The sequence below is a fragment of the Gobius niger genome (assembly GCF_951799975.1).
Source record: "Gobius niger genome assembly, chromosome: 5".
Classification (NCBI taxonomy): domain Eukaryota; kingdom Metazoa; phylum Chordata; class Actinopteri; order Gobiiformes; family Gobiidae; genus Gobius; species Gobius niger.
Window position 1 is genome coordinate 1593424 of NC_136856.1, and position 72089 is coordinate 1665512.

The 72089-nt window shown below is 45.7% G+C and overlaps 2 protein-coding genes across 2 annotated transcripts; one reads left to right on the forward strand and one right to left on the reverse strand.

Moving 5' to 3' along the window:
- Window positions 1–1900: 1900 nt before the first annotated feature.
- LOC306963518 (polyunsaturated fatty acid lipoxygenase ALOX15B-like) lies at window positions 1901–54300 on the reverse strand (the record flags this gene model as incomplete). The annotated part of the gene is made up of 13 exons (XM_079557091.1): window positions 1901–2086; window positions 2411–2581; window positions 2654–2754; window positions 2911–3032; window positions 3104–3273; window positions 3340–3426; window positions 3496–3699; window positions 4587–4730; window positions 5571–5737; window positions 52873–52982; window positions 53048–53170; window positions 53419–53503; window positions 54108–54300. Coding segments are annotated over 13 exons (1863 nt in total), but the record flags the coding sequence as incomplete, so codon positions are not given.
- LOC306963447 (cyclic nucleotide-gated cation channel-like) lies at window positions 10665–34185 on the forward strand (the record flags this gene model as incomplete). Its single annotated transcript, XM_079557014.1, has 13 exons — window positions 10665–10741; window positions 12429–12536; window positions 13823–14011; window positions 15797–15907; window positions 17273–17379; window positions 17461–17611; window positions 17684–18020; window positions 19271–19549; window positions 23563–23665; window positions 25792–26165; window positions 28976–29115; window positions 29180–30303; window positions 34124–34185. The coding sequence occupies 13 exons, from the start codon at window positions 10665–10667 to the stop codon at window positions 34183–34185; spliced, it is 3162 nt and encodes a 1053-aa protein (XP_079413140.1).
- Window positions 54301–72089: the final 17789 nt, after the last annotated feature.

A 72089-nucleotide genomic window follows, 5' to 3' on the forward strand; every position in this document is an offset into this window, starting at 1 on the left:
TATCATCAAATCGTGACCAAAACGAATAAATCAGGATCAAAATGTGGCTAAACTGAACCTTTCTGGATACATCTTCCATTTAAAATTGTGTTTTTTTTATGATGAGCCTTTTATTCACGTAGAACTTAACTTTTTGTGCCCGTGGGTCTGAGCTTGAATTGGCTGTAATTCCCTCTGTGTCCAGCAGGTGTCTCTGATGCTGCAGCAGAGCACAGGTGGTTCCATGGTGTAATGGTCAGCACTCTGGACTCTGAATCCAGCGATCCGAGTTCAAATCTCGGTGGGACCTTCATTTAACTTCAGCAGAACTTTGTGAAGTCAAAGAAAAATCAATTCCGTTCAAGTTCTTCACTTCATTATTTAACTAAAAGTACAAATAATCTCAGAGCGTTGTGAGTCTAAAGTAAAAGATCAGAGTAAATCTCTCCCAGTCAGAGCCGTGAGTCCATGAGTTCATGGTGTGTTTCATCAAATGACAAGAAACTGCAAAATAAAACATTTCTGATAAACACAAACACCCGCATTTGTACAAAACCGTAATAAAGTCACATATGATTCAACAAAACACACGTACACTGGTTCAGTTGCTCAGTTACAATTGGCAAAATTACTGACAAATGTGTTTTCTTTCTTCAGCCTTGCTCCCAGATGCTGACTAAGGATGGGCGGATCGATACCACAGTATCGATATATATTGATACCAAACGGCTACTTTTTAAGATCAATATTGGGCAAAAAGCATAGATACTAATTTGCATATGTAAAATGAAGGCGTGGCAGTAATTTTAAACATAAAAGGATGATTTACATCTTTGTTCTGAGCCAAAACAGTCACAGCAGCAGAGGATTGAACTGAGCCAAGCTGATCATTCTGGTTTAGATTCTGTTTGTCATTAAAGTATTAATTTTAAACTTTGTTTATGTTTTTCATTTCACATTAACATTGTGTAATTAACCAGTTAAAGTAATATAACTTTAATTTACTATTAATTATATAAAAAAACAAAACAGTTTTAGACCAGTTTGAAATACATTCACCCATATAAAATCACCAGTATCGGTATCGGTATCAAGAAAAAAGACCCCAAAAGTATCGTATCGATTCCATAAAATGTGGTATCGCCCATCCCTAAGGCTGACTGTGTCTAAAACACCTGTTGCTGACATGACCTTTTGTCCGTGACCGTCAACTGTGTTTTCTAGTTTTCCTTTTCATTTAGTTAAAAATACCCTTTGTAGCTCTGACCCACAAAATGCAAAGACCAATAATATAATGTTATTATACCTTTCAGGGAGGGGAGGAGGCCACACTGACTTCTTAGAAATGCAGAAATGTTTAATATGCACGAGGTACCCCGAAAAAATCAAAAGCAAACATGAAATCAAACGCAGAGTAGCAGAGTACAGCAAATAACATCAAACACTGAGATATTGGTATGTGAAATATCAAAACACTGGCAGATAAAACTGGATATATATCACATGTAAAAGAGTGAATAGAAATATGAAAAATACTGAATAAACTGAAAAGTGTACCAAATGCATTTGCAAATGTAAAGGTTAAAGCAGCACTGAGTAACTTGTTTACCTTAATAAATCCTCTCTGTAGTCCCTCTGTTAAAGGGATGATGGGGGGTCTTTCAGCGCCCCCTGGTGTCTCTGGCCAGAAAACCACAATAACAACTTTCCCCAATACACTCTAATGGAATCAGGAAGAAGAAGCTAACAGGCTAACTGTGGGCTAGCGCGACTTAAACAGTATTTACAGCCAAGTTTGAGTGAAATAAAATGATCTCCATAATTGGATGAACAATATCCCTCTGTCCCTTTGTCTTTTCTGTCAGTGCAGGATTTACTCTCACGGACGATTAAAGAGTAAAAAACACAACATGTACGACACCTAAATTGACACACTATTCTCCAAAAGTGTCGGCTTCAAATATATGTACGGCGGCAGTGGGAGGGTGTTTTGGTTTCTCTTGTCGATTTCTTTGTCGAGTTTATCCAGATCAGCACGAAACTCTCTCATCAGGCGGCATGGAAGTTCCTCTGTGAAATGCTCATGTGGGAACTGGCCAAGAGCAACCTGAGGAGACAGAGTCAGACAGGTTTAGACGACACTGTGTTTATGCAACACTTTTTCTCTTTTTTCTCTTGTTTTTCATGGGGTGAACTCAAGGACATCAAACCTGAGCACCTCTTCTTTGTCAGAGAACCTTCCAGTCATTGAAGAAGAGTGGACCAGCTTTCCACAGGCCACAATCAATCACCTGATCAGCTCTGAAGGAGATGTGATGATGATGTCACACCGGACACTAAGACACACCACTGAGGAGACCTGTCTTTGAGTTCCCCCATGAAACATGAGAGCAAACACAAACGTGCTGTGTTTAAACTGTTGTTGACTCACAAAGTCCGAGGACTGTGAGCTGAGAAGCTTCAGGACCGTCACCGCGCACTGGGTCGTGTTGCGATCAGGAAGTGTCTGCAGCACCGTTTCTAAAGTGGCGGTGCCTTTCTCAGTGGGGGGAAGTCTCTGTAAAGAGGTGGGAGTGTTGGGCATCCAGCTGCCATAGTCAGCCTGACCAACGATAGAGACATAAAGATTAAAGACAAATGTGATCAGGGATGATGATCAGTGTCAGAAACACACCTGCCCGTTGTTGACCGCTGCATGTTGGGCTGAGCAGGTGAAAATGACCATCGTAGCAAACTTTACCAACTCATCCACGGTCTTGAACTCTTGAGGAATCCCTGAGGGATGAAACAACAGAATGAACTGTGTTGTTTAACACGACTACTACAATTACTAATGATCATAATCATAGGAGCAGATTCTGTGGCTGCAGATTTCCACTTCCCACTCGTCTCACGTTACAACATTGTTAACGCTGAATGATCTGAGCTCACCTGATGTTTCTCTGGAACCAAAGCCATACTCAGATATGTCCTGGATATAATCCTGCAGCTCAGTGTCTTGTTCAATCTCTTGGTCTTCCTTGTAGTAGTGTTTTAGAACTCCTTTCACAAACCTTTAAAGATTTGAAATATATCATGAATCAAATCAGTGACAAACTGAACAAAACCAGTGTGAGTCCAGTACTTCTCGATGACGTCCCAGAGCTTGACTCCATCGTCTCTGTAGTAGAAGTTTGGCACTGACTCCAGTCCTCTCTCTTTAATGTCATCTCTGATACAGAGCGACTTGTACGTCACAGCTGACCGAGACCGTCGCATGAGTTCGGTCATACCCTTCACATTCGCAGCTGAAACCTTTAAAGACATGGAAATATATCAGTTGTACGGTGTGTCATAGTGCATTTGAAATCTCTTAATTACCAATGCAAAAACCCCGTCTTCAGAAATAAGTCTCTGTTTCGCTAACAAGTTGATGTGTAGAGTGAAGCGAGTGTGAGGAATGAGAAGCTGAAGAAGAAGAAGTCTTCATTAGTCACACACATTACAGTCAAAGGTGTGGTCCTGTCCCTGTGGTACCTTGTAGAGAGGATGCACCTTGGGCAGGTTCCTCAGTAAAGCCACAGTGAAGACTTCAGCCAGCAGGTGAGTGCGCAGCAGGTGAGCGTGGAGCTGGTGTTCGTTAAAATCTGCACTTCTCACAAAGATCTTGGCCAATAACCAGTCGTACTCGGAGTCAGAGGGGAGAAAGATGGGGTTGTCCTCAGCTGGAGTCTGCTTGAGCTGAACACACACAAAAACAACCTTTATGAGCTTTATTTAGAAAGTAAACATGCTACCGTAAAATATGTTAAATAAACGACAAACATGAAAGATGTCGACCTACAAGGTGACAGAATCGGTACATGTTGGGGACTGTGTGTCATTTGATTCTGCTTCATCTGGGGTCGTGGAGGCAGCAGTCTGAACCGAGATGCTCAGACTTACTCACCTCAGTCTCTCCACCTCTCAGGGAGATCCTGAGGTGTTCCTAGTCCCTTCAGCGTGTCCTTTTACTTGGGACTTCCTCCCAATGCAACGTTCTCAGAACAACTCCCCAGGAAGGCGACCAGGAGGCATCAGGAGCAGATGACATCAGGGCAGCCCTGGTGCAGGCCCACAGGCTCTGGGAACCGAACTGACTTACTGATCAAGCTCCTGCTGCAGTCATACAGGAAACAGCCCTTAGCAGAGGGAGCCCGGAGCACCCCCTACAGGACACCATGAGTAACAGTCTCTGAGTAAGCCCACACCAGCCTCTCCCCACGGGCAACAGAAAGGTGGAGCGTGGACCTGTGTCCAAGAGCTGGATTCCAGAGCCCAGAGTGTGGAGGTGAGTGTTTCAGTAAACACTGATGTTTTAAACAGACGGAAGAGCAGACGGACACAGTATCAGTCACCGCGCCGCAGCTTTAAAGGAACAGGCCACCGGTTTTGTAAACTTCCACGTCTGTGTGGAAAAGCTCCTTAGACGTTATGGACCTGCCCAGACGGTTCTTCTGAACAGAAAGAAGGAGTGTCTCCTCGGATCATTCAGGCACTTGAACTGCTCCACCTTCACAGGTCATTCATCCACTAAAGTAAAGACACACTTCACAGCAGCAGGTGTGAGGACGAGGTGAGCTTCTCACCTGAATGGCAACAGGCTTCAGTTCATCAGCAGGAGTTTTGTGGAAGAGAACAAGAGGAGCCGCCAGATACTGCTCTTTATGGTTGATCTGATCGGTCTCCACTCCATCCACAGACTTGTAGTCACACAAGAAGATGTTTCCACTCTGGAAATGAACAGAGCATTAAATGTTATGTTTTCCACAACACGCACCAGCTGTGCCCATTACATCAAAGCCACATGGACGTTCTTCAGTCAGTGCTGTAGAACTATTTCTTCAAGTTTTCTTTAAAACAGCACAGACTCTTGATCTCTCAGCAGAAGGAGATAATAACGTTATCTACTGTGAAAGAACTCAGTGTTTCCCTTCATTAGACTTTCAGAACACCTTGTTCTGGCCACACCCGCCTTTAGGCTCAACTATCATAACATCAGCAAAGAGACGTGCTCCACCCAGAGGGGGTAGTACTCAGCTACATTTACTCAAGTACCTGCACTTTTGCAAGTAGTTTTTTCAAAAAGTACTTTTTACTTGTACTTCAGTAATATTAAATTGAAGTATCTGTACTTTTACTTGAGTAAAACAAAGTAAGTCTTGACAAATGTCCATTTTGACGTGTAAATGTATTTTGTGAGCATGATGTCTGACCCCGTGGGCAGTGGTCTGTCCTGTATCAGGAGTGTGATGGTTCTGCAGGTTCCATCTCATGTTGGTTTGTTTGGAAATGAAACCGCAGCAAACTGGGCTTTAAAGAGAGAAACTGAGGTCAGGGTGTTTCCCAGTGTGCTTGAACACATGTGCAACAGGTGAATCCTCCAGCCAGGGGAGTCTGACCATCAGTGGACACGGCTCCTGACGGGACGTCCCAGCGGCAGCGAAGGACGGGTCAGATACAGAGGACTAACTCATAACTTTACTCTGACCTGAGTGAGTGATGTGTCTGCTCTGTCACCTCACGTGTAGGATCCAAACCCATGTAAGAGGATCATTTAAGTGAGTAAATACCTCCATCTCCTCTGATAACTTCCTGTTTCCCTCCAGTCTGACCAGATCATCAGAGACCGGGAGGTTTTCGGGCAGAGAGACGCAGCGTCGGATCATCATGGGGTTGACGCCGTTCAGACACTGGTAACCAAAGAAAGCGTCTTCTCTCCAGTGCTGTTTCACATACTCTGAAACACAGGCAGTCAGAACACATGCTATACTCCTCATTATCATTATTTAATAACACAACAACACATTCTATACTCCTCATTATCATTATTTAATAACACAACAACACATTCTATACTCCTCATTATCATTATTTAATAACACAGCAGTTTCTGGACAGAACCTGACACAGGAGACGTGATGCTGTCGCTCAACACTCGTTCAATGGCATCAAAGCTCTTCCAAGAGTCTTTTCCCCAAAACCAGTTATACAGAAGCTTGGACCTCCTCTCCATCTTCCTAAACATGTGACTGTGTCAGTAAGTATCAGTGATAATGAACAGACTCTTCATTACAATGCTCCATTTACGCGAGTAATGCTGAAAACACAAAGTCTTTGTTCTTTGTGGAAGAGAACTGGACCTCAGAAGGCAGAGCACTGACTTCATCTGCATCCACACACTCAGGCAAACCGTCCTGGAAGCCTCTCCATCTGAGGAGACACACATGTGACTCCACTGGTGACAGGCGTGTTATAGTTGTGTAGTATTTATATTCAAATGGAGTAATACTGTTGTGTACTCACCGGTACTTCCCCTTCCGTCTGTCCACCTCCTTCTTCCGTGTGTACTTGATAAAAGGATGTTGTTCCCAGAGTCTCAGAGCTGCAGCGAGACAGAACATGTTTAGATGCTTCACATTTTTAACTCAGAAAAGTGAATGTTTCAACACATTTGACAAATGTGTCAGTGCTTTGTTCACACAGAACAGTTTGTTTCATTGAAATAAGGACAAAAGCAGTGATTGATCTGCGTGGACAGAGGTTTAAAGCTGTACTGACATGGAGACCGTGAGGAAGAGCAGGAAGCCTGAGGGGTGAAGGGTCAATGCAGTGAGTGAGTGGGAGGAGGTGGGATGGACCGATGACACGGACCTCGCTTACGTCAGTCTGCCTCTGGGCAGCTGTGGCTACAGCAGTAGCACTAAGTATGAGGTGAATGAATACTGACAGTGCAGCGCTTTGAGAAACTTGGCAACACAGGCTTGTAAAGCGCAACACAAGTGTAGCCGTTATTATTTATGTGATTTATTTCACAACAACATTGGACAAACCAGAGACGTGTTTTTAGTGAGAAAAACTGTTCATTTACAAAACTTGTCCAGGAGGTTTAGACACATTTAACAAACACATGTGCGAGAGTTAGAAGATAAACAACACATTTAACAAACAAACAAACAAACAAACAAACAAACAAACAAACAAACAAACAAACAAACAAACACATGAACGAGAGTTAGAAGATAAACAACAAACATCAGTGTTACATATTATAGAAGATGGAGAATGAGAGGAGCTCCTCTACATGCACACACGTGCACATGCACGTACACTCACATGCACACTCACATGCACACTCACATGTACACTCACACGTACACTCACATGCACACTCACATGCACACTCACATGTACACTCACATGTACACTCACATGCCCGCTCGTGCACAGACTGTTATCTGCGTGGCCCGGGGCTGTGAGGATGTAACTTTAGAAACACATTGGATTTTGATGGACATGGTTTAAAATAAAATCACTCATTTGAAAAAAAATCATCCAAAAAAACATCTGTGGCTTAAGTCAAGGTCAGCTTCATTTCTACAACACATTTACAACAACCTGAGCTGCTCAAAGTGCTTCACATGAAATGATCAAATATCTTATTGATACTGCACTTTATATTTCCATGAAGTCTCCCACTGTGTGAGCCGCACCATTAAAGGAAAGCAGGGACATGAGACGTCCAGTCATTATTCCTGTGTTGATATTTGAGAACGACAGAGGTAATAACTGACCTCCTGACCCTCATGTGATCACAGTGTGAACATCTCTCACCTTTGCCCTCACAGAAGCTGTACACCTTGGTCCTCTTCATCCAGTGGTAGACGGGAAACTTAAAGACTTTCTCCTCTGAAGTCACTTCCACCTTTTCCACAAAGCTCTGCCTCTGAAGGGGCCACGGACGCCACTGCTTCTGCAGATCCACTGACACCAGATCCCCCAGGGCTTTGTCACAGGTCAAAGTCGACTCCTGGACAAATGAAACGTTCACTGATTCATTCTGTGGTTGAATAGTAAATGTGAAAGACTTACCCCCCCCCTGAGAGCACTGAACCAGGTCCAGTCACTTTCACCGTCTGTGCCCACCAGCCTCACGTAGATGATGTCCAGGATGTTTAACAGGCTGTGCCCTGTGAACACCTTCACTGAGTAAGTCGGCATTGTCACTTCAGTAAAAAAACAAGGATTCTAAAGTAAAGCAGCCCCCCCACAGTGAGTCTGAGCTGAGACCCGCTCCACCTGCAGACCCGCTGTGCTCTGACGCTCCACCTGCAGACCCGCTGTGCTCTGACGCTCCACCTGCAGACCCGCTGTGCTCGGATGCTTTACCTGCAGGAACCTGTGCTGATGTGGGATGTGCAAACTTGTCTGATGCTCCTGCCCACCCTGCCCTCAGGGGGTGGACGTCTCCACTGTCAGATCAATACATCTCTGATCTTCAACTGCTGCCAATGTAGTGCAATTACAGTCAGATCATCCACAAATGTTCAGATATTGACACACATTTCAAAATAAAGGTCCAGATCTTAAAAGTAAAGGTAGTAAGTTTCTAGTATAATAATTGGTAACTGGTGTAAATTTAGTGTCACTACATTGAAAACTGTAGAAGATTAAATTGTTTTATTTTGTATGGATTTCAAAATAAAAGCTCAGACATGACAAATGAAGGTTGTAGTGAGCTGCTGGTGTAATAATATAAGTGTATTACAGGGTCCTTCCCCGTACAGCGGGTGAAGCCGTGTTGCTGCTCCTGTATTCGCAGTAATGGCTGATGTTTAATGCATGAGTCTCTCTCTCAGTAATCAGAGTCTAAAACCGGCCCATTGTCCCGCGGCCTCTTCACGCCGACCCTCGGATCCACAGACCGAAAACACGTTTGTGATTTAAACGCTCAGCACCGCCCACGGGGACTCACTGCGTCAGAGACAGATCAGAGTCTGAGGTTCAGAGTCTGGGGTTCAGAGTCTGAGGTTCAGAGTCTGGGGTTCAGACCGAGGAGCAGCTCGACAGGAACAGACGCTGGAGCAACAGCCTCGCTTTACAGTAGGTCTGATTTAACCTCTGACCCCCCACCTTAACCCCAGTCTGATTTAACCTCTGACCCCCCACCTTAACCTCAGTCTGATTTAACCTCTGACCCCCCACCTTAACCCCAGTCTGATTTAACCTCTGACCCCCCACCTTAACCCCAGTCTGATTTAACCTCTGACCCCCCACCTTAACCCCAGTCTGATTTAACCTCTGACCCCCCACCTTAACCCCAGTCTGATTTAATCTCTAACCCCCCACCTTAACCCCAGTCTGATTTAACCTCTGACCCCCCACCTTAACCCCAGTCTGATTTAACCTCTGACCCCCCACCTTAACCCCAGTCTGATTTAATCTCTAACCCCCCACCTTAACCCCAGTCTGATTTAATCTCTAACCCCCCACCTTAACCCCAGTCTGATTTAATCTCTAACCCCCCACCTTAACCCCAGTCTGATTTAACCTCTGACCCCCCACCTTAACCCCAGTCTGATTTAACCTCTGACCCCCCACCTTAACCCCAGTCTGATTTAACCTCTGACCCCCCACCTTAACCCCAGTCTGATTTAACCTCTGACCCCCCACCTTAACCCCAGTCTGATTTAACCTCTCACCCCCCACTTTAACCTCAGTCTGATTTAACCTCTCACCCCCCACCTTAACCCCAGTCTGATTTAACCTCTCACCCCCCACCTTAACCCCAGTCTGATTTAACCTCTCACCCCCCACTTTAACCTCAGTCTGATTTAACCTCTCACCCCCCACTTTAACCTCAGTCTGATTTAACCTCTGACCCCCCACCTTAACCCCACACAACTGAGCTGATCTTCCAGCGCCTTTTCATCTGTTTTGACATTTTTCTCAGGAAGCTTTTAGATTTGGGCAAAGCCAAACTGGAGACGATGTGCTCAGTTCAGGTGGGATTTAAGGGGTTAATAAAACAGAGGCTGAAAGATGTTTATGTTTCATTACAGTCATTGGTTGTTGTTTATTTTTTTTATTTTTTTTTCATGCTATGGGTCATTTTGAGTTGTGGCTCCTTTAACCTCTTGACCAACTGTTTTTCTCTTGTTCAGCTTTACCCAAATCTAAAAGCTTAGCCTCATTTGAAAGCTAAGACCTACAAAACTGATCTAAACTGATCTTTTCTGTTGCATTTTTTTATTTTTTTGTCATTTTTTTTTTTTTTGCTATTTTGACAAATGTTGCAGAAAATGTGCTCGGTTCAGGTGGAGGTCACGAGGTTAGAAATGACCTGGGATCTTCAGTCCACGGTGCCTCCGCAGCAGAGCCATGGAAGCCTGACCTGGGATCAGTATTATCTTCAGTAACGATGAACACCTGAACGATAATGATCATCTCACTCGCCGCCATCATCATCCAAACCCACAGAGCCTCGGTCGCCGTGGGCTAATTTCCCTCCATTGTTTCCATCCACACTCACAAACACAAGCTCATTCATCCCGGCCTATTGTGCATGTTTTAGTGTTATGTTTTCTCTCCCTCTCTCTCTCTCTCTCTCTCTCCCCCCTCTCTCCCCCTCTCTCTCTCATCCTTTCATCCAGTCTCTGTGTTCTGATCTGCTTTTATCTGCTCCTGCCTTCAAAGTGGGAGCACGTGTTTCTTTTTGCTTCACCACCTGTGGATCCCCTGTTGTTCCTGCACTTGTGAAGCATCAGCACAGTTCAGATTTTAAACCCCTGTGCACGGCAGGATTTATCACTAATGTAAATGTAAAGTAAATCCTCCGCCTCTGCTTTACCTCAGATTATTTATGATGTAGATTCTTGTGTTGCAGGATGAACGGATCCCAGAGACTGTCAGTGAAAACATGGACGGAGGAGGAGAGCGACCGCGCAGAAAGCACTCTGAGCAGGTAACAGCGGACCACAGGGACCACAGGGACCACAGAGGACAGAGACCACAGAGGACAGGGACCACAGAGGACAGGGACCACAGAGGACAGAGACCACAGGCAGGAAACACCAGGACACACAGGCTTTTCACAGCTCTGCTTCAGTTCAAAACGACACAAACTGCACTTTTCTGGACCGAGATGTCTGATGTATTTCCTGGGATCTGCTGGAGCCACTCCTCCAGTTTGGGGGTCACTGCCCCGAGTGCCCCAACGACCACGGGCACCACTGATGCCTTCACCCTCCAGGTTTTCTCCAGCTCTTCTCTGAGCCCCTGGTATTTCTCTAGTTTCTGATGTTGAAGTCTTGGTATTGCTATGTCGACCACAGCGGCTCCTCTGTTCTTTGTCCACCACCACAATGTCCGGTTGGTTCATTACCATCTGTCCGTCTGTATCTGGAAGTCCCACAGGATCTTGGCTCGGTCATTCTCCACCACCTTTGGAGGTGTTTCCCACTTTGACCTTGGGGTTTCCAGCCCAGACTCTGCACAGATGTTCCTGTACACGATACCAGCCACTTGGTTATGGCTCCATGTAAGCTTTCCCTGCAGCATCTTACACCTGCAGTTATGTTCTTACACCTGCAGTTATGTTCTTACACCTGCAGTTATGTTCTTACACCTGCAGTTATGTTCTTACACCTGCAGTTATGTTCTTACACCTGCAGTTATGTTCTTACACCTGCAGTTATGTTCTTACACCTGCAGTTATGTTCTTACACCTGCAGTTATGTTCTTACACCTGGGCTCTTGTCTGGTGTGGTAGATCTGGGCCTCTATTGCTCTGGTGCTCAAGGCTCCTGTGCAGCCATGATGAGCCTCTGTGCTGTCCTTTAGTCCTGCTCTGTCTAGCCATTGGTAGGATTTCTGAATATCCGCCACTTCAGTTATGTTTGGGTGGTACCTGCCGTGTAGGGGCCACTTCAGTTATGTTTCGGTAGTACCTGCCGTGTAGGGGCTTGTCCTCCCATGACGGGACCTCCAGCACCTCATCTTCTGTTCCCCATTGTCTGAGACATTCACTGAGCGTCATCTGTCGGAGCCTTGTCCTTGATGTACTTATGGATCTTGGATGTTTCATCCTGGATAGTGGCTCTCACACTCACTAGTCCTCGGCCTCCTTCCTTACGGCGAGCGTACAGTCTCAGGGTGCTGGATTTGGGGTGAACCCTCCGTGCATGGTTAGGAGCTTTCGCGTCTTAACATCTGTGGTCTGTATCTCATCCTTTGGCCAGCTTATTATTCCTGCAGGGTATCTGATTACTGGTAGGGCGTAGCTGTTTATTGCCCGGGACTTGTTCTTGCCATTGAGCTGCTTCTTAGGACCTGCCTTACTCGTTGGAGGTATTTGGCCGTAGCCGCTTTCCTTGTCACCTCTTCGAGGTTGCCATTTGCTTGTGGGATTCTGAGGTACTTGTAGCTGTCCTCAATGTCTGCTATTGTTCCTTCTGGGAGTGAGACCTTCTGTGTGGACGACCTTCCCTCTCTGAGTCACCATCCGACCACACTTCTCTAGTCCCAATGACATCCCAATGTCTGCACTGTATATCCGGGTGGTCTCTGTGGTCTCTATAATATATGTATATGTGTATATAATATATACACACATATATATAACACAGTGTTATTAATGTGTGAACTTCCAGGGGTCAGTCCGTTTGTGACGACACTTCCTCGGAGCTGCAGAGAATGGCCGCCATCGACAGGAGAGACAATTCCCCAAATTCCTTCGGAGGACGAGGCGCCTTGTCCAGGTGGGATTTCATCAAATCATCAAATCATCAAATCATCAAATCATCAAATCATCACAAACAGTTTTACAGCAGCAAGTCCAGAACGAGACATAGTTCAAACCACAGGCATGTTGGACCTGCTGAGTCCACAAAGATAGACTGAGAATTGGACCTAAGACCTTGTTGGTGCTTTATCAAACCAGACTGAGTCACTTTTCCATTGTTCTAAAATGACTTGGCCCGAACGAAACACAGGGATTGTAACACAAGACAAGATTAACAAATGACTAAGGGTGGAAGGTTTTCATCGTCATCGTCATCGTCATCGTCATCGTCATCGTCATTGTCATTGATGACAGGTTCTTGCTCTGCAGAAACACAAACACAGCATGAACATCAACACTGGACACAAAAACATACAGACACAGAAGGAGGAACACACTGAGGCTTTAACGTCCGTCACTGGAGGTCACAACGATCGCCGTCGGCCAGATGTTTCACCACGGTCTTCTTAAAGCAGTACTAAGTAACTTATTTACCTTAATAAATCCTTCCCGTAGTCCCTGTGGGGGTAATACAAGTGTTTATGGGATGATTGGAGGGTCTTTCTTCTCCCCCTGGAGTCTCTGGCCAGAAAACCATGTTTGCAACTTGACTGGCCCCGGTGCGGAGAAAGCAATACACACTAATGTAATCACGAAGAAGAAGCTAACATGCAAACGGGCAAAGCTAACTGCGGCTAACGTCACTTTAAACAGTATTTACAGCCAAGTTTGAGTGAAAAAAAATATTTCCGTTGTATAATTGGATGCACAGTTACCCTCTGTCCCTTCACCTTTCCTGTCAGCCTCGTATTTACTCTCCAAGACAATTAATACATTAAAAAATCGTAACTTGCTACTACACCTGCAGTTGCTCTTATGGCCTCTAGGGGGAAGAGTTACTTAGTACTGCTTTAAAAAGTCCAGGTGACTGTGGTTCTTATGGTGAGGGGGATCCTGTTCCAGATGTTCCTGTAGTGAGGTCTGGGTAAGGTTTGGTTTTGGTGGACCTGGTCTTACGCTCGGATGGGGAGCTGGGTCTTTGGGACCAGAGCAGACAGTGAGTCCCAGGCTCAGGGCAAAGTTCTGGAAGGTCAAAGCCCCAGACTGTGATAGAGCAGTGCATTCTGGGTCCAACCAGGAGCCTGTGGTGGATCTTAAAGCTCTGCTGTGCAGCATTACATCAGAAGTATCGGTGGTTTTGTTCAAATGAATGATACTGAACGCTCTGTGTGAGAAGTGCTTGGTTTTATTCCGCGGCTGCAGAATCGTGGGAATGGTGATGACGCTGAGAGACTGGGCCCATAAGAGTCTCCACGAGGAACACGAGCGCCCGGACTCCTTCCTGGAACGCTTCAGAGGCCCCGCCCACTCCGAGGCGCAGCAGGCCCCGCCCAGTCGCGTCAGCTGCAGCCGAGCGGGGTCGGACACCGGGGAGAGCAGGCCGAGGCGCAAGTATTTTCACTTCATTCTTCAATTTTGAGAAATTAATTTTTAATCAATTATCTGATTATTTGTCTAACTACAATCTCTTATCTCGTTTTCAATCGGGATTTAGACCATTTTTTCAACAACCTCTGCTCTACTTAAGTTCACCAATGATATTTTCACTGGCTTTGAAAACAATTTGCTCACTGGTGCACTATTTATTGACCTCTCCAAGGCATTTGATATGGTTGATCACTATCTTTTGTGAGACAAAAGGCAATTATTCTGATTTTCAAATTATAGATCGAGGTGTGCCTCAAGGTTCATCACTTGGTCCTCTTTTATTCTCAATTTTCATCAATGATCTCCCCCTCACCTGCACAGACTGCAATATTCAACTTTATGCCGACGATACTATTATTTACTGTTCGAAACCCAATATTATTGATATTCAGCACTCTCTTCAACATGACTTTGATACAGTACAACTTTGGTTTCAAGCTAACAAGTTACTAAATCCAAATCACACTCAATGGTATTCCAGGACAAAACTAAACATATAAAAGCTGGTGCACTTGATCTTGTTTTTCTGGACACAGCGCCAATCACACCAGTTGAGACGTATAAATATCTGGGTTTATGGCTTGACTCAAACCTTTCTTTTAACTCTCATACATTCTGTTGTTAATAAAATTGCATATCGTTTGAAAGTCCTTTACCAGTCAATTAATTGCTTTAGTTTCTCAGTGAGAAAAAGGATAGTCACTCAATTGCTGCTCCCTATTCTCGATTACTGCGATGTAGTCTATCAAAATACCACTGGCAATAATCTTCAGCCACTTAATATAATCTATAATAGTCTGTGCAGGTTCATTCTCCGTTGTCCCTTCAGAACTCATCATTGTTTGTTGTTTAAGCAACTCTCTTGGCTCACTCCATCCTTCAGACGCCAGTTTCATTGGTTATTATTTATATTCAAATGCATTAATCTGAGTTATCCTGATTATTTGAGACAATATTTAATGCCATTTAGTACTTGTTATAATTTAAAGGAGCTGGAAGCAAGTTCGCCATTTTATACTCACTACTGCCACCTCAGGCCATATGTGTAACTGCACCTTCTATATTAAGCTCGTGCATGACGGCAATTCGGGCCGAAGTGACACATTTTTGAGTGGATTTCAGAGGCAGTTGTGGTGAACAGGTCTGAGCTCATTCTACACATTAGGACATGGCTGGAACATGTAGGGGGAGGAAAATACTTCATTTTAACATTTTTAAACTCCTTATAGTCCCTTTAAGGCACGCAAATCAAATCTTTTTTGTTGTTCCTCGTATTCATGAAGAAATAGGAACATTTTCATTTAATTACAAAGCACCTTTCGATTGGAATAATCTTCCTGCCTCTATCCGCTCAATAACTTACTATCAAATGTATAAAAATGCACTTTTACAATATATACAAATAAACTGTAATTGCTTTTGAAATGTGTAGTTTACAGTATCCTGCTGTAACTGATTGTTTACTGTAGAGAGCTCTATGTGTGTGTGTGTGTGTGTGTGTGTCTGTTTGTTTGTGTGTCTTGGGATTTACTTGCATGTTTGTTTTGTTTTGTATGTTTTGGTTTTATGCCTGTACTGCTGTATCTGTCTCTGTGTTTTGCTTTCCTTGGTGATTTTTGAGGACCCTCTCGAAAACGAGATGATGCATCTCAAGAGGTTATCCTCGCAAATGAAATGAATAAATGAATAAATTCTCCTCTGGAACCTTCACTTCCTCTTTCTCTTCGTCTGCTTCTCTTTCTGTTTCAGGAAAAGAAGATGCCACGTCCTTGTCCTGAGCCCTTCAGACGACATGTATTACCACTGGCTCTGCGTGATCGGAGCGGCCGTGTTTTATAACTTCACCTTACTGGTCGTCAGGTCAGGTCATTATGAAAGCTTCTGTAGTGGTGGACTGAACACCTGGAGGAGGTTAGACTCCTGAAAGACCACACTGTGCTTCTCACCGGCCTGGAGACGGTTTGGAGACTCAAGCTGCTGCTGGTCACGGAGATGTCTTTGAGACGTCCCCTGGAGATGAGGCCAGTCTGCAGGAGGTCGTCTCCAGTGTGGTTTCCACATGGTCTTCGAGAGGTTCTGCACGGTCTACACCAGGGAGACCCCAAAGGCTATGTTCAGACTGCAAAGGTCGCTCATGTGACTCTCAAATGCGTCTGTGATCTCCGTCTGAACGAGGTGCGGCTCGAATGTGTCGGGCAGTAGAGGGCGCTGTGCTCTGCTGTTTGAGGAAGGAGGAAGGCCTGACATTGGCAACGTTTTTGGAGCTAATGGAGCGAGAAGAGAGTGTTTTGGACCAGAGCAGAGACGGCCACGTTTTTAAAGGAACAGGACACCATGTTTCCGTACTGAGATCTGTTCTTACCTGAGCTTAGACGAGTTCATGTGTACCTGTCTAGTCTTCACGCCTGTCCTCAGTTACGTAAGCATTTAGCCTCTCCTCCTCTATAGCTCCAAACCAGGTGGAGACAGAAGCTACCAAGCTCTTCCACGTTTCACTACAAAAATATGGTTATGTGAAGTGTTATGTTGTGGATTTTCTAAGTGGGTAAAAAGGGAACTATATTGTTTGGCGTAACAATACCAGTGGTTGGAAATCTGTGCAGTAACTTTACTGTGCGGACGCCAAACTACTCCTGGTTTTATTAAAGTATCATAAAAGATCAGAATCTGAATTGTGGTCAGTTCAGCCTCGGTCTGAACGAAGCCAAAGAGACTCCATACGACTCTTTAAGATCTCCTTGGTCTCCGAAGGGTCTCAGAGACATTGCAGGGACGTCACAGAAACGTCTCACAGGTTTAGGACAACAAATAGTGTTCACACAGACACCACACAGACACCACACAGAGACTCTGCTGAAATCTGCCTTATCTCCAGGAGACGTCTCAAAGACATCTCTGACTCTTCAGTCTTCATAACGTCTCCAGTGAGATCGGGCCTCACGTGTGACGTTTTCTTACTTACTTCATGAGCTTGTAGGATTATTGTAGTCACCGTTTTGCTCCTGGAAAGTTGTGAAACCTGCTTAGAATGAATGTAAAATTGTAAACGTTGAAATGAGTTAGGACGAGATCTCAGTTTGAACTTAACGTGCTCCCTCTCTCATGGTTTGTAAAGTGAACACGACCTTCATCACGTCTCCTAACGTCACCGCGTCCGCCTTGTTTCCTACTGCAGTTTTCGGCTCTGATATTCAGGAGATGTTCCTTTGGCTTCTGCTTCTCCAGGGCCTGTTTCGACGAGCTGCAGATGAGGAACGTCCTGGTTTGGCTGGTGCTCGACTACGTCTGTGACGGGATTTACATTCTGGACATCGCCGTGCGTCTCCACACGGGTGATTCTCCTCCACACGTGTAGTCTGTTTCAGAACGCAGACCCTGAGTCCCGTGGTTAAACTCCTCACTTCGTCCTGTAGGGTTCCTGGACCAGGGTTTGCTGGTGGAGGACTTGCGGCGCCTCAGACAGACCTACATGAGGACGGTTCAGTGTGGGCTGGACCTGAGCTCAGTGCTGCCCACGGAGCTGTTCTACCTGTGGGTGGGGACGGGCTACACCCCTCTGCTCAGGTACAGCCAGAGGATCGAACTCGCTGCTCTGATCTGGCTCTGGGGTCAGGATTCAGATGTTTCTCTGTCCAGGTTCAACCGTCTCCTCCGCCTCTCGCGCCTGTCGGAGTTCTTCGAGCGCACGGAGACTCGGACGGGATCCCCCAACGCCTTCCGCATCTGCAAACTGGTGCTGTACATCCTGGTCATCATCCACTGGAACGCCTGCGTCTACTACAGCTTCTCCAAAGCCCTGGGTCTGGGCTCGGACTCCTGGGTCTATCCCAACGCCTCCGAGCCCGAGTTCCAACACCTGAGCCGCAAATACATCTACTGCCTGTACTGGTCCACGCTCACCCTCACCACCATCGGGGAGACGCCGCCCCCGGTCAGGGACGAGGAGTACCTGTTCCTCATCTTCGACTTTCTGGTGGGTGGAGATCATAGAAGAGGTCAGGGCTGTCTTCATCTGCTGCTGCGACATGTGGTTGTCCCTTATTTGGATTCTCTCCAACGACAGATGAAGCCGTCACAGAAAACAAGCACGTTGAGTTCATAGTTCCATTAGCCCAGTCACCTGGGTCTCCGACAGAAGCCGGGTCTCTAACAGGCCGGGTCTCCGACAGGGGCCGGGTGTCTGACAGGGGCCGGATCTCCGACAGGGGCCGGGTCTCCGACAGAGGCCGGCTCTCCGACAGGGGCCGGGTTCGACAAATTAAAGCCGGTCCCTAAAACAGGCCGGGGCTTTTATTAGAAACTATAGCTGTAGAAATATTCCCCATGTTAGGAATTTGTCTCATACTGGTGTAAATGAAAACTCACGTGCAGGAAGTAACAAACTGAACCCGGGCCGAGGGGGACGCTGCGGAGGAGCTGATCCCAGCGTAACTTTGACACAGATTTAGCCACTTTTCAAACCTCCTGTGACGATATTTGGATGTAAATGTTTATGACCCTCCGGGGTTTTAATAAAGTCTCCATCGCGTCTTCAAAGCACGTCCAGCTGCTCCGTGTGCAGGTCAGTCCCACGCCTCAAAATAACTCCTCCCATCAGCGCGAGCGTCTCGTCTTCTCTCGGGTCAGTCTCATGATCGATCACAAACACAAACGCTCCGTCTAAACTCGCCTTTTACACAAGATAACAACAAATAATCCGGTCCGCGGTAAAAACGAAACAGAAACCTGCAGTGACACTGATGTCAAAGCTCCGCTAACAGCAACGAAACACTTCCTGTTGTCCCGACAAAATAAAAGGCGTCAATGTTCCAGCCGCTGGGAGAGGGTTTGAAATGTTAATTAATAAGTGAACCTAATGTATTAGTTCAAATGGACACAAATCTCGTTTTTCTTCATTTTCCTGGTCGTCCGTTTTGCTCAAATAGAAATAAAGGCCTGTCTCTGATTGTGGCCTGGTTTCAATAAAGGCCTGGTCCTCCATGTGCTCCCGGCCTGTATTAGAGACTTTACTGTAAGTGTGTGGAGAGTCGACTCTACAGCCTTCAGTTAAAGGAACAGGCCACAGTTCCTCCGCACTGAGATCTGTTCTTACCTGAGCTTAGACGAGTTGATCCGTACCTGTCTGGACCTTTTACTTTGCTAAGATCAGCCCAGTGTTTGCTCGTCCTCTGTAGACGTCGTATCTCCATGGTAACGTGACTCTCCTGCACGTCTCCCTCTCAGGTGGGCGTCCTCATCTTCGCCTCCATCGTGGGGAACGTGGGCTCCATGATCTCCAACATGAACGCCACCAAAGCCTCGTTCCAGAGCCGCGTGGACGGACTGAAGCACTACATGCGCTTCAGGCACGTGAGCAAACCCCTGGAGCAGCGCGTGATTCGCTGGTTCGACTACCTCTGGACCAATCAGAAGACCGTGGACGAGCAGGAAGTGCTGAGGAGCCTGCCCTGCAAACTGAGGGCCGAGATCGCCATCAACGTGCACCTGGACACGCTCAAGAAGGTCAGAGCGGAGCACTCGAGAGGCTCACATGGTTAGGGACAGGTTTGGTGTCCACGCTGTGGCGCTGGACGCTGTGGTCCAAATATGGTCATTTCCTTTCTGGGGGCGGAGCTAAAGACAACACTTTAGGATGTGTTTTCTCAAATGAGCTTTTCTTTACACTCTGGCACCAACATCTCACCTTAAGCTGCTCTGACTCCAAACTTGTTCAGTCCAGGACCAGACCTGGAGACAAAAAATTAGAAAATGGTCCCAAGTAATGGAGATGACAACATCCAAAACAATCCTGGAATCAGTGAAATCATTAAACACTGGGTTTTGTTGTTTCCAGGTGAAAATGTTTTAAGTCTAAATTGGCCCCAAAAACATTGTCTTTCTAACAATGTTCTAATTATTAGAACTATTAGAATCTAATAGCTTCATCTTCTTTCTTCACCTCTTCATCGAGCACAGTTTCTTCAGCTCGGCTTTACCCAAATCTAAAAGCTTCTGGACTGGAGGTCACAGCCTGTCACTTTCAAAAGGAAAATATATTTACCAATGTATTATTATAAATACATTGTAATGTATTGTAATACATTATTTTCTCCATGCATTTTCCAACATATTATATGTTGTAAATACATGGAATTATACATTGATGATACATATATTATACAATATATTATATATTCATGTCATTATATTGTAATGTATTGCAAAATATACAAATGATTGCCACTTTCCATATATTACAATATAATAAACATAAATATATAATATATAATATATATAAAAAAAAAAAAACAGTGGCTAAGAAGCGTATGTGTATGTATATATATATATGTATATATGGTTGTATGTATGTAGGTACGTATATGTGTGTCTGCTTGTCTATTCTGTGTTTGTTTCCCTCATCCTCCTTCTCTGCTCTCCAAATCATATAATTATTATCCCCCCTTTCTCCTTTTAATTTATCTATCAAAAATATTATTATTAATACTTATTTTCAATTAATTTAGTTTTATTATTATTATCTTATTATTTTCTAATTATTTATTATTATTATTTTTTGTTACTTTTACTCTTTATTTTTTATTTTTATTTTTTATTTTTGTCCTTTCTTGCTCAAGCGCCAGCCTCTGACACCCACCATGACAATTCCCATAATTATTATTACTAAAACTCACGCACACACACACGCACGCACGCACGCACGCACGCACGCACGCACACACACACGCACGCACGCACGCACGCACGCACGCACGCACACACGCACGCACGCACGCACGCACGCACGCACGCACGCACACACACACACACACACACACACACACTCACCACACTCTCTGTCCAAGGGGAAAACAAAGAAAAATATCTATACAATGAAAGCAAACACGTGTCCACTCTTGTTGTCTTTGTCTCCCCACCCATCAATGTATGCACACCCCCCTCCCTCAACTGCCGTCTCGTTTTACCCTGTTTAACAGAGCCGTTTAGCTCTGCTGTCTCTCTTTGTACTTGTGCAAAAACTCAAAAAACAAAACAAAACATAAATATATAATATATTTGTTTATATATCCCAGAATATATATAACTTTATATTTATAAATATCCACCATCATATATTTCAAGTTATATAGGAAAATGTGTTGGTTATGTTTGTAAAGATATAGTGCCCTATATTTGGTAAATGTACTTTACATAGATGGAAAATGATATGTTGTGATATATGAGCAATATATATATATATATAAATGCAAACATGTGTGTGGTAATTAACACAGACTAATGGGTATTTATCAAAAGCCAACTTTATTTTCTGTTAATCAGATAAAAGACAAATCAAGAGGATGTAGAGGAAGATTAGTGCAAACTTTAAACTCAACTTCCTTCAACAAAACATCATTTAAAGCCATAACAAACTTTTGCGCCTCACCTGGTGCCTTAGCTCACAAATTCACAAATTTATCTATATATATATATATATATATATATATATATATATATATATATATATATATATATATATTATCTATTATCTATTATAGAAAACGCAATCTCAATGGCCGCCGCCTGGGCGCCGCCATGTTTATTTCCCATACCGACTTTGAAGCTAAGCAGGGAAGTGCCTGGTTAGGACTGGGATGGGAGACCTTTTGGGAACACCAGGAAACCTGGCGACAGTACTGAGTTTGTGCGTGGTTGGTGGTGGGGGCTGATGTGCGCATAATTGTTCAGCAACTTTGAGCGTCTGGAAAAGCGCTATATAAGACTAATGCTTTATTACTATTATTATTATTATTACATCCGCGGCCGGCCCCCACGTGATGGTCCCACCAGCCGCGGGCATTGACCACGGGTCCATATGGACCGCGGTGCTGCTGTCCGAGGACAACCCGCCGTCACAACAACGCGAGTGCACGAGATCTGACTGCCGTGCGTGTGCACGCATCCAAACAGGGCGGTGTGTGCGTGTGTGTGCGCGCGTGTGTGCGTGTGTGTATGTATGTGTGCGCATCCTAACAGGGCCATGTGTGTCATCGTCACTCACCGCTAACCTGCAGATGCTCCGCACAGGTACAGGTACATCCTCCAAAACACATCTGCGCGTCTTTGTTTAAGTCTCTCCTGCAGTGACCGAGGCTGTGGTTCATTATACATCCAGGCCGTATTCCGTCTCTAAAGCTTTGTCTCCGAAAAACAGTACACGCAAAACATTTCCCAAAAGCCTCTAATCAAACGCGCTGCTCCGACTGATTTATCCTCCGTGTGAGTAAAAGCGAAAATGAAACTACAACTTCACGAGCGCATGGCCTGCACTGTGTAGTTTTTTTTTTTTTCTTTGCTGCTGTACCATTTGTTTTCTATTTTGCTTTCACGTATTGTGAGCCCAGAGGTACATTTTATTCTAAAGCAGCTTTGAACGCATTGCCAATTTTATTGTAAAGTTATAAATACTGTCTAATAACGATCATTAGGCTATTTCATTTCAAAACCAACTCATTATTTTTTTGATTGTGCACTACCGTGATGGACCAAACCACGGGTCCTGCACCGTGAACCAAACCGTTAAAGCTGAACCCCTAATATTTATCCATAATTATTCCACTGTCTCTTGAATTCTATTCCCTGAGTTTAGCGAACATATTGTTGTTGTAGTTTATAAGAAAAGAGTACGGGTGCATCAAACACTCCAATTGCAGTTTGTTTGAAATTATTTTTAGCATTCATTATTTTAAACATTTGTAGTGGCCATAGTTTTTGGAATGGGTTGGGAACCACTGGTCTACAGCTGAACTGTGTGACGGGTTGGACATTTTCTTTGTAATCACTCATAATCTCAGAATATCAAATGTGCAGACTAGCTGAGCTCAGCTAGTATACATATATATATATATATATATATATATATATATATATATATATATATATATATATATATATATATATATATATATCATACGCATATATTGTCTATGCTTATTGGAAAATATAAATACTAAATATCATATATGATAATATATTGAAAAAATATAATGCATGATATTTTCCAATATACTGCAGTATATTTTTGTTTTGTAAGGGATTGGCCAGTGTAATGCCTCATCTGAAAGCTAAGACCCACAAGACTGAGGTCTTTTCGTTTTATTTTTTGTGCTTTTTTTGTAAGTATTTTGTTGCTTTTTCAAAACCTTTTGTTTGCTGCTTGTTGTTTTTCCGCTTTTTTCCGAGGACCTTTTAGATTTGGGTAAAGTCGAACTGGAGGAAATGTACTTGGTTAAGGCGGGAGTTAAGAGGCTGATCTGAAATATTTCCAAGCACCCCCTGATACTTCCTCGAGTACCCCCAAGGGTCCCCGTGCCCCTGGTTGGGAAGCACTCAGGGGTTTAATGATCTTTGTTATTTGTAATATTATTTCTAATATTCCTAACCGGACTTATTGAGCTGAGAACTATGTTTCCTTCTTGTTACATGTGTGTCATTAATGTACTTTAGTGTTGGGCCTTAATAACGTTGTTTTGCTTTAGGTGCGGATCTTCCAGGACTGTGAGTCTGGTCTGCTGGTGGAGCTGGTGTTGAAACTGCGCCCTCAAGTGTTCAGTCCAGGGGATTACATCTGCAGAAAGGCCAGTAGCAACAATAATGTTTACAGTATATTTAAACAAACAAACAAACAAACAAACAAACAAACAAACAGGGAGAGAGAAGAAGAGAAAGAAGAAAGCAACAAAATGGTGGCAAAAGGCCGTCCCGCCTTTGCTCTGCCCGATCCCGTCAGACCTGAAGCTCAGCAGGAAGAGTCAGTTTGATGAGAGACCGTTTGGGAAACACCAGGAAGCCTCATGTAGTGAGTGGTGGTGGTCGGAGGGGCAGCTGTGGCTTCAACAGCAGCTTTCCACCACTGAGTATGGAGTGAATGGATAATGCCGACAGTGCGGCGCTTTGAGAAACCTGGTCATACAGGCTTGTAAAGTGCAATGCAAGTGTAAGGCACCATTACTATAAACCTCTTAACTCCCGCCTGAACCTGAGCATTTTCTCCAGTTCAGCTTTACCCAAATCCCGTAGGCCAGTGTAACGCCTCATTTGAAAGCTAAGATCTACAAAACTCATCGAGATGGATCTTTTTCCTCACGTCAGATTTTTTTCCATCTTTCTTTGGGTGGTTTTCAACTCATTTTTGTAATTTTTTTGTGAAATGGTAAATTTTTGTCACTTTTTGTCACATGTTCATCATTTTTTCATTATTTTTTTGTCAATTTTTTCTCATTTTTTTCTCATTTTTTTCTCATTTTTTGGTAATTTTTTTGTTAAGTTTTTGTTAATTTTTTGTCCATTTTTTGTCAATTTTTTGTTAATTTTTTGTCACTTTTTTGTCACTTTTTTGTCACTTTTTTGTCAATTTTTTGTCCGTTTTTTGTCACATTATTTGTCACATTTTCATCATTGTTTTTGTCTCAGTTTTGTTGCTATTTTCACAGCTTTTTTCCAGAAGCTTTTGGATTGGGGTAAAGCCAAACTGGAGAAAATGTGCTCGGTTCAGGTGGGAGTTAAGGGGTTAAAACCGCAGAAATCATGTAAATGCAACGAACATGTCACGACTCGTCAAACTTTAACCCCTTAACTCCCACCTGAACCGAGCACATTTTCTCCAGTTTGGCTTTACCCCAATCCAAAAGCTTCTGGAAAAAAGCTGTGAAAATAGCAACAAAACTGAGACGAAAACAATGATGGAAATGTGACAAAAAAGTGAGAAAACATTGATAAAAAAGTGACGAAAAATTGATGAAAAAGTGGCAAAAATGTCACAAAAAATTGACAAAAATGTGACAAAAAATGTGACAAAAAATGACAAAAATGTGATAAAAAAATGGACGAAAAAATGACAAAAATGTGACAAAAACTGATAAAAAATCGAAGAAAAAATTGACAAAAATGTGACAAAAAATGATACAAAATTGAAGAAAAAATGACAAAAATGTGACAAAAAATGTGACAAAAAAGTGGCAAAAAATTGATGAAAAAGTAGCAAAAATGTCACAAAAATGTCACAAGAAATTAACAAAAAATGACAAAAATGTGACAAAAACTGATAAAAAATCGAAGAAAAAATTGACAAAAATATGACAAAAAATGATACAAAATTGAAGAAAAAATGACAAAAAATGACAAAAATGTGACAAAAAAAGTGACAAAAAAGTGAGAAAACATTGTCAAAAAAGTGGCAAAAAATTGATGAAAAAGTAGCAAAAATGTCACAAAAATGTCACAAGAAATTGACAAAAAAATGACAAAAAAATGACGAAAAAATGTGACAAAAAATGTGACAAAAAATGACAAAAATGTCACAAGAAATGTGACAAAAAAGTGAGAAAACATTGACAAAAAAGTGGCAAAAAATTGATGAAAAAGTAGCAAAAATGTCACAAGAAATTGACAAAAAATGACCAAAAATATGACAAAAATTTGATAAAAATTTGACAAAAAAATGACCAAATTGTAACAAAAAAATGACCAAAATGTGATAAAAAATTGACGAAAAAGATCCTCTCGGTTCAGGCGGGAGTTAAGAGGTTAAGAAAGAGACTTTTTGATGCACAAATGATCAATAAAAGCGTGTTTTTCTTCTTGCTCTGCGATGCAAACAGTCTTGATCTAATATTTGTTTGTTTATCTTATATTTTCCATTGTCCACACAGAGACATGAATAATGAGACGGTTTAGTCTTTACCTGTGTCTTGTCCGGCCTCAGGGAGACGTGGGGAAGGAGATGTACATCATCAAAGATGGCCGCCTGGCGGTGGTGGGCGACGACGGCGTTTCTCAGTTCGCCGTCCTGACCGCGGGCAGCTGCTTCGGCGAGATCAGCATCCTCAACATCAGCGGCAGCAAGATGGGAAACCGGCGCACGGCCAACATCCGCAGCCTGGGCTACTCCGACCTCTTCTGCCTGTCCAAGAACGACCTGACGGGGGCGCTGCAGGAGTTCCCCGAGGCCCGCGCACAGCTGGAGCGCAGGGGGCGGGACATCCTGAGGAAGGAGGGGCTTCTGGAGGAAGTGAGCGTGTCGGCCGGAGAGGAGCTGGAGGAGAAGGTGGACAAGATGGAGGCCGGGCTGGACCGACTTCAGGTGAGGAGGAGGAGGAGGAGAGGAGGAGGAGCAGGAGGAGGAGAGGAGGAGGAGGAGAGGAGGAGGGGAGGAGGAGGAGAGGAGGAGGAGGAGGGGGAGAGGAGGAGGAGAGGAGGAGGAGGAGGAGAGGAGGAGGAGGAGGAGAGGAGGAGGAGGAGGAGAGGAGGGGGAGAGGAGGAGGGGAGGAGGAGGAGAGGAGGAGGAGCAGGAGGAGGAGAGGAGGAGGGGGAGAGGAGGAGGAGGAGAGGAGGAGCAGGAGGAGAGGAGGAGGAGGGGAGGAGCAGGATGAGGAGAGGAGGAGGGGGAGGGGAGGAGGAGGGGGAGAGGAGGAGGAGGAGGAGGAGGGGGAGAGGAGGAGGAGAGGAGGGGGAGGAGAGGAGGAGGAGGAAGAGGAGGGGAGGAAGAGGAGGGGAGGAGGAGGAGGGGAGGAGGAGGGGAGGAAGAGGAGGAGGAGGAGAGGAGGAGGAGGAGAGGAGGAGGAAGAGGAGGAAGAGGAGGAGAGGAGAGGAGGAAGAGGAGGAGAGGAGGAGGAGAAGAGGAGGGGGAGGGGAGGAGGAGGAGAAGAGGAGGGGAGGAGGAGAGGAGGAGGGGAGGAGGAGGAGGAGAGGAGGAGGAGGAGGAGGAGGAGGGGGAAGAGGAGGAGGGGGAGGGGAGGAGGAGGAGAAGAGGAGGGGAGGAGGAGAGGAGGAGGGGAGGAGGAGGAGAAGAGGAGGAGGAGGAGAGGAGGAGGAGGAGGAGAGGAGGGGAGGAGGAGAGGAGGAGGAGAGGAGGAGGAGGGGGAGGAGGAGGAGAGGAGGAGGAGGAGAGGAGGGGAGGAGGAGAGGAGGAGGAGAGGAGGAGGAGGGGGAGGAGGAGGAGAGGAGGAGGAGGAAGAGGAGGGGAGGAGGAGGAGAGGAGGAGGAGGAAGAGGAGGGGAGGAGGAGGAGAGGAGGAGGAGAGGAGGAGGAGGAGAGGAGGAGGAGGGGAGGAGGAGGAGAGGAGGAGGAGAGGAGGAGGAGGAGGAGGAGAGGAGGAGGAGGAGGAGGAGGAGAGGAGGAGGAGAGGAGGAGGAGGAGAGGAGGAGGAGAGGAGGAGGAGGAGAGGAGGAGGAGAGGAGGAGGAGGAGAGGAGGGGAGGAGGAGGAGAGGAGGAGGAGGAGAAGAGGAGGAGGGGGGAAGAGGAGGAGGAGGAGAGGAGGGGAGGAGGAGGGGGAGGAGGAGGAGAGGAGGAGGAGGAGAGGAGGAGGAGGAGGAAGAGGAGGGGAGGAGGAGGAGAGGAGGAGGAGGAAGAGGAGGGGAGGAGGAGGAGAGGAGGAGGAGAGGAGGAGGAGGAGAGGAGGAGGAGGGGAGGAGGAGGAGAGGAGGAGGAGAGGAGGAAGAGGAGGAAGAGGAGGAGAGGAGGAGGGGAGGAGGAGAGGAGGAAGAGGAGGAAGAGGAGGAGAGGAGGAGGGGAGGAGGAGAGGAGGAAGAGGAGGAAGAGGAGGAGAGGAGGAGGAGAAGAGGAGGAGGGGGGAAGAGGAGGAGGAGGAGAGGAGGGGAGGAGGAGAGGAGGAGGAGAGGAGGAGGAGGAGGAGAGGAGGAGGAGGAGAGGAGGAGGAGAGGAGGAAGAGGAGGAAGAGGAGGAGAGGAGGAGGGGAGGAGGAGAGGAGGAAGAGGAGGAAGAGGAGGAGAGGAGGAGGAGGAGAGGAGGAAGAGGAGGAGAGGAGGAGGAGGGGAGGAGGAGGAGGAGGAGAAGAGGAGGAGGAGGGGAGGAGGAGAGGAGGAGGAGAGGAGGAAGAGGAGGAAGAGGAGGAGAGGAGAGGAGGAGGAGAGGGAGGAGGAGGAGAGGAGGAGGGGAGGAGGAGAGGAGGAGGGGAGGAGGAGGGGAGGAGGAGAGGAGGAGGGGAGGAGGAGAGGAGGAGGGGAGGAGGAGGAGGAGAAGAGGAGGGGAGGAGGAGAGGAGGAGGAGGGGAGGAGGGGAGGAGGAGAGGAGGAGGAGGAGGAGAGGAGGAGGGGAGGAGGAGGGGAGGAGGAGGAGGAGAAGAGGAGGGGAGGAGGAGAGGAGGAGGAGAGGAGGAGAGGAGGAGAGGAGGAGGGGAGGAGGAGAGGAGGAGGGGAGGAGGAGGGGAGGAGGAGGAGGAGAAGAGGAGGAGGAGGGGAGGAGGAGAGGAGGAGGAGGAGGAGGAGGAGGAGGAGAGGAGGAGAGGAGGAGGAGGAGAAGAGGAGGAGGAGGGGTGGAGGAGAGGAGGAGGGGAGGAGGAGGAGGGGAGGAGGAGGGGAGGAGGAGGAGGAGGAGAGGAGGAGGGGAGGAGGAGGGGAGGAGGAGAGGAGAAGGGGGAGGAGGAGAGGAGGAGGAGGAGAAGAGGAGGAGGAGGGGGAGAAGAGGAGGAGGAGGAGGAGGGGAGGAGGGGGAGGAGGAGGAGAGGAGGAGGAGGAGGAGGAGGAGAAGAGGAGGAGGAGGAGGAGGAGGAGGAGAAGAGGAGGAGGGGGGAAGAGGAGGAGGAGGAGAGGAGGAGGAGGGAGAGGAGGAGGAGGAGGAGGAGGGAGAGGAGGAGGAGGAGGAGGAGGAGGAGGAGGAGAAGAGGAGGGGGGAAGTGGAGGAGGAGGAGAGGAGGGGAGGAGGAGAGGAGAGGAGGGGAGGAGGAGGGGGAGGAGAGGAGGAGGAGCAGGAGGTCAATGCAGCTCCACAGAAACACTGAGCACTGGATAAAAAGTTGAAATCGAGGACGTGGATATTATGTGTGTGTGTGTGTGTGTGTGTGTGTGTGTGTGTGTGTGTGTGTGTGTGTGTGTGTGTGTGTGTGTGTGTGTGTGTGTGTGTGTGTGTGTGTGTGTGTGTGTGTGTTTCCTCAGACGTGTTTGGCGCGGCTCCAGGGCGAGTTCTCCTCATCACAGATGCGTCTGAAGCAAAGACTGACGGCTCTGGAGACGGGACTGACCACAGCGGTGACCGGCAGCGGCTTCCTGTCGGAGAGCAGCGACAACATCCAGCTGTGAGGCCCGGGGAGGAGAGACAACATCCAGCTGTGAGGCCCGGAGAGGAGAGACAACATCCAGCTGTGAGGCCCGGAGAGGAGAGACAACATCCAGCTGTGAGGCCCGGAGAGGAGAGACAACATCCAGCTGTGAGGCCCGGAGAGGAGAGACAACATCCAGCTGTGAGGCCCGGAGAGGAGAGACAACATCCAGCTGTGAGGCCCGGAGAGCAGAGACAACATCCAGCTGTGAGGCCCGGGGGGGAGAGACAACATCCAGCTGTGAGGCCCGGAGAGAAGAGACAACATCCAGCTGTGAGGCCCGGAGAGGAGAGACAACATCCAGCTGTGAGGCCCGGAGAGCAGCGACAACATCCAGCTGTGAGACCCGGAGAGGAGAGACAACATCCAGCTGTGAGGCCCGGAGAGGAGAGACAACATCCAGCTGTGAGGCCCGGAGAGGAGAGACAACATCCAGCTGTGAGGCCCGGAGAGCAGAGACAACATCCAGCTGTGAGGCCCAGAGAGAAGAGACAACATCCAGCTGTGAGGCCCGGAGAGAAGAGACAACATCCAGCTGTGAGGCCCAGAGAAAAGAGACAACATCCAGCTGTGAGGCCCGGAGAGAAGAGACAACATCCAGCTGTGAGGCCCAGAGAGAAGAGACAACATCCAGCTGTGAGGCCCGGAGAGCAGAGACAACATCCAGCTGTGAGGCCCAGAGAAAAGAGACAACATCCAGCTGTGAGGCCCGGAGAGAAGAGACAACATCCAGCTGTGAGGCCCAGAGAGAAGAGACAACATCCAGCTGTGAGGCCCGGAGAGCAGAGACAACATCCAGCTGTGAGGCCCAGAGAGAAGAGACAACATCCAGCTGTGAGGCCTGGAGAGAAGAGACAACATCCAGCTGTGAGGCCCAGAGAGGAGCGACAACATCCAGCTGTGAGGCCCGGAGAGCAGCGACAACATCCAGCTGTGAGGCCCAGAGAGCAGCGACAACATCCAGCTGTGAGGCCCGGAGAGGAGAGACAACATCCAGCTGTGAGGCCCGGGGAGGAGAGACAACATCCAGCTGTGAGGCCCGGAGAGCAGAGACAACATCCAGCTGTGAGGCCCGGAGAGCAGCGACAACATCCAGCTGTGAGGCCCAGAGAGGAGAGACAACATCCAGCTGTGAGGCCCGGAGAGCAGCGACAACATCCAGCTGTGAGGCCCAGAGAGGAGAGACAACATCCAGCTGTGAGGCCCAGAGAGGAGAGACAACATCCAGCTGTGCGGCCCAGAGAGGAGAGACAACATCCAGCTGTGACGCCCGGAGAGGAGAGACAACATCCAGCTGTGAGGCCCGGAGAGCAGAGACAACATCCAGCTGTGAGGCCCAGAGAGAAGAGACAACATCCAGCTGTGAGGCCCGGAGAGAAGAGACAACATCCAGCTGTGAGGCCTGGAGAGGAGAGACAACATCCAGCTGTGAGGCCCGGAGAGGAGAGACAACATCCAGCTGTGAGGCCCGGAGAGGAGAGACAACATCCAGCTGTGAGGCCTGGAGAGGAGAGACAACATCCAGCTGTGAGGCCCGGAGAGAAGAGACAACATCAATCCTTATTAGACAATGCCAATTTCATCAATAACACCAAAACATTTATTAGGGATTTTTTCCGTATAATTGAAAGCACATCAAATCCTCAAATTGTCTGGGAGTATTTCAAATGTGTTTTTAGAGGAGAGAAAGATTTAAATGAAAAACTTGATAGTGAGCAAAATTACTCACCTGAACTCTCCTTAGTAATTAAACAAAAACACGACGAACTGGAACAACTTCATTGCGAGCGTGCTGTCGGACTCATTAAAAGATCACGGGCTGTGTGGATGGAACATGGGGAGAAATGCGCAGCACATTTCTTAAGATTACAGCAAGATCCTCCAAGACGCCGCCGCTCCTGCACTAAAAAAGTTCATCTCTCTGGACTCTGAAGCAACAGCTCCAACCACTAGATCTGCAGTGCGAGGCCAATGCAGGATCACGAAACCAAAGACAGCGTTTGGAAACTCTGCTTTTTCTCGTGCGGCCGCTCGTCAGTGGAATAAGTTCCTACAGAGCTGAAAACAAGCACAAACTCTTACACGTTCTCACGCCTGGCAAAGAAATGGCTCTTGTCAAATCAAACTTGCCCCCACATGTGACGGATGTGTGTATATGTGTGTGTTTTATCTGATGGTTGTGTATGTGAAGATTTGCTTTTACTCTTATGAACTTGGTCAATGTAACTGCCATTATCCATGTATGCAGGATGTTTTTATGTATTTTACTATAACGTCAGCCCAGGGACTACAGGAGGAAATTAGCACATGAGCTATAACCTGGTACAGCATCTCTCCCCTTGAGGTTCATGTACACTGTCCCCGTTTTTTTCTAAATACAGTAAATAAACTAAACTAAACTAAAAGAAAACATAACGTGCCTGACAAATTCAAATGGATCAAGAAATTCTAAGTGAAGAGGTGTAATATATTACTTACTTTACTTTTTCTCACAGGAACATAATTATGCTGCCGATACTGATCACTTTTTTCCCCACTCAAATGATTATAAACTAACAACACAACAAAAACAAAGCTGTGAAGGTGATCTAACCGAAGATGAAGTACATGAGTCCATAAAGTCCTTTTCTTTTGGTAAAAAATCTTCTAGTCCATCTAGTCCGCTAGGGACTAGACGGAATCCCGATAGAAGTATACTCAACATTTTTTGAGGAAACCACTTCAAGCATCTTTTAACTCTGCATTCACGAGCGGTTTATTATCTGAATCACAAAAGCAAGGTGTCATATCACTGCTGCTGAAACAGAACTCTGATGGTCAATACAAAGACCCTCCTTTTATGGAGAACTGGAGATCTCTGACGTTACTTTGCTGTGACACTCGCATTCCAGTGTTAATGTTGACAACATATTTTAATTTAGTTTTAGTCTTTTGACTAAAATGTCATTAAATTTTAGTCGAGATTTAGTCAAAAAAATCTTTTCAATTTTAGTCTAGTTTTAGTCGACTAAATTTAAGACTAATTGAGTGGACTTTGCATTGATAATATTCATTCTAATCATGTTTAATGTTGTTCCTCTGCTTCATGTTTCTGCTCCACATGAACAAAGCTCAGAGCTGAACCTTTAACAGAGAATTTACATGATCTGAGGCTCTTTCAGACGCTCAATACAAGTTTGGATGATTTTAGTCTCTCCTTTTCATTTTTATTTAGTTTGATTTTAGTCGACTAAAACATCTGGACATTTTAGTCACAGTTTTAGTCTCATGAGAAACGTTTAATTTAGTTTTGGACCAATTTTAGTCACAAAAACATCACTTTGACTAAAATTAAGACTAAATATTTTAGTCGACGAAATTAACACTGTCGCATTCTTGCCAAATGTATTGCTCTACGATTCAGAAAGGTCATTGGATGTATTATTAAACAAGAACAAGCTGGATTTATTAAAGGAAGGTTTATTGGAGAAAACATTTGACAGGTCATCGACATCATAGAAGATTATAAAACACGACAGAAAGCAGGAATTCTATTTATTTCAGATTTAGAAAAGGCATTTGATAGAATAAAGTGGAAGTTTATGTACAGCACACTTAAGTTTTTTGATTTCGGAGAAAATATCTTAAAGCAGTACTAAGTAACTCTTCCCCCTAGAGGCCATAAGCGCAACTGCAGGTGTCGTAGAAAGTTACGATTTTTAATTGTCTTGGAGAGCAAATACGACACTGACAGGAAAGGTGAAGGGAGAGAGGGTTACTGTGCATTCAATTATACAATGGAAACAATTTTTTTCACTCAAACTTGGCTGTAAATATTGTTTAAAGTGACGTTAGCCCGCAGTTAGCTTTGCCCGTTAGCCTGTTAGCTTCTTCTTCGTGATTACATTAGTGTGTATTGCTTTCTCCGCACCGGGGGTCAAGTTGCAAACATGGTTTTCTGGTCAGAGACACCAGGGGGCGATGAAAGACCCTCCAATCATCCCATAAACACTTGTATCACCCCCACAGGGACTACGGGGAGGGTTTATTAAGGTAAACACGTTACTTAGTACTGCTTTAAGATGGGTTCAAACTTTCTATAATCAACCTACTAGTAAAATGAACAGATTTTTATCAGGAAACTTTACAATATCTAGAGGCGTCAGGCAGGGATGTCCGTTGTCTCCTTATCTATTCCTTTTATGTATCGAAATTTTGGCATCAGAATAAGAAATAATGCATTAACAAAAGGTCTGAAATCACACAACACAGATATAAAATTCACAATGTCAAGTCTTTTAGCTCTAGCTGTGCATTTCCCAGACTTGAAGAGGACGGGTTGTCGACTGGATTAAAAACTGGATTCCACTCGGACCATTTTAATTCTCACTTTTATTTCCGGTTGGGGTCAGGGGAAAAACCTTTAACAAAAAGGTAAACCCAGTGTAAGTTAACCAAATAGACAGTCCTTTTACAGAAAATCCATAGGCAGCAAAGCATGCAGGTTAGTATTTAGGCAATGTATTTACCATTTGTTTTTATGTAAATCACCTCCTTTGAATTCTTAAGGTTTATATTTTAACTTTTGTACCAGTGATTTTAACTGTTTACATTCTAGATTACATTTATTTCACAAGTATTTCAAACAAATGCACAATTAGCTTTAAGTTGTATTTATGCACATATTTTAACCCAATAGTTAAGCTTACTTTTAATATTTACAGTTTAAACATTGAGAAAGTGACTGTACTAAACACAATGAAACCATATATACAAACATCTTATTAGGCTTTAAATGTGCAGCGGTGCAAGTCTCGTTTACCAACAAGCAGCAGTGGGGAAAAGCTCCAGTGTAAAGATCACAGCGTGATCTAGTGCTTACCAGCCGTCTGTCCAGTGTTTTTAGAACCCGATCCTGCACAGCAATGTTTTTAGAGAGTTTGTGTCTTCGTTGGCGCTTTGAATGTCCTGCTTCTGCTGCCGTGGTGACCTGTCTGCTCCCCAGCGCACAACGACAATAGGACGCGCGCCCCTTTTAAATCAGTCCGGGAGCACCTCGTTGATTAGTGAATTGGTTCCACCTGCGTGCCGGTGGGGAAGGCGGGGCAACGTCAGGTCGACGAAACACACAGTAGGTGTGTTTAAGATGAGCGAGGTGCTGCAGGCGGCTGCAGGCGAGCGGTGCATGCCGGTCAGAATCGCTCTGACGCCACCTGTGCGACGGTGCCCGTGTTCTCGTGAGACCGAGGCGGCTGGAGCGCCTTGGGGCGGCGAGCGAAGTTGCTTTTCTCCGCCTCGCTCTGCTGGCTGAAATACAAAAGCCAAAGGGATTGTGGGAAATGAAGTGCCGTAAACACGTTTGCTGACAGAGACTGACAGATGATTGATCTGAGTTGTGTTTAGATCAGAGACGTGTTGCCCTGACGCTCCGCAGCTCCTGCCTCATCTTTTCTCATCACCAAGATCTACTTAGATCTGCAGAAATGCTTCAGAGTCTTCATATTTGACAGAAAGTGCCGTGTGTTCAACATATGGCCTACATTTAAATAAGCATAAGTTTATTATTCTAATCCTAAACTGTCAGAGGAGAGTCTGTTATTTTAGCTGTAGCCTAGTGTTGGGGCGATTTGTCTGGTGTGTGGGAGAAGCAGAAATGTGTTCACAAACTTTTAAAATAGTTTGATTCCCAAACTTTCTAACAAACACGAGACGCTGCGTGATCTGAGGCTCCTCTCTGTTCTCGCTGAGATGTGTCTGCCTTGATTAGAGGCGCCTTTCTCCGCCCTCTGACGCCACCGCCTGGTCTCGTCTGGAATCGAGGCGAGGCGCACTTCATCTTAAACACACTGGCTGTTTCTCAATGTCCAGGATCCTCGGCGTCTCGACCACTTCGGGCGTCATTCGCGTCATCACGGCGCCGCCAAGTGGTTCCATTTCACCTGGACCACTCGCCCCCTCGCAGCTCCACTCCTCCGTTTGGCTCATTTACGAAGGATACAGCAGTGGATCCTCCGCTGCCTCGGAGAGCTGAAATTACCCATGATGCACTGCAGCATAGTTTCTTTTTTCTTTTCTCGCAAAACTTTATTAGTTTGAACTCACTTTAAAAAAAGTTGTGTTCCACATAAACAGTTTCCTGGCCTCTGTTATTCATAAAACAGTTGTTTTAATGAGCATAGATGGACTCGTGACCTGACGCAGCCGCTCCAGGGGCCGTTCCATTTGAGCTCAGAGGCGGCGGAGAGAGGACACTCTGGAGGGGCCGCCACCGAGGACGTCAACGAAGTGGCCGAACGGAGGACGGATCCTCGCAATTGAGAAACAGCCAGTGTATGCGGATGATGTTACTTTTTTTTTGCCACCAGAGGATAAGACACTGAATGAACTGATAAATATATCAGGACTAAAACCAAACTTTGAAAAATGTGCAATCATGAGATTAGGAAATATTTCAGATACAAATTTTCATATAAAATGTTCAGCGCCAGTAAACTGGATTAATGCTGATGTTCGAGTTTTGGGCATCCACATTTGTGGAAATATTAAAGATACGTTTGAATGATGAAAAAAGAATGAAAAAGGTTGAAACTTTATTGTTGCCTTGGAGAGGAACTTCTTTAACCATGATCGGCAAAGTGACATTGATCGAGTCCTTGGTAATTCCACAGTTTGTACATTTATTGATTACTCTTCCTTCACCAGAAAAATCTTTTTTTAAACATTTCGAGCAAAATGTTTTTTAATTCATTTGGAACGACAAACCCGATAAGATAAAAAGACAATATATGTACAACACGTTCGAAAACGGTGGTTTAAATTTAAAGAATATAGAAATGATGAATGAATCTCTGAAAGCCTCCTGGATTTCTAAAATGTATCTTAATCCTAACTGGATATCTCGCCAAATTTTATCAAAAACCTATACATTTTTTCAAAGTCAATTTTTGGATGGGTAAACTTTCAATATTATCCTCCAGATGGCGTTCATGAGATTCAAAGTCAACTCTTATGGATGAATTCAAATGTATTAATTGAAAGACGACCTGTTTTATGGAACTCATGTTTACAAAATGGTGTCATGTTAATAAATGATCTTATGAAGGAGATTTCTTTACCTGTTCAGAATTTTGTACATACTATGGACAAGGTATTGAACTCTTTCAGTATAATCAGCTATTATCCGCAATCCCAATGAGATGGAAAAAAACATTAAAAAACAAAAACAGGCTGTTAGTATGCATGCCGCACAACAAATGTAATAGATGGCAAACCAAGAAAATAAACAGAAGTATATATACATTTAATTTGTACATGTCTGGAACTGCCTTTTATCCTCACAGAGTCTGTACTAAATGGGAAGATGAATTTAACAGACCTATAATATGGAAACACTTTTTAAAGGAGATACCGTAAATGCTCTAGTACAGGCCGGGGCCTTTATTTACTCAAGGGCATCAGGACCAGGCCTTTATTGGAACCAGGCCACAATTAGAGACAGGCCTTTATTTCTATTTGAGCAAAACGGACGACCAGGAAAATGGAGAAAAACAAGATTTGTGTCCATTTGCACCTAAAATATTAGGTTCATTTATTAATGAACATTTCGAACCCTCTCCCAGCGGCTGGAACATTGACGCCTTTTATTTTGTCGGGACAACAGGAAGTGTTTCGTTGCTGTTAGCGGAGCTTTGACATCAGTGTCACTGCAGGTTTCTGTTTCGTTTTTACCGGACCGGATTATTTGTTGTTATCTTGTGTAAAAGGCGAGTTTAGACGGAGCGTTTGTGTTTGTGATCGATCATGAGACTGACCCGAGAGAAGACGAGACGCTCGCGCTGATGGGAGGAGTTATTTTGAGGCGTGGGACTGACCTGCACACGGAGCAGCTGGACGTGCTTTGAAGACGCGATGGAGACTTTATTAAAACCCTGGAGGGTCACACAGCATTTGCCCTGTTTCCAAATATGGTCACAGGAGGTTTGAAAAGTGTCTAAATCTGTGTCAAAGTTACGCTGGGATCAGCTCCTCCGCAGCGTCCCCCTCGGCCCGGGTTCAGTTTGTTACTTCCTGCACCTGAGTTTTCATTTACACCAGTTTGAGACAAACTCCTAACATGGGGAATATTTCTACTGCTATAGTTTCTAATAAAAGCCCCGGCCTGTTTTAGAGACCGGCTTTAATTTGCCTCCGCCAGCCGCGAACCCGGCCCCTGTCGGAGACCCGGCCCCTGTTAGAGACCCGGCCCCTGTCGGAGACCCGGCCCCTGTTAGAGACCCGGCCCCTGTTAGAGACCCGGCCTGTTAGAGACCCGGCCCCTGTCAGAGACCCGGCCTCTGTCGGAGACCCGGCCTGTTAGAGACCCGGCCCCTGTCAGAGACCCGGCCTCTGTCAGAGACCCGGCCCCTGTCGGAGACCCGGCCCCTGTCGGAGACCCGGCCCCTGTCAGAGACCCGGCCTCTGTCAGAGACCCGGCCCCTGTCTGAGACCCGGCCTCTGTTAGAGACCCGGCCTGTCGGAGACCCGGCCTGTTAGAGACCCGGCCCCTGTCGGAGACCCGGCCCCTGTCGGAGACCCGGCCTCTGTCGGAGACCCGGCCTGTTAGAGACCCGGCCCCTGTTAGAGACCCGGCCCCTGTTAGAGACCCGGCCCCTGTTAGAGACCCGGCCTGTTAGAGACCCGGCCTGTTAGAGACCCGGCCCCTGTTAGAGACCCGGCCTGTTAGAGACCCGGCCCCTGTTAGAGACCCGGCCCCTGTCAGAGACCCGGCCTCTGTCGGAGACCCGGCCTGTTAGAGACCCGGCCCCTGTCAGAGACCCGGCCCCTGTCAGAGACCCGGCCCCTGTCAGAGACCCGGCCTCTGTTAGAGACCCGGCCTGTCGGAGACCCGGCCCCTGTCGGAGACCCGGCCGCTAATGGAATACAGGCCAGTATTAGAGAATTTACGGTATATAAAACAGCCATTGATTCTTATTCAAGGATGTTCAATTAAAATTATTCTATAACATCATAGCAACAAGAAAATACCTAAAACTATGTAACATTATGGACAATTCCATGTGTAGATTCTGTGAGGTTGAAGAGGAAGATTCAATGCACTTATTTTATTTTTGCCCATATGTAGCTACGTTTTGGATGTTACTCGAATTCAAGATTGAAATTAACATCTGTCCCATTAACATAATTCTGGTGGTTAGAAAACAGTCCAACAGACTTAATCAACACAATTGTTCTAGTTGGTAAAGATTTTATTTTTAAGTGTAAATCCAAGGCAGATCTTTGTCTGGCACACTTAAGAAATAAAATACATCAACAGTATACAATCGATAAGATGATAGCAATAAACAAAAATAAAAGAAATTCTCATGACAAAAAGTGGAATGGGATGTTATGGGACTGGTGTGCACTAACATTGTGAATTTCCTAATGTGCACAATGTAATTAATGTCTTATCGTGTTTATTCAGTGGTTCTCAAACTTTGGAGCGCTAGTGGGACGGGTGGGTGCAACAAACCAGCGGCCCCAGGACTACCATCCCAAACTACTACAAATTTAGATCAACAATCTTAAGAGAAATTAGTATAAAACAATCAATAAACACTCCAAACAAGATAAAAATGTGTATAAGGATGAACAGAACAAAGGCAGACAGGTGGAGTGCCCATTCTTTTAGAGCCACTGTAAAATATAAAATATAATGTAAAATATAATGTAAAATATAATGTAATAATGTAAATATAATGTAGAATATAATGTAAAAAATGATATGGAATTTATGAAAAATATGTCAAGGACTCGTATGTCTTGTCTTTGTTTGTTTGTTTGTTTGTTTGTCTTGTGTTTGTCTTGTGTTTGTCTTAGTCTGGAATTATCTTTCTGTGAAATGTGTTGTGATTTTGGTATTGTTGTGTTATGTATGTTTTATTCAATGTCTACTGTGACTGTGTCTATGTCTGAGGTGAATGAATGAATAAAAATAAATAAAAAAAAAACACCTGTTCACCGTATCGCGTGGGCGCCGCCATGAATTGTTCCCGCCCCTTTTCTGAACCAGTAGATTATATGATTCATGAGTTTATATGATTGACAAATATATGGATTCAACACTAAACTTCACAGGCATTCATTTTGTTTCTGTATTTTCCTAAGTTTCATCACAGAGACAGTAAAGGATTTGTACATAATGTGAAATTCCAAATCCAAATTTTAAATGCAAATTTTAAACTTTTGTTGAATATATATGTGAATATAGCATATACACTGCAGACTGTGCCACCCTATACCATACACCATAAATATCAGGTTCATTCTGGCAACAGTAACTAAAAACTGAAAGGTTACACAGATGACCTCTAAATGGACACACTGTTCTCCATCAGCGTCGGCTTCAGATACATGTACGGCAGTTTGCGCGTCTCGTTTCTGATGTCGATGTCTTCATCCAGTTCATCCAGATCAGCACGAAACTCTCTCATCAGGCGACATGGAACTTCTTCTGTGAAATGCTCATTCGGGAAATGACCAAGAGCAACCTGAGGAGACAGAGTCGGGTTAAAGGTTTGATAAAAGACCACAGTAAATCTAAATCCCGCCGCTCCAAATGGACTCACAAAGTCCGAGGACTTTGAGCTGAGCAGATGAAGGACTGACACGGCGTTCAGGGTCGTGTTGCGATCAGGAAGTGTCTGCAGCACCGTTTCTAAAGTGGCGGTGCCTTTCTCAGTGGGGGGAGGTCTCTGTAAAGAGGTGGGAGTGTTGGGCATCCAGCTGCCATAGTCAGCCTGACCAACGATAGAGACATAAAGATTAAAGACAAATGTGATCAGGGATGATCATCAGGGTCAGAAACACACCTGCCCGTTGTTGACCGCTGCATGTTGGGCTGAGCAGGTGAAAATGACCATCGTTACAAACTTTACCAACTCCTTAATGGTCTTGAATCTTTGAGGAATCCCTGAGGGATAAAAAACAGAATTTGCATGAAGTTTGTTGTTTGATACAACCATTATTAACATGACAACTACAGTGACGGATTTGAGCTCACCTGATGTGACTCTAGAACCAAAGCCATGCTTAAATATGCTCTTGATATAATCCTGCAGCTCAGTGTCTCGTTGGATTTCTTCATCCTTCTTGTAGTAGTGTTTTAGAACTCCTTTCACAAACCTTTAAAGATTTGAAATATATTATATATCAAATCAGTGATGAACTGAACAAAACCAGTGTGAGTCCAGTACTTCTGGATGACGTCCCAGAGCTCGAATCCATCGTCTCTGTAGTAGAAGTTTGGCACTGACTCCAGTCCTCTCTCTTTAATGTCATCTTTGATACAGAGCGACTCGTACGTCACAGCTGACCGAGACCGTCGCATGAGTTTGGTCATACCCTTTACACTTGCAGCTGAAAACTTGAAAGAAATGGAAATATTTAAGATATACGGTGTATGCCGGGTTGCACACAATTAAGAGAGACACGAGCGTTCTTTTCTTCACTGATGTTTACTGTGGTCATTTGTTGGTCTTAACATCACAGGTACACACCGTAGAACTGGTGAAAAATGATGTAAAATAAAATTAGCTTACTTATTAAACATAAATTTATACAAAATACAGATTGCAAAATAAACATACCACTTTGGCCTGCTTGTGGACAAACCGGTGCTTAACTTGGTTCATATTTTCTTAGTTTTCTCGATGTCAGGTCCGTGCCACTTGTGCTGTTTTCTTTAGCTTTTCGATAGACAGGAAGTGACCTTTTCGTGCCCTTAAACTAGACTTACCAAAATAACTAAATTTAAATTAATTATAAATCGACTATTACTGATTCTATGGCCCTATAAATTGTACTTAAATGTTGGGAAAATAATAATATATACATATAAAAATAAATGCGCAATGTAAACGTTCTAAATGTCATTAGCAAAGCAACAGCTCCGCCTAGTGGTTGATGTATGAACTACAGGTAACTTCAACTGCTGTTACACTCCCACCATCACACTATACTGCTGCAGAACGTGTGATCCTACATAGAGTTTAACACAATAATAAACAACAACTTACAAATATTTAGCGAACAAACATTTCTTCTTCGTCCTTACTCTGCTTCAAGTAAAAGTATAGTCTTATGTATAGGCCTTTCTAAAACAGTCTTAGCTGTACGCGTTCCTTTATTGTCTCGAGTAGAGTCACTGATGAGAAGCTTGACCTTTCTGACTCTGCCGTCAGCTCCTGGGGTGACTTCTATGATCTTGGCGAGTTTCCATTGGTTCCTTGGAACACAATCCTCTTGGAGTAAAACAATGTCATTTACCCTTGCGTTTCTTCTGTTCTTGTTCCACTTGGTTCTCTGCTGCAGGTTTAACAGATATTCCTTTCTCCATCTGGTCCAAAATACATTCGCCAAATACTGCACTCTTTTCCATCTTTTCTGCAGGTAGAGATCTTCTTTGACGAATTCTCCAGGTGGTGATGTGACAACTGCTGATTTCATTGTCAGAATGTGGTTTGGTGTCAGCGGCTCTGGTCCTACAGGGTCGTTGATACACTCTACAGTTAGTGGTCGACTGTTAACTATTGCCATGGCTTCATACATGAACGTTCTCAATGATGAAGTGTCTAGTCTTGCAGCTGACTGGTCGAGAATGGATCTTAGAACATTTCTTATTGTTCGAATCTGTCTCTCCCAGACACCTCCCATGTGACTAGAAGCAGGTGGGTTGAAAGCAAAACTTATACCCAGCTCTTTGACCTTGGTTTGCGTCGCTTGTGTTAAAAGCTCGTTCCTTGCACCGATGAAATTAGTGCCTTGATCACAATGCAGTTTACTGACGTTGCCACGTATTGCGATGAAACAACGGAGTGCATTGAGAAAACAGTCTGTGCTGAGGTCATCCAAGACTTCTATGTGGATAGCTCTCGAACACATGCATGTAAACAAGAGTCCGTATCTCTTTACTTCCTTCCTCCCTTCCTTTACACAGAATGGTCCGAAGCAGTCCATACCGCTGTATGTAAATGGAGGGGTAGCTTCAAGTCTTTCCGATGGCAGATCGCCCATCCTTTGTTCTTGATTGTATTTCCTGTACTTTCTGCATTTGATGCATTTGTATACGAATGATGACACTTCAGTACTGCAGCCAATTATCCATATGCCGTTAGCGCGTATTTCATTGACTGTCATCCCTCGACCTTGATGATGTATCTTCTCATGAAAATGCTTGATGAGTAGCCTTGAGACATGATGCTCTTTTGGCAGGATGGCCGGATGCTTGATGCTGGGATGGAGAGACGCTTTTGTTAGTCTTCCTCCCACCCTCAGGATATTGTGCTTGTCGAGAAATGGACTTAACTGATGTAGTTTGGAATGAGAAACCTTGACTTCTTCCTTATTTTCAAGGGACTTGATTTCTTTATGGAATGCTTCACCTTGCACTGTGCGTATAATGAATTCCTCTGCTTCTTTTCTTTCTTGCAATGTAGTACTTTCATTAGACATTTCTTTCAAGTTCTTTGTGTACTTTACACGTCGTTTCAATCTTGCTATTGCTTTCACAGCTCTCTTCCAATCTGAAAACCTTTGTAGACGTTCTGAGATAGATTTTTCTTCTTTTGCTTTGACAGTGAAAACATGTGTGACTTTGAGTTCTGGATCTTGAGTACTTATCTCTTTTACTTTGATGTCTTCCTCTTCTTTAGGTAGTTCCTTTTGCCATAAGAAACTTGGTCCTGTGAACCAGTTGGACTCCACTAGTTCCTTCGTCATGACTCCGCGAGATGCATGATCAGCGGGATTTTGTTCAGAGGCAACATATCGCCATTGACTTGGTTCTGTACTTGACCTGATTCGCTGTATTCTGTTAGCAACGAATACATGAAATCGCCTTGCGTCGTTGTTAATGTAACCAAGGACAACCTTGGAATCGGTCCAGTAGTACTCCTGCATGTCGTGGATTTCTAACTCTCCCCTTAGAAAGGTTGCAGTTCTTGCAGCTACCACCGCAGCTGAAAGTTCCAATCTTGGGATGGTTGTCACTTTAGAAGGAGCGACTCTTGCTTTCCCCATTACAAGGGTGCAATGTACTTCTCCGGACTCAGTCACAGTTCTTAGATACGAGCACACACCATAACCGGATACACTGGCATCAGAGAAGCTGTGTAACTCATACTGCTTCACTTTGTTGAATGTTGATGGGACATAACAACGTGGTATCTTTATGGAGGACAAGTTCTGTAGGTCTTTAAGCCAAGCTTCCCATTGAGGCTTGAGGTCTTCTGGAAGCGGCTCATCCCAATCCAGCTTTTCCTGACACATTCTTTGGAGGATTCTTTTGCCTACGAGTATGAATGGAGCGACGAATCCGAGTGGGTCGAATATTGAGGCCACTGTGGAGAGGATTCCTCTTCTGGTGAAGGGGTTGTTTTTAACAATAACTCTGAAGCGAAATGTGTCAGAGGTAACACACCATTGGACACCCAAGGCTCTTTCGATCTTTGGTTCTCCTAGTGCAAGATCCAGGTCTGTTGCACCTGCTGCACATTCTTCTTTTGGGATAGTAGCAATCACTTCCTCACTGTTGCTAATGAACTTGTGCAAGCGCAGCTTTCCCGTATCACAGAGTTCTCTGGCTTCTTTTACGAGCTGTATGGCTTCTTGCTCTGAGTTCATACTTGCCAAACCATCGTCAACGTAGAAGTTGCGTTGTATGAACTTAACAGCAGCTTGACTGAACTTGCTTTCGCCTTGAGCAGCTAGATGCTTGAATCCAAAGTTTGCGCATCCAGGAGAGGACGCTGCGCCAAACAAGTGGACCCTCATGCGAAACACTGATGGTGACTGATCCATGTTACCGTCCTCCCACCATAGGAATCTCAGGTAATCTTGGTCTTGTGGAGCAACATGAAATTGGTGGAACATGCGCTCGACGTCGCACATGATGGCCACATGTCCTTTCCTGAAACGACACAGAACTCCAACGAGGGTATTCGTGAGATCCGGTCCTGACAGGAGATGCTCGTTCAGAGATGTATTCTGGAACTTTGCCGAGCAATCGAAGACGACGCGAATCTTATTTGGTTTCTGCGGATGGTAAATGCCATGGTGAGGAATATACCATGCTGGTTGGTTACTTAGCTCAGCTTCTGGCACTTTCTCAGCATCGCCTCTCTTTATGATGTCTTGCATGAATGTCACGTAATCCTTGAAGTAGCGCTCATCTTTCCTGAGACGCTTTTCCAGAGACTTGAGCCTGTGTTCTGCACAAGGTTTGTTGCATGGGAATACAGGTCTTTCTTGCTTGAAGGGTAGCGGCATTTCAAAGTGGCAATCTTGCTTTTGTTTTATGCCTTCTTTTACTTTAGCCAAAAACTTGAGATCTTCTTGTGACATTGACTCTTCTTCTACACTTCTTTCAGCAAAGTCCATCTCCAACACTTTGATTATCTCAGCTGGATTGATCACTTCTTTGACTTTGTTCCTGCTCACAAAGTGAACTTCACTTTTGAGCTTGTGAGTGGGTGCTACAGCTGGCAACACCTGTTTGACGATAACTCTGTGACTTACTCCTATTTCATCTTCATAATCACTTTCAGAGTCACCGTAGCCGATGATGCTCCAACCAAGCAGAGATTTCTGTGCGAATGGCTGGTTTCTCTCACCACTGACCACCTCTAGAGGGAGTAGAACTTGAGGACAATTATATCCAATCAGTAAACCGACCTCGCAGTCGAGCTTAGGAGCCATTTCCTTGGAGAGATGTTTCAGATGTGACCAATTCTCCGCTGTTTTGCTTGTGGGAATATGCAGTCTGTTGGCGGGAATGTAGTCTCTGGTATACGTTGTAGGCAGCTTGATTCTGGTTTCAGAGTTCATGCCTCTTACTTGCAGGTCTTTTGTCTTGTTGCTTGACACAATCTTTGTTTTGGATGTCATTGTAGAAATCTTCAGTTTGACTGGCTCAGACTTAATGCTCAGTGAATCAGCTGTGTCTTTCAAGATGAAAGTTGTATCGCTCTGAGTGTCGAGCAAAGCATACACTAGCTTTTCTTTGTTTGGTTCATTTACAGTTGACACATAAACTGGTATAACTGAGGAAGTACAACCTGTTGACTTTTGTTGCACGACTCTGTTGGATGTTACTTGTTTTGATTCTTGTTCTTGGGTTTCAGATACATTTTCTGTATCTGGATTTGTCTTTGATGGTTGTTGGTTATTCTTTGGCCTTTGCTCCTTGTCTCTTTTCTCTCTGTCTTGATGTAGAGAAGTTGGGTGAGGCTTTTGACATTTGTCACACACACTTCTGGAAGTACAGTTCTTGGAGTTATGACCGGACTTGAGGCAGCCGAAGCACAGTTTTTCAGACTGTACAAACTTTATTCTTTCTTCAACTGACTTTTCCATCATCTTTCGGCATTTGTGAAGTGAGTGACCAGGTTTCTTACAAAAGAGACATGTGACAATTGCCCTTTCATTGGAACTTGTGCTGAGTGTTTTGGCGCTCACAGTGTTGTTTCTTCTTAACTTGTCTTTGAATAGATGCTTGTTATCTGATTCGGTTGGCTTTATTGCGTGCAGTGAGGTGATTGGGTTGCATGCAATTCTTGCTTCTTTATTCAGAAATTTGACAAAATGACTGAAATCAGGGAACATTTTGTGATCATCTTGGAACTGTGTTGCTCTTCTGTTCCAGCGTGCGCTTAACCAATCAGGTAGCTTTGCAGTTATTCTCTGATTTTCCACACAATCGTTCAAAACTTGTAACCCTTGAACATAGGGCATGGCTGATTCAACACTGCTTAGGAAATCTGCGAAGTCACGTAGATCTTTGCTTTCTTTGGTGTTGATTTTAGGCCATGACTGAATTTTGTCACGATATGACTTGCCTATGACGAATGGATCTCCAAATCTGTCATCGAGTATTTCCCAGGCAGCACAATACGCTGTGTCTGTTCCAACGAGAAAGTGACCTTCAATAGCTTTCTTAGCTGAACCTCCAACATATTTTCTTAGGAAGAAGAGCTTTTCTTGAATTGGCAGATTTTTGCGGTCAACTAATGTTTGAAAGGACAGCTTCCAATCGTTATACTGCAGAGGATCTCCTGTGAAGACGGCAGGCTCTGGGATTGGGATTCTGTTGGCTGTGATTGCTTCAGCTAATGTCTTTACCAGATCAATTGAGGTTGCTTCACTTGCAGTTGGGATAGCTGTTTGAGGCACAGACGCTTTGAGAGGTACAGATCGGTGCTTTGTGGGAACTTTAACTTGAGAAGGGATGAATGGTTTGGAGTGCACATTTGGAAAGCTTGTTTGCAAGAAGGAACCATCTTGCTTTACTTGTGATTGGACAACAGATCGTCTTTCTTCACCCTCACTGCTTATGCTTTCGGCGTACACCTTAAATCTGGCTTGTGCTGCATTGTGCTTTTGCATTTCCTTTAGTAGTTCCACTTCTTTTCTCTTTCCTTCTAGCTTTGACTTTATTGTAGTGCTCTCTGTTAGAAATTGAGCTCTTTTCTTTGCGTCCTCAACCTCAAGGTCTCTTATTTCTTCCTCACATTGATGCTGTGTTTTCATTATTTTAATGACTTCTTCAGTCGCTGCTACCTCAGCCGCAGCTTCTTGTCTTTGTTGTAGTGTGACAAGAGTTGACCGTTTAGACATAACAGACATAGACTTTGACTTGTATGTTGTCCTAGAGGAGGCACTGGATGAACTGCTTTCAAACACTGACTCTGAGTCGGGCCAGGGAATGCTAGCTGGATCACCATTTTCTTCCAAAAGGCACCAAGCCTTTGCTCTGGCTGCTTGACTTATGGCCCAGCACATGTCACCCTTTCTCCTTATTTCAACATCAGGACTTCCAATCTTTCTTATCTCATCATAAATGTCGCCGATGTCGGTCATTATAGAGTCTATCATACTCACAGCTTCAGGAAGTAACTCAGCATCTTTATTCTTCACCATTCTTTTAAAACAGTTTATATGGTATTTCCACTTATTGTAGATTCGCTCAAAATCCTTTGTCAAATCTTTTAACTTTTCTTCTTGTAGAGATTTTCCCTTTTCAGTGAGTGTGCGTACACGCTGACTTCTGCGCACGTTCTCCGACTGTGTGCTCTCAGTGGATACTGCGGACGCTGGAGTATCTTCTCCATTTGCCTGCTCTTCTGTATCATTCTCTTTATCTTCATCAACTTGTACATTGTCTTTATTTTCATTAACTTGTACATTGTCTTTATTTTCATTAACTTGTACATTAGGCTCTGCACTGTCTTTCTCAGTGGGCTGTACTGTATCTTTATCTTTGTCTGCCATGTTGTCTTGTTAGTATTTTCACTTGACTTGTACATTTACTTGATTAATCTTCTTAACTTCTTGAAAATACCACCTTTGGGTCTTGAATGCAATTGAGACTTTGATAGCAGTTTACAAGTGCTTGTGCTACTTCCAAAACACGAACTTTTGTGCTTGCTTTATTAGCTTTCACTTGTTAGCTTGCTTCTTTACTTGTTCAATGCATTTATCCGTGCACGTGATACTTCCCTTACACGTGTGTAGCATCTCTTGCTAGTAGCTTCGGTCCCGACCGTCTCGTTGCCTTCTCCGGGGCAGTGTAGTGTTCTACTATGCCGGGTTGCACACAATTAAGAGAGACACGAGCGTTCTTTTCTTCACTGATGTTTACTGTGGTCATTTGTTGGTCTTAACATCACAGGTACACACCGTAGAACTGGTGAAAAATGATGTAAAATAAAATTAGCTTACTTATTAAACATAAATTTATACAAAATACAGATTGCAAAATAAACATACCACTTTGGCCTGCTTGTGGACAAACCGGTGCTTAACTTGGTTCATATTTTCTTAGTTTTCTCGATGTCAGGTCCGTGCCACTTGTGCTGTTTTCTTTAGCTTTTCGATAGACAGGAAGTGACCTTTTCGTGCCCTTAAACTAGACTTACCAAAATAACTAAATTTAAATTAATTATAAATCGACTATTACTGATTCTATGGCCCTATAAATTGTACTTAAATGTTGGGAAAATAATAATATATACATATAAAAATAAATGCGCAATGTAAACGTTCTAAATGTCATTAGCAAAGCAACAGCTCCGCCTAGTGGTTGATGTATGAACTACAGGTAACTTCAACTGCTGTTACACGGTGTGTCATAGTGCATTTTAAATCTCTTAATTACCGATGTAAAAACCCCATCTTCAGAAATCAGGCTGGTCCTTGCTTTGAGGTTGATGTGTAGAGTGAAGCGAGTGTGAGGAATGAGAAGCTGAAGAAGAAGAAGTCTTCATTAGTCTCACACATTACAGTCAAAGGTGTGGACCTGTCCCTGTGGTACCTTGTAGAGAGGATGCACCTTGGGCAGGTTCCTCAGTAAAGCCACAGTGAAGACTTCAGCCAGCAGGTGAGTGCGCAGCAGGTGAGCGTTGATCTGGTGTTTGTTAAAATCTGCACTTCTCACAAAGATCTTGGCCAATAACCAGTCGTACTCGGAGTCAGAGGGGAGAAAGATGGGGTTGTCCTTAGCTGGAGTCTGCTTGAGCTGAACACACAAAAAAACAACCTTTATGAGCTTTACATCAAAGTAAATGAACGAACATAACTAATAGAGATAAGCCCACGAGGGAACGTAGGCAGAACAGGTGTATGTCAGTGATTATAGTTTCGTTTACTAAATATATGTACACACTCATGGAGCAGCAGGTGTGGAAATGAAGTCTCACCTGAATGGCAACAGGCTTCAGTTCATCATGAGGAGTTTTGTGGAAGAGAACCAGAGGAGCCGTCAGATACTGCTCTTCATTATTGATGCGACTGGTCTTCACTCCATCCACAGCCTTGTAGTCGCACAGGAACATGTTTCCTTTCTAAAACATGAATTAGCATTAAACCTTTATTATCTGCTGTCTGATCAGCTGTTCTATTGCAGGGCAGGTTTGCATCATGGATAGCCTGGTCTCACCAGACCCTCGTACTCACTTCGTACAGAGGGTTTAGAACTTCACGATTGGATCTGTTCAAACTACAACCAGCAAATCCGGTGGACATGTTTGACGTCACCTACAACACCCGCCTCCCCCGCTCGCTGAATGGTTGGTTGAAATTCAACCGATGTAACGCTGAGATCCGGCCCAGACGTAACATGTAGGGAAATGATACTGACCAGAGTTTACGGCCATTAACATGAGCCATTCCAAAAGATTTCACTATTTATTGTGTTTTATGAATTTAGATTTTAAGAACAAGTTGTTATGGCTACATCTAAGGGCCTGTCACAGTGGGCGTGTTGACCGCAGTAATTTTGTCCCCCATTTGTTCTGCGCCAAGAATGAAATTGCCATCAGCCACAAAGATTGTAAAGTAGCCCTTTAAGAAATTGCAGTCACTGTCATTATAGCACGGGTGCCCAAAGTGGGGCCCGCGGGCCAAATTTGGCCCACCGAAACAATTCTGCTGGCCCGCCAGAGAGTGACCTGCTTTTGCGCTGCGAATACTAACTCTTCCATTCATTCTCAATGGTAATACAGTACACCTTTTGACCACTAGCGTCAAATTGGGGGCGCTGTTTCACTCCTTTCGCAAAGTTAAGGAAACACTGTTGTGGTGTCTTGGTGTTTATCAACTACAGAGTGTTGTAGCATCAACTTTCACAGTTTTCCAACTTTTACTGCAAAGGTTGCTGACGTCAACAACAGTATATGTTAAAACTGACTTATAAAAGAATTGATGCTGAACTGACACTCTAATGTGACATTTTCTTTGAGTTAATGAATGAATGAGGTAAAGTTACTGTAGGTGCTGTAGATACAGGTTTTTTTCTTTGCACAAAATTGCTACAGTTGTTGATTTTGTTTAACTAAAATTAGACGTAGTTACTACTTAGTTAGCCATAGTTACCATTTGTTTAAATATAGCATGTTATTTGCGAAAGATAGATCTAAAAATAATTTGCAGTTATATGTGTGCCGTGTTTGGCCCGCGACTCACAGGCACTTTAAATTTGGCCCTCAGAGACAAAATGTTTGGGCACCCTTGCACTATAGAGCACGGGCTGCAACTGGAAGTTGCGCCCTCCTGGACTTTTCCACGCTAAACTTTGAGGGGACAAGTCGAAAGATGCCACCCAGGAAGACCAGCACTGCGAAGGTACTGGCAAAAGCACCAGTGAAGACCAAACGGGGGAAGAGGAAACAGCGTTTAGATGAAGAGCCAGAGCCAAATCTAGACTTGGAGCCAGACGATGTTGACCCTCTGGGCGAGGCAGATGAAGAGGCAGAGGATGATGATGAGGTGAGGATGATGAAGACCTAGGCCACAGGGTCCCCGCCCTCTCCTCGGCTACAGAGCGAGTCCTCGTGGATTTCCTGAGGGAACATCCCTCATTCTACGACAAGAGCCTTAGCGAGTTCAAATACGCAAAGAAGAAGGATAGGCTACTGGAAGCACAAGCTGCTGAACTGGGGCTGACAGCGAACGCCATCAAGCTATGGTACAGATCCCAGAGGACGATGCTGGGAAAGATATTGAAGAAGAAGTCCCGATCTGTCCTTAAAACCCTGACCGGCCCGGCAGAAGTGGTACTACAACACATTCACGCTGTGCACCGCCCTGTGGGAAGCCAACTCGGGCGCATCCCTGCTGCTCCTCCTCCTCATCATCCTCCTGGTCTTGAAGAAGATGAAGAACCTTGAAACAGCCACAACAACCAGCCAACCAAGACGTCCCGACAAAGTGCAGCGGTTAGCGCCTCCGCTTCACAGCTAGAAGGTACCAGGTTCAATTCCCACCTGGACGGGGCCTTTCTGTGTGGAGTTTCCATGTTCTCCCCGTGTCTGCGTAGGTTTCCTCCGGGTACTCCGGTTTCCCCCACCACTAAAAACATGTACAATAGGTGAATCCTCCAGTCAAGTGATTCTGACCACCAGCCTGGCTCCACATCATGGAGATGGGTCCCCGGGCGCGGCACTGCCGTCAACCACTGCTCCTTACGGGTCGCCCCAGCGGCATCGAAGGATGGGTTAAATGCAGAAGACAAATTTCCCTATGGGAACAATAAAGTCTACAAACAAACAATCCAGCAAGTGGCCGACCTGCCCCAAAGGCCCAGCTCGTTACCCACCCAGTGGCCACAGCAACCTTCAACGAGCCAAGACCCACAGGTCCTAAACATCCCGCAGTACACCTCCACCTCCAGCCAACCTGCCGCCAACAGCAGCCGCCACAGAGGCAGGCCCGGAAGCCACGCAGCAGGGGTTTGTGTGTAAAACTCTCCAAAGATGACAATGCTTGCTTATATCCTTCAGAATGAAGGCTCATCGGAGTCGGCCTACTTCACTATTGGCTATATTCCCACCGACCACTCAACGCATCTCATCCAGAAGACGGGGTTTGTTTCTCCAGACACCGGGGATATGGTTGCCATGCTGGTCTTCAACATCAACATCCATATTCTGGAGAAATGGATGTCTCATCCGCATCATGTTGTGCAGGCATAAAGCAGCCATCACGCGCAGCTTGGCCCTCTCTTGAGACTGCTGCTTGGTCCCCAACATGCATCTGAAACCAAAGCTGTTCTCAATCACACGGCGGGCCCGGGACAGATGATAGTTGAATATGCTTTCCTCTTTGCTCAGGCCACGGTTGGAGAACGGCTTCATCAACCAGGTCCGGAGAGGGAATGCATCATCATGGTTGGGGTTTGTCATCGGCTCAGGTTCAGGCAGGCTGAGCGTGCCGTCCTGCAGGCCTCATGAAAGCTGTGGTTGAAGACCTGACAGTCGGACGATGACCCTTGGCCTCCTACATCTGCCCACAAGAACTTCAGCAATCAGCGTCACATACAGACAGAATTAAAAAGCCAACTAAGCCCTTGTAGTTGTAATAGAGTGTCCCCGACTTTTGTGGCATTTTTATAGCGACATGTTTCCCATCCACGGCACCGCAAGATGACAATTCCACTTTCTCCGAAATTTTTGTGCTATATCCCTCCACTCGTCTGAAGTGGTCGGAAAGGCAAGTGTCTTGGTGTTCATCAATGATGACCTGGCACACCTCCGGGACAAACATACTTATAGTAGAATGAATACTGGAGGCTCTTGTAAGAGTTTCCTGTTACAAGATAGCACAACGTAATGGCAAACTTAAGACCAGCTTCAAGAGGTTGTCTGTAACGAAAACCTTTTTTAGAATCTCTTGGAACATGTGAGGTTCCATTCTCATGCGGTTGATGAAATCACCCTGGCTTTCCCGTTGAAGCTCATCCATTAGCGTATCTTATTGTCCCAGGAACACCCGAACACCCGCCTCCGACGTCTTTGTTGTCGTCTCCTGACTGGCCCGTTCCTCTCCTGAAGTATGGGCGATGATGACTGCTTCTTGTTGCTGTTGTTGGCGTTGTTGGAGAGCCTTTAGCCCAACATGTTTCATACATTTACAGCCCTCACATGTGTCTAACGTCTACTTCACATGTAAGAGGATCATTTAAGTGAATAAATACCTTCATTTCCTGTGATAACTTCCTGTTTCCCTCCAGTCTGACCAGATCATCAGTGACCGGGAAGTTTTGAGGCAGAGAATCACAGCGTCGGATCATCATGGGGTTGACGCCGTTCAGACACTGGTAGCCAAAGAAAGCGTCTTCTTTCCAGTTCTTTTTCACATGCTCTGAAAACACAGCCAGTAAGAACACATTCTATACTTCTCATTATTTGTATTTAATAATCACAGCATGTTTCTGGATAATACCTGACACAGGCGAGGAGGCGATCAGCGCTCGTTCAATGTCATCAAAACTCTTCCAGGCACCGTAATTCCAAATCCAGTTATTTAACCCTGTCAACGTCGTCTTCACCTTTCTAAACATATGTCTGTTAATACATACACAATGATGCACAGGGTTTTAGTTCAAACCAGGACTTACTCAAGAGCAGCTGTCAAGAAAAAGTCACTCGACTTCTGAAAAGAGAACTGGACTTCAGAAGGCAGAGCAGGGACATCGTCTGCATCGATGCATTCAGGTAAACCGTCCTCATACACTTTCCAACTGGAAGAGACACAATATTGAATATGGTGGTAACAGTTGTGATGAGGACCAGGACCACCTCACTTACACCCTCCTTTAGAAACCTCCTGGTCCCTCTCCTCAGCGTTCACCCCTCACTCCCACTCTCATTCACTACTTTCCATTCCTTCTGTCTTTTAAGTCTCTGTTTTCAGGTCGTGGTCGTTGCGAGTGAATTATTGTTACTTACTATTTCCTTTACAAGGAAGGACTTCATGTTTTGTACTTACCGGTATTTTTCCTTCCTCCTCTCGAGCTCCTCCTTTCTTGTGTAGTGATACTTGTCTGAATCATGTTGTTCCCAGACTCTCAGAGCTACACAGAGACAACACATACTGTGATGTACAGTAGATCTTAAATACCATATAAATGACTCAGCTTCATGTACACAGGTCTCAACAATGGCTGCTCTGCTTTGTGACACTAGGGGCCGCCATTGCTGTAGTTCCAGGTGCCTAATTCATGGGAACTTTCTGCAGCTGATATTCCCCCTGTGATAACGCTGGGTTAGTCACTGTTAAAGGGACCGGGCTGGTTTTTGTAAGAAACATTATAGAAATCTCTGGCATAAAATGGCAATGCATTCCACTAGTGCATTATCAGCATGGGCATAAGGACTGGCAGGGACACCCCCAATATTTCACACCTGTTCCTTTCTGAGCATCTACTTTTGTGAACATTTGAGCCAAATGTGATGATGCACAAAAGCTTGTTAAGTCCTGCTGCTCCTGCTGTGCTGGGCGTCGGGGACATGTGGAGATGTTCAGTCAGGGGCAGCTGGGACCCGGGAGTTTAGAGATTTAGGCCCCCACCAATACTGACACCAAACCTACGCCCTTGATTATCAGTAATACATTTGAAAACCTACATTTCATCATTTGACACATACAGATCTAAATAAATGACATGCTGCTCTTACCTTTCCCCTCACAGAAGCTGTACACCTTGGTTCTCTTGATCCAGTGGTAAATGGGAAACTTGAGGACTTTCCCGTCTGGAGAAGTCACTTCCACCTTTTCTACAAACTTGTGTGGATGAGGGGGCAGCAGAGTGGCCAGCAGAGGGGCCAGCAGAGGGGCCAGCAGAGTGGCCAGCAGAGGGGCCACCAGAGGGCCCCCCACAGAGGGCGACTGACGCTGCTGCTTTTCTAGTTGAACTGACACCAGTTTTCCGAGGGGTTTTCCACATGTCAGAGTTAACATAGTTTCCTGATAAAAACATACTGTTTAATTCTGTGGTTGATTAATAAAAGTAAAAAAAAGAAAGAAAACATACCCCAGTGGTTGAGTTCCTCGGCCCAGCGCAGGTCCAATCGCTTTCACCGTCTTCACCCACTAGTTTAACCCTGATGTCGTCTGCATTCTTCAGCCAATGTCCAATAAAAATCTTCACTATGTAAGTCGGCATCTTCAGTTATACTGAGAAATCTGAAAACACACGCACAAAAGGGATGAAAATAGAAACAGTTGTTTAAAGGTTCCAGTGTAATGTGGAGGTGGTTTCTGACTGAACGGCAGATGAGCCTCTGGTCCTTAATGTGCAACGACACACATCAGTGTTTCTTTACCTGAACACCAGGATTAAAGGAAAATTTGTTTCAGGGGCTGAATCTGCGCTGGGAATGAGTTTGGGCCTCGAGGATGCCTGATGTAGCATCACCACCGGAGAAAGCTAATGCTACAAGCTAACGCTCCGGTCCTCCCGTGAAAACGAGAAATATGCACGAATAAAGTCAATTAATCCACATCTACAAAAAGAAGCGTTTAACAATGATCACACATTGAGCTGAGTTTGTAGTTTATTCTCACATCATCTACAATTACCCCTCCTGGAACCGCCACCTTAACGTGGTGGAGGGTTTGAGCCTGAATGATCCTGGAGCTCTGTTGTCGGGGCTTCGTTCCCCTGGTAGGGTCTCCCAGGGCAAACAGGTCCTAGGTGACGGGTCAAAGAGCGGTTCAGAAGCCCCTTATGGAAAAACCAACAGGCCCGGTTAGAACCATGAGGCCGTCCTTCTGTGGATCCACCACCTGCAGGGGGAGCCATAGGGGCGGGTGCAATGTGATTTTGGCAGCTCCAATGGCTGCCCCCACGACCCGGCAATGGAAAAGTGGAAGAAGATGGATGGATGGATGGATCATCTACAATTAGCTCCGGGAGAAAATCAAAGCTTGTTAGCTCAGTGAGCTCGCATCAAGCTCCGGTTTTCTCCAGTGAAAACAAGTCTTTTGCACTAATAACGCTAATAAAGCCGTAACTACATCACTGTAATAAGTGCTTCCTTGAATAAAAGCAATAAAATTGAATTAAGTGGTTGCATTTGCCTTTTTGCTTGTTTCACACAACTTATTTTTTAACCTCTTCAGGGGCCAGTTATGTTCTGGGCATTTGGACACAGTTGGACACAAGGGGGCGCCCTTCCAACCTTCTCAGTGTAAATGTGAGTTGACTTTCTTCAGAGTTAGACTTTAGGTCAGACCCCATGAGTGACAGTAACATGAGGCTAAATACAGTGAGCTCTTTGTTTGCAGTAAAAAGGCTGAGGCCTCATTGCTCTTCAGTCACAGACTGAGAAGTGAAGAAGGAAGTCATGGAGATTCTGCTTAAACCATGGGGATAGATAAAGATCATAGGACATGGCAGGAGCAAAGAGGGAGACTAGTTTGTCCCAAACAGCAGGTGTAACACACTCTGAGCTGCCAGAGCGTCTGACGCTCGGTGACATTTCTGACTTCAGTAAGAACAAGCTCCAAATATTATCGCCGACCGCCCTGCCCAAAGCAAAGAGCTGTCTTTGAGCTTGTGTGTTCTACTGAAACCAAGGGGACCCTCATCAGCGATCCACCCTGCAATAACTGCAATAACCAAAGGACGTTATCATTGGAGTCTGAAGCAGCTGCAGCTGCACAGGGTGAGCAGCAGCATCTAGAGCAGGGGTGCCCAAACTTTTTGTCTCCGAGGCCCAAAATTAAAAGTGCCTGTGGGTTGCGGGCCAAACACGGCGATATCAAGCGTGAAACACATAGAACTGCAAATAATAATAATTACTTTATTTTATTTTTCAGTAGCCTATACATTTGCATTTGATTCTATGCAAATATGCTTCATTAAAACAAATGTTAACTATGGCAAAAGCCTAGTTTTAGTAGAACAAAATCAACTATTGTAGCAATGTAGTGCAAAATGTAAACAACAATACCTGTATCTGCAGCTCCTTCAGTGACTTTACCTCATTCATTCGTTAACTCAAAGAAAATGCAACATTAGATCATTTTGAAAGTGTCAGATCACCATCAATTCTTTTATAAGTAATTTTTTGCTGATGATGAACCTTTGCTGATGTAACAACCTTTGCAATAGAAGTTGGAAAACTGGGAGAGTTGATGCTACAACAATCTGTGATAAACACCAAGACGCCACAACAGTGATTCCTTAACTTTGCAAAAGGAGTGAAACAGCGCCCCCAATTTGACGATGGTGGCCAAAAGGTGTACTGCATCCATATTTATCATTGAGAATGAATGGGAGAGAGGTAGGTCACTCTCTGGCGGGCCAATGGAATTGTTTCGGCGGGCAAAATTAGGCCCGCGGGCCCCACTTTGGGCACCCCTGCTCTGGAGTATCCAATCAGTCAAAACACGGTGCTATTGGCTGGAATAATATAAGTGCGGGACATGGCTCTAATCTATCTCTCTCTCTACACCACTCCCCTGTCCTCTTCCTGAGCCCCCCCCCTCCTCCTCTCACAGTGCGTCCCACCCTCCTCCTCTCACAGTGCTTCCAACCCTCCTCTCACAGTGCGTCCCACCCTCCTCTCACAGTGCGTCCCACCCTCCTCTCACAGTGCGTCCTGTTGTGACAAGTTTAAAGAAAAACTGGCTTCTTCCTGTGCTCCAGACGAGACCCTCACACTTCTAGACAATAGGGCTGAAATGGCCCGTCTCCTCAACATGACAAAGATCTCCTTCTGTCTCCAAACGCCGCCCTGATGCATTACCAGGCAAAGCGCCTTTAGGTGTTTCTGTGCTTCCCTTGTGGTGCCTCTGGTGTCTTTGTTGTGCACACCTATAAAAGGTGATGCCAAAGCTGAGCCGGGCCGAGCTTACCATGAACTCGCGTCATGTGTAACTTCTCCGCAATGCATTGTGTAATAAACTTCACAGCTTGACCAGACAAACATCGCTTAAGCTTTATTAAGCAAGAAAATCCACAACAGGCCCCTCCTCACGAGGCTCTCTCTCAGTGCGAGTCCATAAGGAGATTTAAGAGCAGGAGTTTAATCCTCCCCTGTCCTATCCCTCTCCTCCCTCTGTCCTCCCGTCCTCCCCTGTCCTATCCCTCTCCTCCCTCTGTCCTCCCGTCCTCCCCCTGTCCTATCCCTCTCCTCCCTCTGTCCTCCCGTCTTCCCCTGTCCTAGCCCTCTCCTCCCCCTGTCCTCCCCCTGTCCTCGTCTTCTCCTCCCCCCGTCCTCACCCTCTCCTCCCTCTGTCCTCCCATCCTCCCCCTGTCCTCCCCCGTCCTCCCGTCCTCCATTTCCTAACCCTCTCCTCGTCCTGTCCTCCCCCTCTCCTCCCTCTGTCCTCCCGTCCTCCATTTCCTAACCCTCTCCTCCCCCTCTCCTCCTCCTGTCCTCCCCCTCTCCTCCCCCGTCCTCCCGTCCTCCATTTCCTAACCCTGTCCTCCCCCTCTCCTCGCTCTGTCCTCCAGTCCTCCATTTCCTAACCCTCTCCTCCCCCTGTCCTCCCCCTCTCCTCGCTCTGTCCTCCAGTCCTCCATTTCCTAACCCTCTCCTCCCCCTGTCCTCCCCCTCTCCTCGCTCTGTCCTCCAGTCCTCCATTTCCTAACCCTCTCCTCCCCCTGTCCTCCCCCTCTCCTCGCTCTGTCCTCCAGTCCTCCATTTCCTAACCCTCTCCTCCCCCTGTCCTCCCCCTCTCCTCGCTCTGTCCTCCAGTCCTCCATTTCCTAACCCTCTCCTCCCCCTGTCCTCCCCCTCTCCTCGCTCTGTCCTCCAGTCCTCCATTTCCTAACCCTCTCCTCCCCCTGTCCTCCCCCTCTCCTCGCTCTGTCCTCCAGTCCTCCATTTCCTAACCCTCTCCTCCCCCTGTCCTCCCCCTCTCCTCGCTCTGTCCTCCAGTCCTCCCTTGTCCTCCCCCTCTCCTCCCCCGTCCTCCCCTGTCCTCCCCCGTCCTCCCGTCCACCATTTCCTAACCCTCCCCTCCCCCTCTCCTCCCCCGTCCTCCCCTGACCTCAGAGCTGAGAGCAAGGAGAGGCACGCACTGATACAGTGGGGAAAAAAAGTATTTGGCCAAAATCCAATACAATGTCTATGTGAAACTGACCAAATACTTTTTTTCCCCACTGTAGTTTTTTGGGCGTGCCGCCTCCCAGCCCGGGCCCCCCCACACCACTCCCCCACCCCCCCACACACACCCAGGGGTAAAACACTAAACATACAGACAGAGGAGAATTCTATGTAAATATGGACGATCATAACCCAGTTTAGACAAGCTTTGGAAACATTAGGCATTGATGAAAGTACCAGAAACTACTACAGCAAACAGTACTCCAGCACTACAGTACTATAGTACTACAATACTACAGTACTACAGTACTACAGTACTACACTAAAACACACTAAAACAACACACAGGCAATATCTGACATGGACTTACGTTCTCATCGACGCAGGAGTGAACAAAGACAGTTGTCTCTGACTCTGCAGGAAGTTGGGCTGGAGGAGCCGGCTCCTGACTGAGGAGAGAGAGGTGAATGCTGGGGCTCTTATATAAACATAACAGAAAGTGAAACTAACTTGAATACTTTTTGGATGTTTCTGACACACAAACATCAGAACCTTTTTAACATGAACTTTATTCCATTGAACCTCCCTCATCTTCTTGTCTTTTGTCTTTCAAACAGGGACATGATCGTTCAGTGATGTGGACCCGCGGCCGGTGGGACGGTCACGTGGATTTCTGGGAAATAAACATGGCGGCGCCCCTATGGAGCTTAGCCCCGCCCTACTCGCGATTGCGTTTTATATTATAGATTCATTTATTTATTGGTTTATTTGGTCGGGACAGGGCATGTTAATGAACATACATGGGTCTCATGCATGTAAACAAGCCACACCAGAGTGTAGCCTTGAGCTACTCTCAAACACACTCACATTCATCCTGGCCTATTGTACATGTTTTTAGTGGTAGGGGAAACTGGAGTACCCGGAGGAAACCTACGCAGACACGGGGAGAACATGCAAACTCCACAGAGAGGAATCGAACCCGGACCTTCTAGCTGTGAAGCACGAGCTCTAGCCACCGTGGTGTAATGGTCAGCACAAGCACCTCCTGCTACATTCCTGAACGATCATTTCCTTGTGTGAAAGCCAAAAGATAAGAACATGAGGGAAAAATCAGTCTACTGGAGATGTTTGTAAAGAGGAATGGTTCAAAATACTTTCCGCCAGAATCCAGACTCTGATTGGAAAGTTTAAATAATTCTTCTACACTTTCCATAAATCATATAAACTTGATTTCACTTCACAGATATCACTGTGTTTGTCTCCTGTGTCATATATTGAACTGAAATGTGTTATCCAGACAACCAATGATTTATAAAGGAAAATCATTTACAAGGGACGTCTGCAAACCACTGTAAATAAGAAGAATGAAGGCCGTTATGATGATCACTGCTCTATCATAGACACTGGTCATAACCGTCCAGCAGCTGAGTCCAGGAGTGATGAGTGTGAAGGTGCAGCTCGTGTTTCAGCATCGACCCACTCTTTGTTCCTGAAGACAGAGCTGGAGAAAACACATCTTTAGTGTAACTATAATGAGTATAGTATAGGGCCTCCACATCAGTCTCCACATCAGCCTCCACATCAGCCTCCACATCAGTCTCCACATCAGCCTCCACATCAGCCTCCACATCAGCCTCCACATCAGCCTCCACATCAGCCTCTACATCAGCCTCCACATCAGCCTCTACATCAGCCTCTACATCAGCCTCCACATCAGCCTCCACATCAGCCTCTACATCAGCCTCCACATCAGCCTCCACATCAGCCTCCACATCAGTCTCTACATCAGTCTCCACATCAGTCTCTACATCAGTCTCTACATCAGCCTCCACATCAGCCTCCACATCAGCCTCTACATCAGCCTCCACATCAGCCTCCACATCAGTCTCCACATCAGTCTCTACATCAGTCTCCACATCAGTCTCTACATCAGTCTCTACATCAGCCTCCACATCAGCCTCCACATCAGTCTCTACATCAGTCTCCACATCAGTCTCTACATCAGTCTCTACATCAGTCTCTACATCAGCCTCTACATCAGCCTCCACATCAGCCTCCACATCAGCCTCCACATCAGTCTCTACATCAGTCTCCACATCAGTCTCTACATCAGTCTCTACATCAGCCTCCACATCAGCCTCCACATCAGCCTCTACATCAGCCTCCACATCAGCCTCCACATCAGTCTCCACATCAGTCTCCACATCAGTCTCCACATCAGCCTCCACATCAACCTCCACATCAGCCTCCACATCAACCTCCACATCAGCCTCTACATCAGTCTCTACATCAGTCTCCACATCAGCCTCTACATCAGCCTCCACATCAGCCTCCACATCAGTCTCCACATCAGTCTCCACATCAGTCTCCACATCAGCCTCCACATCAGTCTCCACATCAGTCTCTACATCAGCCTCCACATCAGTCTCCACATCAGCCTCCACATCAGCCTCCACATCAGCCTCCACATCAGCCTCTACATCAGCCTCCACATCAGCCTCTACATCAGCCTCCACATCAGCCTCTACATCAGCCTCCACATCAGCCTCTACATCAGCCTCCACATCAGTCTCTACATCAGCCTCCACATCAGCCTCCACATCAGCCTCCACATCAGTCTCTACATCAGTCTCCACATCAGTCTCTACATCAACCTCCACATCAGCCTCCACATCAACCTCCACATCAGCCTCTACATCAACCTCCACATCAGCCTCTACATCAACCTCTACATCAACCTCTACATCAACCTCTACATCAACCTCCACATCAGCCTCTACATCAACCTCCACATCAGCCTCTACATCAACCTCCACATCAGCCTCTACATCAACCTCTACATCAACCTCTACATCAACCTCTACATCAACCTCCACATCAGCCTCTACATCAACCTCCACATCAGCCTCCACATCAGCCTCTACATCAACCTCTACATCAACCTCCACATCAACCTCCACATCAGCCTCTACATCAACCTCTACATCAACCTCTACATCAACCTCTACATCAACCTCCACATCAGCCTCTACATCAACCTCCACATCAGCCTCTACATCAACCTCCACATCAGCCTCCACATCAACCTCCACATCAGCCTCTACATCAACCTCTACATCAACCTCCACATCAGCCTCTACATCAACCTCTACATCAACCTCCACATCAGCCTCCACATCAACCTCCACATCAGCCTCCACATCAGCCTCTACATCAACCTCCACATCAGCCTCTACATCAACCTCCACATCAGCCTCTACATCAACCTCCACATCAACCTCCACATCAGCCTCCACATCAACCTCCACATCAGTCTCCACATCAGTCTCTACATCAACCTCCACATCAACCTCTACATCAACCTCCACATCAGCCTCTACATCAACCTCCACATCAACCTCTACATCAACCTCCACATCAGTCTCCACATCAGTCTCTACATCAACCTCCACATCAACCTCTACATCAACCTCCACATCAGCCTCTACATCAACCTCCACATCAGCCTCTACATCAACCTCCACATCAACCTCCACATCAGCCTCCACATCAACCTCCACATCAGTCTCCACATCAGTCTCTACATCAACCTCCACATCAACCTCTACATCAACCTCCACATCAGCCTCTACATCAACCTCCACATCAACCTCTACATCAACCTCCACATCAGTCTCCACATCAGTCTCTACATCAACCTCCACATCAGCCTCCACATCAACCTCCACATCAACCTCTACATCAACCTCCACATCAGCCTCTACATCAGCCTCTACATCAACCTCTACATCAACCTCTACATCAACCTCCACATCAGCCTCTACATCAACCTCCACATCAACCTCTACATCAGCCTCTACATCAACCTCTACATCAACCTCTACATCAACCTCCACATCAGCCTCTACATCAACCTCCACATCAACCTCTACATCAACCTCCACATCAGCCTCTACATCAACCTCCACATCAGCCTCCACATCAACCTCCACATCAACCTCTACATCAACCTCCACATCAGTCTCCACATCAGCCTCTACATCAACCTCCACATCAACCTCTACATCAACCTCCACATCAGTCTCCACATCAGTCTCTACATCAACCTCTACATCAACCTCTACATCAACCTCCACATCAGTCTCCACATCAGCCTCCACATCAACCTCTACATCAACCTCCACATCAGCCTCTACATCAACCTCCACATCAGCCTCTACATCAACCTCTACATCAACCTCTACATCAACCTCCACATCAGCCTCTACATCAACCTCCACATCAACCTCTACATCAACCTCCACATCAGCCTCTACATCAACCTCCACATCAGCCTCCACATCAACCTCCACATCAACCTCTACATCAACCTCCACATCAGTCTCCACATCAGCCTCTACATCAACCTCCACATCAACCTCTACATCAACCTCTACATCAACCTCCACATCAACCTCTACATCAACCTCCACATCAGCCTCTACATCAACCTCCACATCAGCCTCCACATCAACCTCCACATCAACCTCTACATCAACCTCCACATCAGTCTCCACATCAGCCTCTACATCAACCTCCACATCAACCTCTACATCAACCTCCACATCAGTCTCCACATCAACCTCCACATCAACCTCTACATCAACCTCTACATCAACCTCCACATCAGCCTCTACATCAACCTCCACATCAGTCTCCACATCAACCTCCACATCAGTCTCCACATCAACCTCCACATCAGCCTCTACATCAACCTCCACATCAGCCTCTACATCAACCTCCACATCAACCTCTACATCAACCTCTACATCAACCTCCACATCAGCCTCTACATCAACCTCCACATCAGCCTCTACATCAACCTCCACATCAACCTCTACATCAACCTCTACATCAACCTCCACATCAGCCTCCACATCAACCTCTACATCAACCTCCACATCAACCTCTACATCAACCTCCACATCAACCTCCACATCAGCCTCCACATCAGCCTCTACATCAACCTCCACATCAGTCTCCACATCAACCTCCACATCAGTCTCCACATCAACCTCCACATCAACCTCCACATCAGTCTCCACATCAACCTCTACATCAGCCTCTACATCAACCTCTACATCAACCTCCACATCAACCTCCACATCAACCTCCACATCAACCTCTACATCAGCCTCTACATCAACCTCCACATCAACCTCCACATCAACCTCTACATCAACCTCTACATCAACCTCCACATCAACCTCCACATCAGTCTCCACATCAACCTCCACATCAACCTCCACATCAGTCTCCACATCAACCTCTACATCAACCTCCACATCAGCCTCTACATCAACCTCTACATCAACCTCCACATCAACCTCCACATCAGTCTCCACATCAACCTCCACATCAACCTCCACATCAGTCTCCACATCAACCTCTACATCAACCTCCACATCAGCCTCTACATCAACCTCCACATCAACCTCTACATCAACCTCCACATCAGCCTCTACATCAACCTCCACATCAGTCTCCACATCAACCTCCACATCAGTCTCCACATCAACCTCCACATCAACCTCCACATCAGCCTCCACATCAGTCTCCACATCAGTCTCCACATCAGTCTCCACATCAACCTCCACATCAACCTCCACATCAGTCTCCACATCAACCTCCACATCAGTCTCCACATCAACCTCCACATCAGTCTCCACATCAACCTCCACATCAGTCTCCACATCAACCTCCACATCAACCTCCACATCAGTCTCCACATCAACCTCCACATCAGTCTCCACATCAACCTCTACATCAGCCTCTACATCAACCTCTACATCAACCTCCACATCAACCTCCACATCAACCTCCACATCAACCTCTACATCAGCCTCTACATCAACCTCCACATCAGCCTCTACATCAACCTCTACATCAACCTCCACATCAGTCTCCACATCAGTCTCTACATCAGCCTCTACATCAACCTCTACATCAACCTCTACATCAACCTCCACATCAACCTCCACATCAACCTCCACATCAACCTCTACATCAGCCTCCACATCAGCCTCCACATCAGCCTCTACATCAACCTCCACATCAGCCTCTACATCAACCTCTACATCAACCTCCACATCAGTCTCCACATCAGTCTCTACATCAACCTCTACATCAACCTCCACATCAGCCTCCACATCAACCTCCACATCAACCTCTACATCAACCTCCACATCAGTCTCCACATCAACCTCCACATCAACCTCTACATCAACCTCCACATCAGTCTCCACATCAACCTCCACATCAGCCTCCACATCAACCTCCACATCAGTCTCCACATCAACCTCCACATCAGCCTCTACATCAACCTCCACATCAGCCTCTACATCAACCTCCACATCAACCTCTACATCAACCTCCACATCAGTCTCCACATCAACCTCCACATCAACCTCTACATCAACCTCCACATCAGTCTCCACATCAACCTCCACATCAGCCTCTACATCAACCTCCACATCAGCCTCTACATCAACCTCCACATCAACCTCTACATCAACCTCTACATCAACCTCCACATCAGTCTCCACATCAGTCTCTACATCAACCTCCACATCAGCCTCTACATCAACCTCTACATCAACCTCCACATCAACCTCTACATCAACCTCTACATCAACCTCCACATCAGTCTCTACATCAACCTCCACATCAGCCTCTACATCAGTCTCTACATCAACCTCCACATCAACCTCCACATCAGTCTCTACATCAACCTCCACATCAGCCTCCACATCAGCCTCTACATCAACCTCCACATCAACCTCTACATCAACCTCCACATCAGTCTCCACATCAGCCTCCACATCAGTCTCCACATCAACCTCCACATCAACCTCTACATCAACCTCCACATCAGTCTCCACATCAACCTCTACATCAGCCTCTACATCAACCTCCACATCAGCCTCCACATCATGTTTGGAAAATAACTGAGCTGCATCACATGAATGATCGCATTTTGAGGGACTATTTTCTCTCAGATCACTCCGCCGCTGCGTAGCTTATACAACCATGAAGCTGATGCTGCTCAAATATAAGGTGTTTTAAATGACTCTATGGACACAGACGTTTATATAGTTAGTCTGGTGTTATAAGTGATTTGCCTCAGCTGCTCTGTGGAGCGGGTCAGGCTGTTTTTACTGCAGGCTAGCTGATACCATAGACATGCACTAGCCTTGCACTAGCCTAGCGCCACGAAACTCTTCAAATATAAGAACTGCATGAATTACAAAAAAATCTCCATAAATCAGCAACACTCTGGATAACGAGGAAATGAGGCCCTATGTCAAACATCCTGAAACATCCCTTTAACCTCCACTTTAACCAAATCTAAAGGTTACAATAGGCCAGAGTAACGCCTCATTTGAAAGCTAAGACCGACAAAACTGATCTAAACAGATTTTCACTTTCTTTTTCATCTCCTTTTTGCCACTATATTGTTGAGTTTCTGTCACTTTCATGGCCCTTTTGTCACAGTCTCTTACAGCTCAGAACAGGCTTTTTCAAAAAGTCAACGGGAAACAATTGTAATAATCGGGCGGTGCACCTTCCTCCCGTCCGCTGTAGCGTTAGAAAGATTTGTAACTTTACTTCCTGATAAGTCAATAACGACTTTTACAAAGTTGATTTATTTCCCCCAAAGCTGAGGTCACACCATGGAACCACCTGCACCAGGGGGCGCCAACGAGTCAGAGACCAGGAGCCAACATTTTCAACCTTGATCCTGTGAAGAGCCACAAAGGCACCGACCATTCGTGATTAAATATCACAATAATAATCACAATAAACTATAACTTTATGCCTTTTTCTCTTCAGTAATTGTATTAGATGTAATGGTTTTCCTCCTCACCAAGATTGAAATAAATGTATATTAAATAAACTGACATTTTGTGCTGTTCTGACTGAGACAGAATTAGATTTTTTGATTTTTAATGCTGGGGTGTGTTTGTGTGGGGGGGCCCTGCCCACTGAGCCCCCTCCTCTGACCCGCCCCTGGCCTGTGGCTCAGTGCAGCTCGGTCCTGACTGTGGTTTAACCCACATCCCGCTGTGAGTGAGGGTGCACGGGCACCTTCTGCACCTTCTGCACACCGAGGAGGAGATCCAGACTCTCATTCATGCAGAGATGGAAACTATGGCTGGATTTATGTCAAGATTCAAAAAGACTGTTACAGATTATGGGAAATATGTATCAGTTATTATGCAAAGAGCTGCACTCTGTTCGCCCCCCCTGACCTCTACTCTACTGCAGCATGAGAGACCCCTACTGGACTCAGAGGAAATTACAGCCAATTCAATCTTAGACACGGGCACAACAAGTTAAGTTTTCCGTGAATAAAAGGCAATAAAAATCCAACAAGAAAAAAAATGTTCAAAAGAAACAAAGCAGCTCCTACACTGATATTAATATTAAGTGGCAGATAAAATGAAACAACCTCCTAATGTCTTAAAGTGAATGACTCTGGCTCTTCGTGAACTCTTCCTTCAGATTCAAACTGCATTGACTCATAAGGATCTGACATGATTCTCCCAAACGAAGCTGATTCTAACAATGTTCTGTTAAATGAAGGTCCCACCGAGATTTGAACTCGGATCGCTGAATTCAGAGTCCAGAGTGCTGACCATTACACCATGGAACCACCTGTTAGAGTGAGGAGGGAGTGACTCCTGGTGGACACAGCGGGGAAGTACAACAGGCTCAACGTGTCCAACATAACCGAGCACAGTGTGAGCGAATCCACCGTGATAGTGCGCCCTCTGCTGGACGAGGCGGGTCTAGACCGATCAGCCTTTAGGAAGGTTGACTGATGTTGATCTACTTCACGCACGTGGGGAATTAGAAGGCTGAATTATTTACATTTTATAAGATAAGATCAGCCTTTATTGATGTCACAGTGGACACATGTACTTGTTACATTGAGCTCAGAAACACTCAGGCTGTGCAGAGGCAGGACAAGTGCAAACTATTAAAGGGTAAACAGAGTAACCCTCTTAAATACAACCACCACCAAAAGTATAAACAGTAAATAATAAGCAAACATCCATTCACAATCACATTGCACCAGCCCCTATAGCGCCCCCTGCAGGTGGTGGGTCCACAGAAGGACGGCCTCGTGGTTCTACCCGGGCCTGTTGGTCTCTCATGAGGAGCTTCTGACCCGTCACCTATAGGATCCAGGATCATTCAGGTCAAACCCTCCACCACGTGAAGGCGGCGGCTCCAGGAGGAGTAAACAAACTATGACTAAAAAATGTTATAGTCAGTGTTTCATGAAAACACAACAGAAAAAAAGTCTTATGAAGAAATTTGGAAAGTGTAACCAGATGTTTCTGTTGATTGATAAAGATAACATGACTTTGAACAGCATACAATAATCATACCCTAATCCTAACGATTTGAAACTAACCCCAACAATATTTGTAAAACATAAAATATGGACAAATAGTTGTGGATCTGCTCCTGCCAGCAGAGGGCGCAGCATCACAGCAGATGGATCTGTCTCGGATCTGCAGGTTTCTGTTACTGACACTGAGACACATGATCACGTGAGACTTAGGTTAGGTTCATTTATTTGTACCTGTGGGTAAATTCGTCTTGCAATTCTGAGAACTAGTCGACACATTAAAACACATTATACAAAGATAAAACATCACATGTTTAAATATAAAGCTTGTAAGTCTCCAGATACTAACAGGAAGTGCCTTTGGTACAGAAACAACTGAAGTTTAAGCCACTTGACAGTAACAAAGATAAAAAGCCGTGTCAGGGGTGATTTGATCCCGTCTTGTTCATAAAGGAAAGGGCAGCGGGAACAAAGCTTTTCTTAAAACGGTTTGTGTGGCTCATTGGCATCAAAAACCGACGCCCAGACGGAAGCATCGAAACTCTGAGTGCAAAGGCTGATCTGAGTCTGTACGATGCTTCGTGCCGTCCTCTCTAACTGTCTGTCCTGCAGAAAGTCCAAACTGGTCCGAGGCCGAGGACTTTACTGGACCAGCTGATTCAGGGTGTTTTTGTTTCTAACAGAGGAGCTCCCTTACCAGGCGGCCAGGCAGAGCTTGGGTCGCTTCCATGAACGCCCGATAGAAAAGTGACATCACAGTTTTATCTACATGAAAGGACAGTTTCCAAAGACAACACAGTCGTTGGACCCTTTTTACAAACAGCAGCACAGTTTTCATTAGAATTCAGTTTGCGGTCTATAATCTATAAAAAAAGACTAGGGTCATAGTGCAGATATAAAATGTGTAGATCTGACCATAACTGTAATCTACATATGGATGTCTGCTGCCGGGGTCTGATTTGTCTCTACAAATAAACCAGCCTCACCTTCTACAGGAACATCCAGTGCATTAAAGCAGTGAGTTTAACCTGGTCACAAACACCTCCCTTTCTCTCGTCTCCGTCTCTTTATCTGCTCGAGGTGTTTTACCGTCGCTGACGCCGTGAAGAGGTCAGTCAATACTCGGCTGAGACTGTCCCGAGAGCGTCGTGGGACATGAATCACCTCCAGGTCCTGTGGTGTGTGTGTGTGTGTGTGTGTGTGTGTGTGTGTGTGTGTGTGTGTGTGTGTGTGTGTGTGTGTGTGTGTGTGTGTGTGTGTGTGTGTGCGTGTGAGTGCACTTTAACGCCTTCATCTCACCTCTGTCTCTAAATCACGGCTGTTCGGACGCTTTAACATCGTCATAAAATCCGTTTGAATAAAGTGTGTGAGCGGAGCCGACGGAGCTTCAGGTTTGGAGACGTTGTGGGGACACAGATGGAGAAGAGGCGGGACACAGATGTGGAAAAAGACTTTTAATCAGACTGACGAGTTGTTGAATAAACTCCTGCATCAACACGACGGTTTGGACACATTTTTCTTCTCAGTTTTCCATAATATCAGAATAAAATGGTCAGTTAGTGCAAAATAATACGTCTTCAACCTTTTGTCCTCATAAACAACCTTGACTTTAACTCCCGCCTGAACCGAGAGGATCTTTTTCCTCAGCAGATTTTTTTCCATCATTTTTTTTGTTGGGGATTCAACTCATCATTCAACTTTTTTGTCAATTTTTTTTATCACATTTTTGTCATTTTATGGGTCATTTTTTTTGTCACATTTTTGTCATTTTTTTCTCCCTCTCTCCCTCCTCTCCCTCCTCTCCCTCACTCCCTCTTCTCCCTCTCCTCCCTCTCTCCCTCACTCCCTCTTCTCCCTCTCTCCCTCCTCTCCCTCTTCTCCCTCTTCTCCCTCCTCTCCCTCTCTCCCTCTCTCCCTCCTCTCCCTCTCCCTCCTCTCCCTCCTCTCCCCTCTCCCTCCTCTCCCTCTCTCCCTCTCTCCCTCTCCCTCTCCCCCTCCTCTCCCTCCTCTCCCTCCTCTCCCTCTCTCCCCCTCCTCTCCCTCTCTCCCTCTCTCCCTCTCTCCCTCCTCTCTCCCTCTCTCCCTCTCTCCCCCTCCTCTCCCTCTCTCCCTCTCTCCCCCTCCTCTCCCTCTCTCCCTCTCTCCCTCTCTCCCCCTCCTCTCTCCCTCTCCCTCTCCCCCTCCTCTCCCTCCTCTCCCTCCTCTCCCTCCTCTCCCTCTCTCCCTCTCTTCCTCTCTCCCTCTCCGCCTCTCCCCCTCTCCCTCCTCTCCCTCTCTTCCTCTCTTCCTCTCTCCCTCTCCGCCTCTCCCCCTCCTCTCCCTCTCTCCCTCTTCTTCTCGGTGATGGATGGAGCTGTGAAGTGGCCCTGACGTCTGCTCGGATCCTGATAAACTGCCGCCTCTCGGTGACTAATGCTCTAATCTAAACAACCGGGAGCCAAACGGGGGAGATTCCTCGTCTTTGACTCTCCCGCCTCTCGGTGAAGATGCAAACCAGAGGCTTCACATTTACTCGAGTACCTTCACTTTAAGTACTGACAGATTATCTCATCAATCAACCAGCAATTATCAATGAATCTTTTCACTTTCTTACCGTTAAACGATACCAGTAATGGTGTCAGGAACAAAAAGAATCATATCTTAAGGCTACATCCACACAAAGACAAAACACTGATGTTTTCAGAAACCTCCAGGCCTGTGTGAGGCGCTGTGACGCTAACACAGAGAATAGAACAGGATGTAGAGGCGCATGTGCAGAATGTAAACAGTGAACATGAAAGTGATTGAAGGATTTCAGATCTACAGAAGAGACGAGGAGGAGAGTTTATTCTTCTGTCAGTCCAAAAACACAGACTGACTTGTGTTTTTCTCCTTGTCGCCTGTGGCTTGTGGAGCAAAGAGGGGCGGAGTCAAACCATCAACTAAAACTCAGTATACGCACGGTGAATGTTATTGTTGACTGACGGAGATCCCGCACATGCGCACTACGCCGAAGGGCAAAAGGCTCCTCAATCCTCCACAATCAACACGGCCCACTCAAAACCTCCTTTTTAAGACCGTCGCCTCACAGACCACCTCACAGATCACCTCACAGACCACCTCACAGACCACCTCACATCTTTGTGCCGAGGATCACGAGCTACTGCACTAATCGGAGTCAGACTGCTGCAAGCGAAACGCCCATTTCATCCCAAAAAAAAATCCAGCAGAAAAAAAGACAAAAATCCAGCAAAAAATAAATAAAATCCAGCAGAAAATATGACAAAAATCCAGCACCGAAAAAGTGACACAAATCCCCCCAAAAAAAGACAAAAAATCAGCAAAAAATGACAAAAATCCAGCAGAAAATATGACAAAAATCCAGCAGCGAAAAGTGACAAAAATCCAATAAAAAAGTGACAAAAATCCAATAAAAAAGTGACAAAAATCCAGCAAAAAAGTGACTACAGACACGTCATTAAAACAAGTTTAAGCTCAAACTATAGTCTAAAGTTACTCTTAATACTTAAGTCAACATTTTCGCCTGAACCAGTTTAACAATTACATTTAGGCTTTTAATTTATTATCATTATCAGCACTTAAATATTATTAAAATCACCAAAGTTCACCAAAAGAAGATGAAAGCTTCCCCACAACTGGGACAAAATGACCTGTTGTACATTTACAAAGTGCTCAGTTCAAAAGTCTGCGGTGACTGGACCGTCCTCTCTGGAACCACATGAGGAACATCTACTGAGGCTTTAGCAGACACCACAAGGCTCTTGATGGCAGTAACTTTTTTGTGTCTGTGCATGTGGAGCAGGTTTGTATTTTCTTTCCTAATAACATGAAGTGAGTCATGGCTCGGTCGCTGATTCAGTCTCCTGAATGTTAAATCTGATCTTACATCAGTGAAATGTTCCGCTCCTTCCTTCGTTTGCTGGTGTCGCCTACAGGTGGCGTATCTGTTCACTACTTTCATTTGATTATATTTAGCCACATTTAGCACAATCTTTTGACCAAGGTGTTTAGCTTATTTCTAATGGAGAACGAAGGCCTGTGCTTTCCTTTTGCCTCCAGTCGGCGCCACGGCTCAGTATCACGTGCTCGTGACGTCACTCGCCGACATGCGGATCAGGTCAGTAGATTCTGGATCACAGACTCTGGAGCTGTGATGTCATCGAGACGTCGAAACAACGGCGCCACGTAAACGGCCTTTT